This window comes from Macrobrachium rosenbergii, chromosome 9, assembly GCF_040412425.1.
Source record: "Macrobrachium rosenbergii isolate ZJJX-2024 chromosome 9, ASM4041242v1, whole genome shotgun sequence".
NCBI lineage: Eukaryota > Metazoa > Arthropoda > Malacostraca > Decapoda > Palaemonidae > Macrobrachium > Macrobrachium rosenbergii.
In genome coordinates, this window is record NC_089749.1 from 9488979 (window position 1) to 9561067 (window position 72089).

A 72089-nucleotide genomic window follows, 5' to 3' on the forward strand; every position below is an offset into this window, starting at 1 on the left:
GAAAAAAATATTACTAAAGCCTTCGTTGATTAAAACTTAGTGGTGAAGCATAAGACTTCGGCAAAAGCACGACCCTATGAAAGAAAAGACATTTTAAATGTAATGTACTTAGTTTTATCCATTCCCTCTAGGTTTGACAATTTTTAGGCCTATCGTCAAATAAGATTCACGTCCTATAAGACGCTGCAGGAATTATCAGCTATTAAACATAGCAAAAAATGATCCAATCCGGCCCCCACATAATCCCAAATCACTATTCTACCACGTAACACATAATCACCAACTCTCTCTCTATTAAAGAACCACAAAAAATCATTAATACACTTTCTTTCTTTTATAACAATAAGCTACGAGAGAGCAACCAGAATGACCAGTCACCCAACACGCGTGGAACAGGTCATGGCAGGTAAAGCAGAAAGCCACTGGCTGGCTTTAACCTCAACGGCACGTGTGAAACAAGTCACGTTCCTTCGAAAAACTCGGCCAGAAACAAGCGTAGTTTTTCCGCCATGTCCTAAATCCCGCCCAAGTGAAATACTAGACGCTTTGAAAAGGATCGAAAATGACCAACTAGGACGTCAACTTGCGGTCAGGCTCTCTCTCTCTCTCTCTCTCTCTCTCTCTCTCTCTCTCTCTCTCTCTCTCTCTCTTTTCTTCTTCTTCTGCGGTTTAATATAGTTAACTTAGAAAAGGGATGCGTGCGAACTTTCGTCAACATAGGCCTAATTCTGTATTGTCGTTTTTGAATCTTTAAACGCTGGATAAATACGATCTCGGTCAAATAAAGGCTGAATCAAGATCTTCTAGTTTAAAAGCTGAATGAAAACAGGCCCCAAAAACAATAGGCCTATACCGTGCAAGCTCCACCCAATGTTATTCCAAGCGATGAACCTATTTAGCCTAAAAGAGCGTAATATAAATATAAATAAATTATTTATAAGAAATAATCAACCTTTTAGCATAAAAACAAAACAAAAATACCTATGGCAGTAAAGAATTCAAACGAAATTGTCATTAAACTGCATCGCTTAGACTCCCTATAGGCCTAGCCTCATTTATCCTATATTTTATTAAGAGAAATGTTTGCCCTCGGCCTATAGTTTCAAATAACAGAACAGTACACGAAAGATTACGTAATGCAACAGATATCTGCATATAACTCACAAAACTAAATATAAATTAAATACAAATTTCAACATCCATTGCTTCCCTAAACATAGGTCTAGAAACTTTAGCCGCAAAAAACTGGGCTACTCTTGCACTTTTCAAATTCAAAATTCAATTTAAAAACCTACAATTTCTCACCGCGTAAGTGACAAGTAGCCGACTGGCTTGTAAGTAACCATGGAACTCTGATCTACTTTAATAATGACCAGTCAGTGACGCCACAAAACCATATCGAATGACACCAAATTTCCCAGCAGCTAAGATGACGCCCCAAGAGGTGGTTTTTCATTATTTGAGTCATTCAGTGCTATATTAATCTTCATCTCTAATGATGAAATCGAGATCGATGATGTCTCTTGAATAAAATGAATAGATAAATGTGCATATAATGATATATAATGATGATACGCATGTCTTCAAGGGATAAAAATGTTTAAATGAAAGATATAAGCACGAATAACAAAAACGTATGCATGTATTCGTAAAAGTATGCATTAGACGCATTAGGCTAATAGCAAATAAGGAATTCGATCCCAAATAAGACCACTCGATGCGCCTGTAATCTGTCCCATCGAGAGCAGAGCAAATAAGCATTACGGGGGGGAAGCTTGGGACTAATAGAGAGAGAGAGAGAGAGAGAGAGAGAGAGAGAGAGAGAGAGAGAGAGTGGAACAATTACGTAGTTATATAACGTAACATAATATACAATCTATCACAAAATATCCAGAACATCAAATGTGACAGAAGTTACTAGCGTAAGGAGTCGCATCACCAACTGCGCCCCAACAACCCTCCAGCCCCATGTGTATTGAACCCCACACAAAAGAGTACAAAAAAAAGAAAAAGAAGAAAATAGGATTAAAGGAGGGATGGAAAGGGGGGAGTGAAGGAAACCCAATCCTTTCCAAGCCTCACCACTCCTTCACTGACGCCCTTCATAACTAGATAGTGCAGTAGTCTCTGTATACGGTACAGCAGATGAAGCATGAATAGTGTACCCCGGCACCCTAGTATATAATTCAGTGTACCCTAGTATACAATTCGAGGTACCTACAGTACTTTAGTATAGTCTAGAGTACCCTGCAAAGTGGACTATTTGTCTAGTAAAGCCTACAGAATGTAGAACAGCGTGCAAAAGTGGCATTAGGCCTAAGTGACCTGAAATATGGCCCTGAATTGGCGTTGGCGTAAGTGACCTAAATATGACCCTGAATTGGCCTATGTGACCTGAAATATGACCCTGAATTTGCGTGACCTGAAATCTGACCCTGAATTGGCCTATGTGACCTGAAATATGACCCTGAATTGGCATAAATGACCTGAAATATGACCCTGAATTGGCATAAATGACCTGAAATGTGACCCTGAATTGGCATAAATGATCTGAAATATGACCATGAATTGGCATGACCTGAAATATGAACCTGAATTGGCCTATGTGACCTTACATGTGACCCTAAATTGGCGTAAGTGACCTGAAATATGACCCTGAATTCCCCGATTCCTGTTTCTCTTACGGAAAAAAAAATTTCTTTCCCTAATATTCTCTTAATGTTTACGTAAGTCTAGATCTGTTTAAGAAGCAGACATTGCTTATAAGTCTAGGTAAGGTAAACATTCCTGGAGAGAGAGAGAGAGAGAGAGAGAGAGAGAGAGAGAGAAATTACAAAGCGGAAAATTCCATACCATATGACTTAACTTACCTGGAAGGAAACGTTCATTATGGTATCAGATAAAACGAAAACTGTATTTCTGCAGATTAATTAACCGATCAATCATTTTTGTCAAGACGATGACAGTTCACATACTTACATCCGTCAAGATTATTTGAAATAATCTTTATATTTCTTTATGAATTACTTAATTCATTATAGATTTAAACGATAATTTGCGGAACGATAATGAACGCACCCTTCTATCTTGGAGCAAAGCCTTGGGGACTAAAACGGAGGAGTATTATGAGTCTAAAACAAAGAGGGAAAACATTCATACAACATGTAAACACAAAAAAGTAAATAAATAAACAAATAAACAAATAAATCAAATGTTTTCAACTCACTGCTTGCTTGGTGACGGACTAATCCTGGACCTGAACTGGATTCCGGTGCCGTGAGGACACCGTTCACTGGAGCACCGCGACCTTAGGGTGAAGGGGGAGGGACGGTGGGGCGTCGACGCCGCCGTCAGCAGCGTCTGGTCCTCCGAGATGATTTCCAGGGAGGAGTCCAGCTCCTCTGAGGATGTGGATGTGTCCATGTTGAGGAAGAATGTCAATCTATGAAGGAGGAGGAGCCACTATTACTAGAGTTGGTTTTCTTCTTGAATGACGAATGACGATGATTACCTCTTCTTTCAATAGTCTTATAAATTGCACTTCCGGAGGGCCTCTGACGAGGTCAGTGGTTAAGGCGAACGAGGCGTTGCCTCTCTGTCACAACCAGTGTTTTCAGCACTCATTGTCCACTATAATACTTACAGTTTAAAATACAAATAAGCACATCACTACGACTTCAAGGAATGCATAGTTACTAGGCTTTAAAAACAAGCGTATCTAAAAACAACTTAATTGGTGTCACTATAAACTAAAAAGTTAATCTGAAATATAAAATTGGTTGATCATTTCACTGACACAAATTGTTTAATGGTTCTTGCTTCCATTTGCTAAAATCTTATATAATAATCTTGCCTTTTTCAACATTTTCTAACAATGAACTCCAACTGAGAGAGAGAGAGAGAGAGAGAGAGAGAGAGAGAGAGAGAGAGAGAGAGAGAGAGAGAGAGAATACTGACAACAAAAGTAGGAGGAGAACCAGTCACTTGAAAAGTTGCCGTAGACTAAGGAACACAAAAAGAAAAAAAAAAAGACTAACGACTAAACGACACATCACGTCACGTCACCGTCCCATCAGCCGTGCCTTGTATTCACATCCATCACGATCCTGTTCAGTTCGTGCTCAACCTCCCAGTCGTCATGGCGCCTCATGGATTTAGCTTTAAAAAAAACTTGCATCAATTGCGCTTCTTTTAGATGAAGAGAAGCAACTGCGTGTACACGAAGCATTGAGGAAAACAAAAAGTGAATACTAGACCCATTACAAGTTCTTTCAGTATTTTAGAATGTCAAAATCTAAATTCAACTGGTACCTGCTTGGCAAAGCAGAGAGAGATCTTCTCAAGAAGAACACTCGTTATTCGGGAGGCTACACCACCCAAAGAAAAACTGGCTGTGTGCCTAAGGTGAGTATCAAACTACAGTATTATTACGAACTTCTTTTTATTTTGTGCATTAGGCTAATACAGAACATGTTCTAATGGGGTGCGTATAATGCCCCTTACGTGTCCTGGAGCTGGTCGTCCATGTTTTCTCCTGAGTGGTGTGAATAGGATGATGGTGAAGGGTATGGTGAATCTGCGATAGTGTTCTGCACTGTGGCCAGTACTGTAGTGTACCCAGGTGTTGGTGTAGCCGATGCGGCGTGTGGATTTTGCTCTAAAATTTGTGTCATCTCGTACTCTGACACGAGTGAAAAAATTTTGGTCTTGATAATATTTTGATGATAGGGTGAAAATTTCTTTACCGTAGCAGCCACGGTATTAAAGAACAGATCAGTGGGATCGACAGACACCTTTTCCTTGTCATTATCTAATAAATATTTCATTAGCACGGCAGAAGCTGTCTGAGAAGGCGGCTTGGATTTGCCTGACGAGGTACGCTCTGTTGTCTTGACTGCACGCTTGCCTACTCGTCCTGAAAACATCTCTCCAATAGACGGCTGGTCTACTCCACCAAAGCTACATTTCTGTTTCTTAGGCTGTAGTGATTCCATATCGTCCTCCTCCGCGTGGTCTTCCACGTCCTCAGTATCCAGACTTGCTCCATCGGTTGCTTGATTAGACGCTCTCTCTCTCTCACGCAGAAAAGGCTTTACGAAGGACATTTCATCAGCATACTTGTACTTCGTTTTACTTTCCTGACCACTCTTCGTAGCGACCTTCCTCAAGTATCTTCGATACTGGTCACGCAGGGAAACCCATCGCAGTTTGCACTCGCTCCCTAGGGGAAAGCAAGACATCAGGTTATTAATTAATTGGGCTATTATTGAGATGTCATTTGGTATTATTTCACCGAAAACATCTTAAACAGAGAATTGTAAATTCCGATCAACAGTTATTGTATATGTGGCCTACATATGTTTATACAGTATGCTCATGGGGATTATGACTACAGTGTAACTGATAGTACTAATGTCTATATGTATTCCAAGACTAAAAATAAAAATATACTATTATAAAGTGGTTTCGCGTTATTAATTTTTATTGTATTTTTGTATTAAAATTTCCAGATTCCTTGCTACCGGCGATAGCATCAGAGATATAGCTTGGGACATTCAGCAGTGCACAATATCCTAAAGGAAGTGTGCACAGCTATCTATCATCATCAAGAGACTGCAACCTCAAGTTATGCCCCCACCCACACAGGAGACCTGGCGGCAAATATCAACAGATTTTTGGGATCTGCGGCATTTCCCAAACTGTATAGGGGCCACAGATGGTAAACATATAAAGATTCAAGCCCCACCAAATCAGTGGCTCACAGTTCTTTTAATTACAAGCAGACTTTTTTAATAGTGCTACTCGGTCCTGCTGACTGAACTGAATATACACTTTAGGCCAAAGGCCAAGCACTGGCACCTATGAGGTCATTCAGCGCTGAAATGGAAATTGACAGTAAAAGGTTTGAAAGGTGTAACAGGATGAAAACCTCGCAGTTGCACTATGAATCAAGTGTTAGAAGAGGGCGGAGAGCAAGATGGAAGAAAGGGAATATGAAAGGAGGTACGGTAAAAGGAACGAAAGGGGTTGCAGCTAGGGGCCGAAGGCACGCCGCAAAGAACCTTACGTGATGGCTACAGTGCACCGCTTGGAATGGATTTAGAAAAGGGGGTTCTGAATATTCCACAAGCTAAAGGGCTCCCTGGAACAGCCTGTTCAGCACCCTATGAAATGGTAGATGGTGAAGCATTTCCATTTGATACTGTACTTGATGAGACCTCATCCAGGATCGCAGAGTTCTGGAGATGCTTAAACGACTTCATTTAATTACAGAATGTCATGTGGGTACAAGACTTTATTTAATTACAGAACGTCACATGCAAGGCGAGTTGTAGAGAATACCTTCAGAATTTTAAGTCCAAATTTTCAGGTATACCACCGTACGCTCAAGTCCTGCCAGATAACGTAGACATGTATGTGTTTGAAAAGTGCATTTTGCACAGTTTCATGTAAGACCAAAATGATTCAGACATTCTCACCATAAACCCTACATGCATGACAGACAGTTTAGTTGGTACGGGTCGCTGAGGTGGCAACGCCAATCAAAACGCATTCATCGCGAGGGAGAAATTCAAACAGTTCTTCAATAGCCCTTCCGGATGTAGCCAACCATAGAGCTCTCGGATAAGAGTCCTGTATTGTCTTTGTAAGAGTTCTGTGTTGTCTTTGTCCTAAGTGCTTTTCTATATCATAAAAGGAAAACTAAGTCTTGAGTTCACTATCTACAAAACAGACTAATAATACTGTCACTGACATTACATCACAGAACATTAAAAATGCAAGTAAATTTCTTACCTGGTTTGTTTAATTCTCCTCCAATGCGATTCCATATCTTCTCCTTGAAAATATTATCACTGTACCTCCTGTTTGACACATCATACAGTTCTTCGTAAGCACGAACCAGTTCTATCAGTTTCTCATCCATGTTTACAAAACTATGTACTCCAACCTGCAACACTCTCTCTCCTCTGTGAGCAGCCCGATACTGACCGTGGCGCCGCCTGGAGCCGGAAAGTCGTTCACATTACCCCAGCACCGTCCGGCATCGCCACATAAGCACCGTCAAGTCACGTCAAAATGTTCTTTCCGAGAAAACGTGTCGTGAAGTGACGGTGGGTGCCGTGTTCACTGGTGACTTGACGTGATGGCGTGAACAAGTCCATGTGATTACATGTCAGAAATTCTCACGTACTTTGACGTGACGTGATGTGTCGGTGACGTGATGTTACACGACATGTTTGACCTTGGGATCCCACGGTACCTGGCTAGGACCACTCCCGGAGAGTACCTGTCATCATCTGCAGGTCTTCTTGTTCAAGCTGACTTTATTTAACATCAAATCGACATAAAACTTAATGATAAGCCTCGCTTTAATACTGGAACTTAAACAAGTAAGCTCGGGAAATATATGCAATGAACGTAGAAATGTTAACATTTTACTTCACGAGATGTTGACGTAATCTTAGAGAGAGAGAGAGAGAGAGAGAGAATCTACTCCACGCCTCCTTAAGAATTTTAGGAGGATGTATCAGTTTTCTAATCAACACTAACTTTGATCTTGTAATCAACCAAGAGAAATTTATATATATATATATATATATATATATATATATATATATATATATATATATATATATATATATATATATATATATATAATATCATAAATTCTAAAATATTATTCAAATCACCATAGGCCTATGTAGCCGTTCCCCAACATTGTTCTTAAATACAGATAGCTTGGGCAACGTTAACCATATAAACTCAAAACGTAAAGCAGAGTACTACGATTAAAATTTAAGAATGAAACGAGACTCCCTTGCTCCCTATCCATTGGGGGTTGCAAAAAAAAAAAAAACGTTAGAGTTGCCAATTTCAGAGCCGTGTATAATTTTAACACAACTAAATCAATTCTCGCACCTTTAATTCACTTTTCAAATTGTGACCTGTCAAAATACATTGCTGTTCTATTGAATTTTATGTAAGCTGTATATAAACATTTTCACTTTCCGTTCCAAGGGCACAGCAGCAAAGAATGCCATCGATTAATTCAAACTTGGTAACAACAGCAGCTGCACCGTATTCCAACAGGACGGATGTCATACATTATATTCCCTAACTGTCCGTTTCATTTCACTGTTACACAATTCAACTTAGGTTTCCCATAAACAAAGATTCTTTTGCACTCGTTAAACCTTCACTCTTTTCTTTCGCCACAAAAAAAAAGAAATATTTAGAAACCCAGGACAAAACAGGATATATTATGCCTATCGTACTGACAGCACTCAAAAAACTCGCTAGAATTAAAACGCGCTAAAATTATCCTTCTCTTCGACGTATCAATCAATTCGTAACGAGTTCACTGAACGAATCACTGTATAAAAAATGACATTCACAGACGAACAAACTTCTTACAAAGATAAAAAGGCAGTTGCAACAGCCAATGGTAACCCAGTCACAGCCACGCCGTGTCTGAGGCGCCCTTCTGATCCATGTGAGTTGTAGTAGAGTGGGCGGGGCTAACAAAGAGTGGTGCGCCATCTAGGGGGATAACGGCTAAGGATCACACGGCTATCGATGCTTTTTATCGGATATACGGAAACCTTGGTTTGTATACGGTTTATATTAGGTGCGGAACCCACAGTTCTAGCTATCGACCTGACATTTTATATGCGGTTTCCACTAAGTGAGGAGCCGTTGCAACGTGCAATGTGGTCTAGACAGGAATCTGCAAGTTTTCGGTGGCTGCACGCGATGTCACAGTTCTGGCTATCGATACGTCTTACCTTATAATAGGTCAAACTAGGTGAGGAACCGTTGCAACGTGCAATGTTGTCTAGACAGGAGCCTGCGAGTTTTGGGGGCCGTAATGCAATTACGTAAGATGTCGTGTCAGCCTAGAAACACGTTATGTACTCCTTGCTGCTTTTTTTTTTTTTTTTTTTTTGGTATTTAGGACGAAACCTGTTTAACTTCATGTTTTAGTTTATGAAGGCTTATTATGTTATCTAAATGCATATCCAGGAATTAATTTATAAGAATCTTCGTGTGTTTTGCTATTAATTATTATCTATAAAATTTAATTTGTGGTTTGATTAAAGCGCATAGGTCAGTTTAGTTCAGTCAGCCTAAAAGTGGGACAGGTAGCCTTGAATAGGCCTAGGTTTATTTTGGAGTCGGGACAGGTTAGTTTATAGTACCTGTACCTTACGCTTTAGACTAACTGAAGATAGGTATAATTTAAGTCAACTTGTAACAGAACTGAATTCATTTCGAGATAAAGCGAACTGATATCTTTAGCCATGACTCAGACCGAGGTTGGTTTACAATACGTTAGCTCAGCTTGTGTTAAATCTTAGTATATGTTTGGAGCATAAGTTTTTTTTTTTATAAAGAAACAAAATGTCAGTGAAAAGTATGCTACACACACAATCACACACATAATATATATATAATATATATGTGTGTGTGTGCATGCCTATGTATGGATTTACAAAACAAAATATACTCTTTTTCTTTTCATTCTTACGAGCAAAATTACTTTAATCATAAGGAAGTCCAAATGTAGTGATCATTTAGGAAGGCTTAAAGGAAAGGATCCCAGAGAAGAGATTTTCAAAAAGAAAGGATATTTTAGAAAGCACGAGACGATGCCACGAATAAAACGATCAAATAACTCATAATTACTAGGTCAAAGAAAACACGCGAAACCAATATTTGTTTTTTAATGATGGTGAAATTAAATACGAAAGATATAGGTTGTATCAGACCACTTTTTCTCCTCATCGTTGCGAAGATTCTAACAAGATGGACAGTGAAGGAAATTCGTCTTCCGTGTCAGAGGTTTTCCATTGATTGGTGCTTGATTTGCACGCACAGTGGGAAGAGATAAGAGAGAGAGAGAGAGTCTACTCCAAGGCCGTCCAAGTTGTTTAGTCTGAGAGCCACTCCTGAAAAAAACAAAAAGTCATGCGGGCCACCTGTGTATGTATGTATGTGTATATGTATATATATACATATATATTTATGATGTAACACACATCAGATGCCAGTGAAGTTTTTCTAGAGTTATTGATTTTGCAAGGAATATTTCCTCATTCAGGATAAGAGGTAAATTTCATTTCTATGATATAAAAGAGAAATGTATTTTTATTTATTTTTCCAGGAGGGTGTCTTAGTTTTCAAATTAACACCAAAGAATTGGAGAGATAGAGAGAGAGGTTTGGCCACCGAAAACAGATCTACCTTTCGGGGGTCTCGGCCTAATGCTGTATGAGCCGCGGCCCATGAAACTTTAACCACGGCCTGGTTGGTGGTCTATCCTATATCGTTGCCAGATGCACGATTATGGCACTAAATTTAACTTTAAGTAAAATGAAAATTGCAGAGGCTAGAGGTATATTTGATGATGGAGGGTGGATGATCAACATACCAACTTGCAGCCCTCTAGCGTCAGTAGTTTGCAAGATCTGAGGGCGGACAGAATAAAGTGCGGACGGACAGACAAAGCCGGCACAATAGTTTTTTTTTTTTATTTTACAGAAATCTAAAAATCGTCTTTCTTCAACACTACCGCAAACATGACACTAATCATCAATATTTTTTCTATATTGTAGTTTTTTACATCAATATCACAGGAAGAATTATGCTAATGACAATCATTACAAAGAGTGACTTCTGATAAGCAAAGAAACACTGGTGATTAGCTAAAGGAAATGAAAAATCATATCTTGAGTGTCATGTTTGGGTAGTGTATATTATAGTTTCATATTTTCAATGCTTTAAGATAGCAATATAGGAATTCCACAGAACTTTAGCACTTTGCTGCATCACCCAAAAGCATATGGTTCGTTTTTATAACTGAAAAGATGTAGCATCACCTACAAGGTCAATATTGCTCGTGAACTGAGTAGGCCTAACATCTCCTCCACTCCAAATACCCACTCACTGGTCCTTGCACATATAGGCCTAACCAGATTCTCTCATATCCACTCACTGAGTCTTGCATGTTAGGCCTAACCAATTTCTCTCATATCCACTCACTGAGTCTTGCATTTGCACGTAACATGACCTTGGTCTAGTGATTCATATTCAAATGACTCTGCTCTTTACATCATGAAACTCGAACCTGCTCCACTCGGCTTTTCGTCCCAAATGGTTTATTGGTTTGTTTTCCTATCACTTTAAGCCGAGTTGAGAATGCAAAAAGGATAAAATGTTCATTTGTCATTAGCTTACTATTTAAAGTCTTGTTTTATGGCGTGAGAGTGAATTTATCACGAGATCCAAAGTGGTTAGTAGATGATTAGATAGGCAGCCATGATAGATATCACGGTTGCAAATTAGTCTTATCGAGTATATTGACTGAGTTAAAAAGCATAAGTCACGAGTGACCTTTCAAAAGATAACAGACAACAAACCCATTTCTTATAAAAAAAATAATTAACTATGAGTCATACAGACGTTACCATTTGATTTTTAATCCATTCTTCATCTCTCATATCATCCCAAATACCACTAACTGGCAACGGGAACGATAACCATGAAATTTAAGTACAGTGCAAAAGTGAAGGACGAATGTTTCATCTTAGTAGTCGTATATATTCCCGGTCCGAGTGCGAACGGCGTGCGTTAATCATTCTTCTCTTGGCATACTTTGGTTTCTGTTTTGGGATTAATTAAGGTAATTATTTCCATGGAGTGCTGCGGTGTTTTACGTTTAGAAATTAAGTCAGGAATGCTTAGAAAATGGTGCGACTAAAGAGAAAAGTTATGCAGTCCATAGTATCAGTAGAGCTTCCTTTGCTCGAGATTATTGCATGCTCATGAGCATATATATATATATATATATATATATATATATATATATATATATATATATATATATATATATATATATATATATATATATATATATATATATATATATATATACTGCTGATGAGATTCTGAGAGAGATATCTACAAAAGTTTTCTAAATTTGTACTCTGGAGTTCAGACATTTTGAGAACATACCACTATTTCTTTACCAGTGGGTTGAGTCAAGGGTGAAATAAGGGAACAATACGACAGCCGATGCTTTTATGTTACTTACACTTCTAGACCTAAGTTCGAGGTATATAAGATATAAGAAAAATAATGAGATAAATAAGTTATGAAGAGCACTAGCCTTAATGCCAGGTAATATTATTTATGTAAAAGATACATCACCATGAAAAAATCACGTAGAGTGAAAAATCAGTGAACTGACTAATCCACTCATTTCTGAGAAACATTACTAACAAGTATGATTAGACAACCGTCGATTCATCATTCCCTCTCTCGTGTCACACACACATCTTACAGCTTTCCATCTTTCCTTTACCTTTCCACCTGAAGAGTGAGTGAGAGAAAGGAAGGAAGATGTCCCTAGCAAGCGGCCACGAAGCTCACGACCTGGAAGGAGATGAGTTCGAGAGACTGACGAGGAATTTTCCGCCCTACAGGACAGGTCTCGTTCGCTTGTCTCCGGGAGGGTGGGTCTTCCCCAAACAGTATCGTAAATACGCCGACCACCTCTACAATTTCGAAGTGGGTGGATCTATATACTTTGTTTATTGTTTCCTACAAGTTTTTTTCGTCTGTTTTTAAGATCTATTATTATCAGTGATTTGTTTTTAATGTTTTCTGATTTCTGGGTGATTTTAAAGATGATGATATGTACGGTAGTACAACTGTAGCCTATTCACTCCCACTCGCTCGAAAGACTAAGAGTGACAGTTCTTAGGACTTAATATTAGTCTTTTACAAAAGGCATAAATGAACTTTAACACTTCTTATATATTTAGCCAATAATAAGTACACTTTTATTTACAAATATACGCATCTAATATCATTGTTTACATGTCTGTAAGCGTACTTTTCACGTCAAAAACTACGGCGATATTCGAGTAGCTTTCAGCTGCCCCAAAACTATTTTTCACGAATGTGAAAAGTTGTTAAAAAAAAAATTCCTGAAAACAGCGTTCCCTTGTTTCTTCGACAACAGGTCAGACCAACCGACGTCTTCCTCGTCACGTACCCAAAAGTGGGCACGACCTGGACCCAGGAGATCCTATGGACGATGATATTCAACCCGGATTTGGATAACCCGAAGCAGGAGGTGTCGCTGGAGAAGCGCTCGCCCTTCTTAGAGTGAGTAATCTTTTGATGGAGGAAGGATTGGAAGGTCTCTGATAAAGTGAGGAGTCTTTTAAGGAGTGAGGGAAACCTCGTGTTGAGGAGTCTTTTATGGAGTAAGGAAAACTCTGATAAATTAGGGAGTCGTTTATGGAGTAGAAGGAAACTTATGCCGAAGTTTCTTCGGCGCAATCGAGTTTTCTGTGCATCGTATAATCAAGGCACCCGAAAATAGATCTATCTTTAGGTCTCGGTGTAATGCTGTATGAGCCGTGGCACATGAAACTTTAACCGCGGCCCGGTGGTTGCCTGGCCTATATCGTTGCCAGACGCACAATTATGGCTAAATTTAACCTTAAATAAAATGAAAACCACTGAGGCTAGAGGGCTGCAATTTGGTATGTTTGATGATTGGAGGGTGGATGATCAGCATACCAATTTGTATCCCTCTAGCCTCAGTAGTTCTTAAGATCTGAGGGTGGACAGAAAAAGTGATGACGGACAGACAAAGCCGGCACGATAGTTTTCTTTTCAGAATACTAAAAGTCTTTCTCAATGTGGTAAGAAAAACTTTTTGATAAAGTAAATATTCTTTTAGCTTGTATATCCAATAATAATAATAATAATAATAATAATTATTATTATTATTATTATTATTATTATTATTATTATTATTATTATTATTATTATTATTATTATTCACTTTCTTAGTGTGGACATGCTGTTCCCGGCCGAAACCACTCCCGAGACGGAGGAATTCATGAAGCCTGCTTTGGAGGAATTCAAGAAGCTGTGTCCTGGAAAGGATCCCAAGGATGGGATGTACTGGCAAATAGGAGCGGCCTGCAGGGATCGTCCTCGCATCCTGAAGTCACACCTGCCTCTGTCGCTGCTGCCTCCGTCGTTAGTGGATGTGGCAAAGGTATACTTCCTTTAGTTTCGTGATCTTTTGCGGTGAGCCGTGACAAAGGCATGAAGATTTTTTTCCCGGGAGTTTTGGGGTGTGCCGTTGCAAAGGTAAGAAGAAAAATGGTGATCTTTTGCGGTGAGCCGTGACAAAGGTATGAAGAGTTTTTCCCGGGGAGTTTTGGGGTGTACCGTTCCAAAGGTATGAAGAAAAATGGGAATAAATTGAATAAAGCACCGAGACAAGGGAAAATATACGTTGTCCCGTTTCTCCTCCAGGTAGTATACGTCATTCGTAATCCTGCTGACGTCATCACGTCCTACTGTCATCACTGCTCCCTCTTCACCGAGATGAAGTTCACAGGGACCGTAGAAGAGTTTGCCGAACTCTTCCTCAACGACGATGGTAAGAAGAAGAAGAAGAGGAAACTTTTGTTTATCTATTGATTTGATTGCCAAAGAAGCCTTGTATCCTTGACATAGACCCTTCTTATTATCTCGTATTCGACACACTTTGACTTTTCTCCATTCAAAGTATTCCTGTTTATACTCGTCCTCCATAGAGACCTCATAGGTCCCAGAGATTGTCCTTAGGATTAAATTTTGTGTTCCAGTTCCTGTTCTAATACTCCATTAAAGGGACTAGATTCTCTATTACTCCTTCTTCTATTGGAGGTCTATTGAAGCTTCATTAGTTTCTATTTCCTCTTCCGTCAGTGGTCTATTGGCCCTATAAATTTTGTATTCAAATTCTAATACCGACCCTTTAAAGCAAATAGATTCTCTATTTCTCCTTCTTCTATTGGAGGTATATTGAAGCTTCAATACTTTCTATTTCCTCTTCCATCAGTGTTCTATTGGTCCTGTAAATTTTGTATTCAAACTCTAATACCGACCCTTTAAAGCGAACAGAGTCTCTATTTCTCCTTTTTCTATTTGGGATCTATGAGATCTATTAAAGCTTCTATTCTTTCTATTTCCTCTCCCATCAGTGTTCTATTGGCCCTAAAAATTTTGTATTCAAATTCTAATACCGACCCTTTAAAGTGAATAGATTCTCTGTTTCTCCCTCTTCTACTGGAAATCTATGAGATCTATTAAAGCTTCTATTCTTTCTATTTCCTCTCCCATCAGTGTTCTATTGGCCCTATAAATTTTGTATTCAAATTCTAATACCGACCCTTTAAAGCGAATAGATTCTCTGTTTCTCCCTCTTCTACTGGAAATCTATGAGATCTATTAAAGCTTCTATTCTTTCTATTTCCTCTCCCATCAGTGGTCTATTGGCCCTATAAATTTTGTATTCAAATTCTAATACCGACCTTTAAAGCGAATAGATTCTCTATTTCTCCTTTTTCTATTGGAGGTCCATGAGATCTACTAAAACTTCTATTCTTTCTATTTCCTCCCCCATCAGTGGTCTATTCGCCCTACTGGCTCCACGTCAAAGAGGCCTGGGAGAAGAGGTCCCACCCCAACATGCACATCCTACGCTTCGAGGACATGAAATCTGACGTCACGAAGGAACTACGAAAACTCAACGACTTCCTGGGGACCAAACTCAACGAGAAGCAGCTGGAGAACGTGAGTGGGATAGAAAAAAGCTCAGTCGTTCGACTGGGAGGTGAAACTGGATGCCTCTGAAAAGGTTGCTTGCAAAATTTTATGTCAGCACATTTTAAGTTGAGTCGTAAGGTATCAGATTCTCTCCTGTAGTTTCATTATTATTATTATTATTATTATTATTATTATTATTATTATTATTATTATTATTATTATTATTATTATTATTATTATTATTATTAAACGTGTATACCTGATACTTTGTAATAATACGAGGCAAATGACTGCTAATGAAGACGTGGGACTTTGCAGTAAAAAACCGCGTGTTTACAGAGAAATGTTATATCATCTTTTGTAGTGAAACAAGTGGTCATAGACCGAAGAAATGGTCTAGTTGTATAAACAGAAACTTGACAGTTACAATTTTCAATCAGCAAAACTTTATAAGTCACTAACATCAAATTTATTCTACTGAATAAAAGCAGTGGAGTTGAAAAGCCTCTGCTTTGCAACGACTCTTAGATGAAGTACTACTACTGTCAAGCTCAGTTCAGTTTCTATGGAGAGGTCTTGGCTATGTAACGGCACCTCAGTTTGCGTATATTTACGTTACAGTTCCAAACATCGAATTGAATTTTCACTTTATTCATTATTTTAATCTACATGTGATGCGATATTTCCATCTCTGTCTTCTCAAGGTCTTTTCTAAATGTCTTCTTCTTCTGGTTATTCCAATTTAATCCCGATTTTCAGGTGAAGAAACACACAACCTTCGACGCCATGAAGAATAGAACTACGATATTCGATTTTGACATAACCGAGAAATCGCCTTTCGTCGACCCTGAGGTTCTGAAGAAAGATGGAGGATTCTTTAGACAAGGTATGAGAAGGAGCTCTCTCTCTCTCTCTCTCTCTCTCTCTCTCTCTCTCTCTCTCTCTCTCTCTCTCTCTCTCTCTCTCTCTACAGTTCTTTAAAAATTATGTGAATCAACCATGTCTACTTCCTGTCGTTTGTTTACCCTTATAACTTTACTTCAGCTAACAATCGTTTCCAACTTTATTTTGCAAAAAAATAATTTCAAGATTTTTTCACCAGTCTCTGTAGATTCTCTCCACTATCACCAACAAGCGCTGCAGCATCTGTAAACAATTTAAGGCATTTTCACCAGTTTCTGTAGAATCTCTTCACTATCACCAACAAACACTGCAGCAGCTGTAAGCTTCAACAACCCCTATTCCTTGCAAGACACTTTTAATGATCACACATAATTCAAATGGATCTCTCATCACGCCAGCTGTTAAAATATTAAATATATTTAATCTCTTCACCTTTCGTCTCAATTTCAGGAACGACTGGAGACGGGAAGAAGAAGCTAAGCCCAGAAATGCTGAAACGTCTGAAGGAATGGTGCGGAAAGCGCTTCGATTTTGGCCTGACTTTCGATTAAAACCAAACCTCTCTCTCTCTCTCTCTCTCTCTCTCTCTCTCTCTCTCTCTCTCTCTCTCTCTCTCTCTCTCTCTCTCTCTCTCTCTCTTCTTTCTGGCGTGCAAATCAAGCACCAATCCGTGCAAAACCAAGCCGATTGTTTCATGAAGCACAGAGGAAGATGAGAGAGAATTCTACCACAGTCCAAATCAGAATGGTCCTGCAGAATACCAAAAGAAGTCTACATAGAAGCCAAATACATTCTCAGATGGAGAGAGGGAGTAAGGGAGATTTGAGGAGGTTTTCAGAAACTGTTTGTTTTTTACATAGGAGTTCTTCATCAGACTTTAGTTTTCTAACGAGTCACTTGCTTGGTAAATGGGTAATCCTTTATGATTCAGGTTTTGTATGGTTAATAGATAATCCTTTATAATTCAGGTTTTGTATTGTTGAAAGGTAATCCTTTATAACTCAGGCCTTGTATTGTAAATAGGTAATCCTTTATAATTCAGGTTTTGTATTGTAAACAAATAACCCTTTATAATTCAGGTTCTGTACTGTAAATTGGTGATCCTTTACAATTCAGGTTCTGTATTATCACTGGATAACCTTTATAATTTAGGTTTTGTATTGTAAAATGGGTAATCCTTTATAATTTAGGTTTTGTATTGTAAATGGGTGATCCTTTGTGATTCAGGTTTTGTATTGTAAATAGGTAATCCTTTATAATTCAGGTTCTGTACTGTAAATTGGTGATCCTTTACAATTCAGGTTCTGTATTATCACTGGGTAACCTTTATAATTTAGGTTTTGTATTGTAAATGGGTAATCCTTTATAATTTAGGTTTTGTATTGTAAATGGGTGATCCTTTGTGATTCAGGTTTTGTATTGTAAATAGGTAATCCTTTATAATTCAGGTTCTGTACTGTAAATTGGTGATCCTTTACAATTCAGGTTCTGTATTATCACTGGGTAACCTTTATAATTTAGGTTTTGTATTGTAAATGGGTAATCCTTTATAATTTAGGTTTTGTATTGTAAATGGGTGATCCTTTGTGATTCAGGTTTTGTATTGTAAATAGGTAATCCTTTATAATTCAGGTTCTGTACTGTAAATTGGTGATCCTTTACAATTCAGGTTCTGTATTATCACTGGGTAACCTTTATAATTTAGGTTTTTGTATTGTAAATGGGTAATCCTTTATAATTTAGGTTTTGTATTGTAAATGGGTGATCCTTTGTGATTCAGGTTTTGTATTGTAAATAGGTAATCCTTTATAATTCAGGTTCTGTACTGTAAATTGGTGATCCTTTACAATTCAGGTTCTGTATTATCACTGGGTAACCTTTATAATTTAGGTTTTGTATTGTAAATGGGTAATCCTTTATAATTTAGGTTTTGTATTGTAAATGGGTGATCCTTTGTGATTCAGGTTTTGTATTATAAATAGGTAATCCTTTATAATTCAGGTTCTGTACTGTAAATTGGTGATCCTTTACAATTCAGGTTCTGTATTATAACTGGGTAACCTTTATAATTTAGGTTAATCCTTTATAATTTAGGTTTTGTATTGTAAATGGGTGATCCTTTGTGATTCAGGTTTTGTATTGTAAATAGGTAATCCTTTATAATTCAGGTTCTGTACTGTAAATTGGTGATCCTTTACAATTCAGGTTCTGTATTGTAAATGGGTTATCATTTATAATTTAGGTTTTGTATTGTAAATGGGTAATCCTTTATAATTCTGGTTCTGTATTGTAAATGGGTAACCCTTTATAATTCAGGTTTTGTATGGTAAACAGGTAATCCTCTATAATTCAGGTTTTGTTTGGAAGTAGCAAAGCCATCGTGTGTTTAATGAATCTTCCACTATTCACAAAAGCACTTGCAACTGATGAACTAATTCCCTAATTCACTAATTAATTATTAACTTTCTCTTATACTTGACTCACCTTACCTAGTCATCAACATGTCTTCCACAAGGCAAGATTTACCAAGAAGCCAATTCAGTATCGTTATTGCTCGAGTTTTCGTTGTTCTCTGAACTTTGACCTTGAAAAAAATCAAAGGACAAAGGTCAAGCCACCCTTACTGATCTCTTTTCACCTCAGGAAGCTTCACTATTTCTTCAAGATTCATTTTCGTTCATCATTCCTCTGGCATTAGAGACAAACTTTCTTCAGACTGTCCATCTTGTTAGATTCTTCACAACAAGGGAAAAATATGGTTTAATTCAACGGACATATTTCGTAATTAATTTCACCAACATTAAAAAAACAAATACTGACTTCGGTATTTTCTTTGACCTATTGATTGTGCGTTTTTAGTCTATTTCATTCTTGCAATTATCTCTTAATCAGGTAAACATCCTTTTTTTTTTAATATCTCTTCTCTAAAACCCTTTTCTTTATGCCTATCTACAAGACTTCTGTATTTGGCCTGTCTATTCCATGCCTTTTTTTAAAATGAATATTTATAGTCACGCACTGTTTGAAATAAGGCTTGGTTTACACATTCCTAAAGCTCTGCATTCTATTTTCTTTGCTTCAAAATTTGCACCTTCGAAATTTACAGGCGTTTCGAAGAATAATCGTTTTCTTTTTGAATTTCCCTAGTTTCAGCTGACCTTTCTCTACGTTATTTGATTTACATAACGTTCTGTTATTTGGGTTTTTTCATATATACAAACATTTACGTCTCTTTATTACACAGATGCCAAACATGCAAAAACTAGACAAAAAACTTTATCAACTGAGGCGCCGTTATATGGGCAAAGCCTCAACTCTGAAAGTAAACCTGAGCAGGAAACGTCAAATTTAAAGAAATGATGCAAGAGTGTAACAGTGAAAATCACGGAAAGAGAAAAAAGGACAACATTGTGCTGATTAGCAGAGCTTAATAGAACACTCGAAAGCTATATAACAGAAAAAATCAAAGGGAGGAGGAAGTTAATACTTATATTGTGAAGAAGTAATTGAAAACTTAGAGCATTTCTTACTTTATTGGGAAACATTCAATTATATCAGGAACAGATTTAAACAACAGCCAGATTTGGAAGATAAGGATAAACTAATATATAACATCATATTGTTCATTCAAGTGTCTAAAGAGGCTAATGAAAATATGAAAGATTAGTCAACAACAAATGGCACCAAAGAGAACATAATACCGTACTAAATAAACAAAAACAAAGAGAAATTAAAACTAACAAGGTGCCGTTCCAAAGCTAACCTCCATTAATACTACTACTACCCCCCTGGTCGCCAAAGCTCGGAAGATCATCCGCCGTATGTAAACAAGTTACAAAACCTGCAACGCCTCGTTACTTAATCGCTCACCACATGATTCCTCTTATATTCACGTCATGCAAAACGTATTCGTAAAACGAGACGTATGAAATTATACAACTGTAATGTTACGGTAACTTTCATCTATAACCAAAGCCAACGGTCTTCGCAGTTAAAAATGGTTAGTGATTTAGATTAGATCCAATCAACTTACCTTCTGTTGCTGGTGTTAATCTTAATGGGTTCCTAGGATTGTGCAAAACATTTGGTCGTCTGTGGTGCTAATTTAAGGCTTTGGCTCGTTATTGGGTGCTAAGGTTTAGATGGAACATTAATCTGTGCTTCGTATAGCTTAAGTGTGATGTCATCTAGCCCAGGCTAACCGTGGTAGGCATCGTATATTTACAATATATATATCTATATACATATATACAGTATATATATACATATGTATGTATATTACCCTGGTAGGCCTCATATATATATATCTATATTATACATAAATACAGTATATATATATATATATATATATATATATATATATATATATATATATATATATATATATATATATATATATATATATATATATATATATATATATATATATATATAGACATCACTTTTTTGATAGTTTTTTGACTGAACAGCATTGAAAAGACTATATGGTACAGTATAGGTAAGATAATTTTAGAAATATGCTCTCTTATGTTTATAAGAGTTTATAATTTTGCGTTCATCCCCAAGGGCCTGATACTTAGTATAGCATCCTGCATAGCTTTTCTGTAGATTTGTCCTTATATGTATATATAGGTAAAACTTCAGACTGCTGCTGCCACTGACTGGAATATTCACTGGCTTATTTTGTGTTTTTTTATATGTTAGGATATTTTGTTTATTTTTACATTCATCCCTAATGTGATGGTGGTGGGAAATGGTGGTGGGGGTGATGGTGTGGAATTCAGGTATTTGTGGCACACGAGAGTGGTCAGATGTCAACTGAGAGGTTTACTTCCTTACACCTGACCCAGAGGTCTGTAAATCATTAAATGAAATATAAGTGTGCATTCCTATCATATCCTACCCTAACCTGACTTATGGTAGGGTTGTACCTAAATAGGGGAATTTGTCCCTCCTTGACCCCAACCTGTCTTGATCTATCGCACCATAAATCAGAGAAACAATATTTGTTTTACCATGGTTATTTGTTGTCCTCTTTCCTCTCTTGCGACAGTCTTCACTGGGTAGTGTTAAAGCTGTCTTACTTTGGGATTTCTTTGGTTGATGCCTTTTCTGCAGACTTCACTGACTAGTGTTAAAGCTGTCTTACTTTGGGATTTCTTTGGTTGGTGATTGTTTTGTTTTTTATTACCCTTGGCACGCTCATGATGGATGTTGTTTGAAGTAGATGCATAGGTTCTGAACATTCTAGGTTTATTGGGAAAGATAGTATTGTTGGTGTATGCCCCCCTTTAATGTGGATCCCACACTCTTGGTCTTTTGCAGGGGTTGAGTCAGCAGTCCTGATTTGCTTTGTGCTGGCTGGTTGTCTTTGCAGTGGAAGTACTAAGGGAAAAAGCACAGGAAGGTCAAGGAGCGTTCACCAGTTTCTTTGGGATGGAACACATCCGTTTGATGCCACTGAACCTTTTCGACTTTTTCATCCTGGATGCTCCTACCACTTTTGTTTCTGTTTTCTCATTTTCCCCTGCCTTCCTGGACAAAGGGGCTTTTGTGCACGGTTTTCCAGTGCTTGCCCTCTGACTGTAATTGTCATGTGTGCATGCAGGTGTCTCCCCATGTGAGTCTCCTGTGTGTGCTTGTGGTCTGTCACTGCCTGCTCCTGCTTTTGCCGGCAGTGTCATGTATGTTGATAGGGTCTTTGGAGTACCTGAAGATGATACGGTCAACCCTCGTTATTCTGGGTGATCCTTCATTCTCTTTGTTTTTGGACTGAGCTTTGGCTAAGGGGTCTATTGCATATCTTTCTGCTGTTCATGCTTAGAAGATCAACCTTCTTGACTGCCCCATCACCTTTGTGATTCATGTTGAAGAAATCCCTACAGTTCTGGTTTCTGCAAGTGCATGATAGCTCTTCTAGGTCTTTAACTACTTTTGCTTAGGCTATTATTAGGCAAGTGGTTCAGATCATTCGCAATCTGTTCCGATGTCTTCAGTTTGGGTTCTAAGATTGACTGCTGTCATTCTGGTTGTTATCAATCACTTACGCAGGCTGGTGGGTCTTTTGCCTCCCCTCAGTAAGAGGATCCCTCACGGTCTGTTGAGGGTTGTTTTTCTACAGAATCCAGACAGGCTGAGTTGAAGAGGTGCTTTTGTGAGACTGTTGGGGTCATCTTTGATCACAGTGACTGACCATGGTGCCTTCATCAAACTTGAACTTGTCAGTCAAACAAATTTACGGTAAGCCCCAAAAGTAAGGTTAACAGAACATTCTAATCTGTGGATCAGGAAGCTCCTTGTTCTCCAGCTGATATAATGAGCTACTTCCCCCATCTCTAAGGTTCTAGCTGAGGTTCTACATGTTGGAGGGCAGTAAAGCTACTCTCTTAAGGCTGACTCGGCAATCTGCATGCTGACAAACGATCTTCCCTTAGAGAGAGTCCAAGCAGAAGGTACCTCCTTGACTGCAGTAGCGACAGGAATGAGGAATTCAGTTGATGTGGTCTCCTTCCAGGTAGCATCCTGGCCTGACTTATAGTTGAGCATAAGGTAAACCATGGTCCTTATAAAACAGTTCAATAAATACAGATCTTTTATTTACTGGGAGCACCTTCCTCCCATCTTATCTGATTGGGGATAAGTGAAGAACTTACTGTATGTGACATGGGTTTTCCCAAAGTAGTTGGAGGTCTCTTCAGACCCATTCACAGTTTCACTCAAGTAGTTACGGTAATCAACATCCTACCATTCCATCCTCATTGTGTGATAAGGCATAAGGAACCAAATTAGAGGCTTGCATTGATGAAACAAAAATGATTTTAAATTCTTACCTGTGAAAATTTAGTCTTATGAATAATAATGGTGATTTGGTAATAAGTGATGTTTGAAGATTTTTCAAGATGTTGAGGAAGCAATACACTAATTGTAGATACTGAAGTTATGCTAGTATATTTCTCATGAGTACAGTAGTGTGGTAAAGTAGTTTGATTCTTATTTGAAATGCTGAGTACCCTGCCTTGTTTTTATTACGTAACTTAATATTTTTAACCATTGTGCTTGTTTTTAGATGCAGAACTTTGGTAGGATACCGAGGTCTTCTGGTTTTCGGGTGTCTGCGAGGAGATTTTCCCAGCTCGGTCATTATTTGAGAACAAAGGGTCTTCAAGAGCTACAAAGCACGCCCAGCCATTACCAGCTTTCTCGGAGTTTACATTCAGTGTTTCAAGTGAAGTGTAATTTGTGTGGGAAAGTATCAAGTGTGTTAAAAGCCAGAACCTATGTTTGCCAGACTGGCGAGATTGGAAGTGAAGATGAAGGCATGATGAGTGATGGGGAAATTGATTTTGAAGAAGGTTTACTGTTAGACAAAGGACAGCTCGAACTTGTCCGGACTAATCTGCATCTTAATTCCAGTGACAGAGTTGTGAAGAGTTTAGCGGAGGCTGCCAGTTTACATGAAGTATTTTCCATAGTAGAAAACCAAAATGAGCACATAACAGCAACACAAATATGTCAGGCAGTTGTAACCCTGTGGGATTTACAAAAAGTGTATGGGAGGTTTGGGTGCGATTTTCCCAATTTTAAAAGTGTAAAGTATTCCGACTTCCTTAATGGTATAGTTCAGCATCCAGCTTTTATCAGACTACTTTCTCGTTTAGAAACTATTGCTGATGACCTAGAAAACGATGCAGTGTCATGTTTACTCTTGTATCTCTTTAGATTGGGAATAGATGACTCTTCAGCAGTGATGCAAAAACTGCTTTTGTTGTGTACAAGAAATATTGATGACTTCGGTCTTAGAGCATTGTCCAGGTTGAGTGTTTACTTGCGAAATCAAGGCATCAGAGGATACTACTTGCAGTCAAAGATTGTGAGCCTGGCTGAGAGAAAGTTGAAGACAGTGTCGACCCCTGAAGATCTGAAATTGATTACTATATGTTTAAACAGCACATCAAGGTTACTTTCAGAATCTCTTTTCGGTGAATATGAAACCTTGCTGCAGAAATTTGTCATAGAAGGAAAGCTAGATAAGAGTGAACCTAGATTGTTGCTGAAGTTCCTCAGATTTTTAACTCAGAAAGAATGGGTAAAGAAACCAGATAGCTTGCAGCGACAGGTAATGCTTCATCTGTCGAGTAAGATACACACGATGAATGGAGTGGAGATAGTAGCGTTGAGTAATTACTTTCAGAATATTATTGAACCGAGGGCGGTGCTTTACAAAATCCGAGAACGTGTCAGGAACTTGATGTCGCTCAGTCAGCCTTTCCATAAGAAAGCCAGGTTAATGCTGTGCATGGCCCCTTTTACCACCTACGAAGATCGTTCGAGCTTTGAAGAGATCATCGTGGAAAATCTGGAGGAAGATGACTTATTTGATATGATCCCTGCCATTTTTAAATGCTTGAGAAGTATGAAGACCTCAAATTTTAAGTTATGCAATGCATTTTGGCAGAAGGCATTAGTTGCTGTGGAAAGAGAAGTGACGAAAATTGAAGGGCAGTTCCTCGGAATGGAAGAGATTATACGCCGGAGAGTTTATCAGCGATACATGTACTTTAACAACAATCTTGGTGGAACATACAGGCACAATGCTTTAGAAAAGACAATGAAGGATTTATTCGTAGAAGATTTAAGAGGCCAGTGTGGACTGATTCCTCACAAAGTTGCACGCATGTCATCTTTTCTGATTGGTTATTGTGGCGTAAATGGTATTCCTGAAGACATACTAGATAAAATTTTGTCTAATTCGCAACAGTTCTCCCTTTTAGATATTATAAATTTATCTAGGGGAATCCAGATAAGCTTAGCTTTCCACCACAAGAATGTTCGAAGGTCTTATACAGAGCAGATTACAAGCCTCTGTCATGTCCTTAACAGTTGCACCGAGAGACATTTAAAGGTAAGTACTCGCATTTTAGTAAATGCTTATTGTTAACGTCTAATTGCATTTTCCTTGGAGGGTAGTTAACTGATAAAAAACACACAGTTAATAACACTTGAACTTGTTGTTAGTTATGTTTTGTTGCTGCTCTGCTGTTCATATTACGTTAGTTTTCAAACATATTCTAGATATATAGATTTACCTATTCACAATCATGTAATCTTTATTATAAGAAGTGGTTGCCTTAAGGACACTATTGACATTCCAGAAAGTGGAGTCCCTGGGGTTAATTTGTGACCTCACCCGAGCTTTTCTTAATCGAGGGGGATCTTCGAGGACGTTTCTTTTTGACGCGCTAGTGGATGCACACATTCCACTCTTGGGAGAGCTTAATTCGCGTGTCATAAGAGACATCTCGAGTAATTTTCAGAGAACGAAATACAGCTCACCAAAGGTAAGTGCTGTACAGGGAACCCCCCGTATTCGCGGGGGATGCATCCCACACCCCGCTAATAGGTCAAACTGCGAATGCTTAAAACCCCCTCTAAAAACACTTAGAACTGCCCAGTTTGATAGCTTAAAACCAAGAAAACAGTGTAAAATACCTGAGTATTTTAATAGTTTTATCACAAAAAGTGCATTTATTCATGAAAAACTATATGAAAAATAGAGTAATTAGTGAATATTTCAGTAAAATACCGCTGAATGGGCGAATTTTTCCGCGACGATGGCTAGATATGTTCCACAGAGAAACCCGCGAATGCGTGAGTCCGCGAACCATGAGAACGTGAATACGGGGGGTTTGCTGTACATTGTTTTTGGATCTCTGAATCCAAATAATGTACGAACATTGGTTTATTTGTGCTGAATACCTAGAGAATTAGTTTATCATATTACTTCAATAGACAAAATAATTCGTGGGGTATTCTCACAAGTGAGTACATCTCAACACTGTGTAAAAAGTACAGTATTTTATAACATATCCTGAAATTATACCTTCCCTTTTTTCCACAGATATTTGAAGCAGTGTCAGAGTATGTGATCGAAAACCAAGACTATATGCTGGCAGTAACAGTTGAAAGATATTTAACATGCATCTATAGCCTTGGTTATCACCCAGAATCTTATGACAGATTTTTTTCAGCTTGTGTTCACATTTTAAATCAGTAAGTTTAAGTGTTGCATATTTTTTCTCTGTTATGGTTGAGATTCAGAAAAGTAGTGTATTTGTGCATTAATATTTTGGTGGGAAAAACATATGGTTGCTAATGGATAAAATTAAGGGTATGGCGTACTGAAATTTACTTTTGAGATGGAATACAACATGTAACCAAGTACAAGTCATGCATTAAAATCAGTATACTATATTGTTATTGTTAAAGTGGATATTAGTGTTCTTAGTTTTATATGAAAAGTAGATTTCTGTACAACAAACAACCCTCTTATTTTACGTGAGTCCTAAGGCTAGTTCAATGTGGGTATTCAAGATGTGATTGCCTACTCAAAACAAGAGAAGCCATGATTCAAGTTGGGCAAGGGTTTACACTTACCCTAACCGTTTATTTCCAGCCTCAGTTAGAACACTAAAAAAAGTTTATTTGAATCTCTGATTATTGAAAATTGGGATGATTTCAATATAAATCAGTACAGTGAGAAATGGGACTCCAATAATGATGCATTGTAAAGACTCATTGTACCTACATCAATAAGCTGATTATGTGCGAAGGTAGAACACTTGATGATGTCTGGCTTCTTTACACAAGGTCACCGTACCATTTTTACCTTTTCTTTTGTAAGGAATACATTTAGTGGTAATTGCTTATGACTTAAACATAAACTAGCCTGCCATTAGTAATGATTTAAGGGTCACTGATGCCTGTTAACCCCCCCAAAAAAATCACACACGCAAAAACACTGTAAAACAGAAAACCTAAAGTTATCTAAGCAAAAGTTAGTGTTCTTCCCCAGAAACAAACATGAAATAGTCACAACAATCAGGAAAGGAAAGGGATGAAAGAGTGAGGCCAAGAAATTAGGCAATCTTTGAAAATTAGTGTGAAAATGTTTGGTGATTTCTCTTGAACAGATTAATGTGTCCCATGGGAAGAGTCAGCATTTGTGTACAGGTAATCTCAGAAAGACTGTTTCCTGTGTTTGTAGAAGATGGAGTAAAGCATATTTGGTCGTGGCCATTTTGACACATGTTGCTGTAAATATGAATATATTTTCATATTGCACCACTTCAAGAATTTTGTCGTTTTATATTCTCAGAAAAACAATTTTATACATTTCAAAATTCAAGTTCAGCTTGTTTTCTGCCACTAACATTAAAGGAAACTTCCCCCCTCTGCCAACACACCAAGAAGCCAGTTCCTGAAATGTTCTTTTAATCGGGTCAAAATTGCAGGTCTTATGAAGAAAATTTCTAGAGCAAGTGTCCATGATTTTGTTGACCACTAAATTAGACTGATTATAAGTATACGGTGGGTTTATCTTGAAACACATAAACTTTCCTGAAGATTAAATAACCCCTTAATTTTATTCATAAATGATGTAATATCAATCTGGAAGTACATTTTATGTTTTAATTCAGTGAAGCTGAAGGTTTTTAAATTTAAAGGGTTACTTTTATTTTTATATAATGAATTTCCTATCCTTTAAAGTAATCAGAAGTTGGGTAAACCTGCAATAAAAATTACAGTAAAATCATTTTAAACGGCAAATGCTAGGGTAGCATATAATTGGCACATTTCAGCCTGAGGAGAAAAGATGAGAAAATATTTCCAAAATTATAGATAGATAACACTTCAGTACAAATATGCATATATACTATTTTAATGTATGTGTTGTTAAAATTTTCAGAGATAGGAGCAGTCTGTCTGGTTTGAGCATTTTGGAAATGAGCTTGGCACTATGTATGTATGGCTATGTTAACACTGAGATTCTTCAGAGTATCTTCAATATTTCATTTCTCGACAAGTTAGACGAAGAAATCTCTGCCTGCTATTCCAAGGTATTGTATGCATTTTTAATGTTTGCTTTGTTGGATAAACCTGAGTTTTATTTTTAAATAAGGTTTTATTACAAAAATGAAAAATTTGTGGCCTTTTGTAAATGAGGAAGAGACACTGGATTAAGTACTTTTATACTGTATTTAACTCCTTTAGGGTACTTATCCATACCGAGTACGTCACACACTTATGGAGTTGAATCGTGCTGTTTGTATCGACCACCCAGAAGAAAAAATTCCGTGGTTTCACGAGAAGTACTGTAGAGAATTCTTAGAAACAGGTATGTTCGTGCTGCACTGTAACCAAAACAGCACTTTGGTATTCTTTCATGGGACTCAACATTATACAGGCAGTCCCCGGTTTAATGACGGGGTTCCGCTCTTTGGCGCCAAGGTCGTAACCCGGTAAATCGCCGTAAGCCGAACATCGCTGAAAATCGTCAAAAATCATAAGAAAACCTTACTTTTAATGCTCTGCGCATTGAAAACGATGTAAACTGCATTATTATTGAGTTTTACATCAAAAACCTTCAAATTATGATTATTCTGCCATTTTGGGGCCATATTTTCTTCCGGCCGGATCGGGCGTATTTAATGCCGGCCGTAACCCGAACATGCGCCGTGAAGCCAGGAAATAATTCTGATGAATATATTTGAAAAAGCCGCCGTGAACCTCGAACGCCGAAGCCGAACCGCCTGTGAAACCGGGACTGCCTGTAATTGATTTTCCTCTCTAACATATGGTTAATAATTTATGAGACAAGATCACCCGCTATAGTTCCTTGAATTAGCCTGCTGTCCCACTGTGAGATGTTTGAATGGTGAGTGGGGAGAATCATCTTACAATTTTCTAAAACTTTCATATATGTGGATTCCATACATCTGCATTATATTTTGATATGTTAGGGTTATTAATCTTATTGCAGATGTAGATGACTGTGAATTCAGTTAGTTTCATCCTGTTATCGGTTATATGCGGTTGTTGTCAGTACTATTTTTCATATGACTGTAACATATATGAACCATTTTTTGTTCTAACTTATAATTATAGAGGTAAACTTCGGTTGGCTTTACTTTAAAAACAAATTCCTTAAATACATATAACCGTAGTTAGGTTAAGTTTTTTTATATGAAATTGATTTTGCTGCAACTACAGATAAAAGCATTTGCCTTACTGCTTAATACTCTGTTAGTGTATGCAGCTGTAACTCTGGAACGGGACAACAGGAATTGAATTTTCTTATTTATTTCAGTTGCTGTTCCTAATAGCGTCTTCCATTCTGAAGTCCATCAAGCACTCTTTCAGTTAGTAGGAGGTCCAGAGGTGGTGAGAGCAAATGCTAAGACACCGTACTTTTATCTCCTAGGTAAGTTATTGTATTTGTACACAGTGAAGCTTTTACTTTAACTTTATACATATATTTTTTTTTAATTCAGGGACAGAACATTCAGAATATATAGAAATGATGAGGATATATGATCGTGGAAGGTAGTGTGGACTTCCTGCCAGGCGTGGGGTTGAACTCCATTTCTCTCTTCTGCATGTTTAATTGTTTTTAATCTAAAGTTGTTCGCATTTCTTTACAGACATGATGTTTTCCTATCATTTTGAAGTTTGCCTTCAGCGTATAGGTCATCAGTGCAGCAGTGTCTTTGTGTCTTATGTGTAAATCTTGGTCAGAAATTCAACAAATTAATATTGATTATGGACAGTGAATCCAAAGTCATTTAGAGGAAGAAATGCCTAAGGGTGTTTACCATGTTTTTCATCAGGTGTGACAGATCATACCAAAGTTAGCAAGTGACTCACCAAAATCCAGAATTCAACAGTCCTACCCTGTGGTACTCTGATAACAGGACCAAACTTTCAATAGCCATTTTATATAATTGCCTCCCCACTGAATAGATATTAGACTCTCATAATGCAATGTTTTGTTTATGTAAACCATTGCGTTATGCCAGTGTCAAACCTCTCTCTCCTACAGTTGAGTGCAGTACAACATGCATCATTCAAGAACAAAGTTTGAAACAGGAAGGATAAGGTATACGGTTGTAACTTCATTCAAAGGGCATCTTTCTTGTGAAAGTGTAAGACCTTAGTAAATTCTCAGTAGGCTTAAGTAAGGCATTAGTTCAGTTTCGATCATGAAACATGCTCAAGAAATGTGTATATATTTTTGAATTTAGCATGGTATCCGACATTTACAAAATTTTTTTTAGAAATTCAGGTTAAAATCAGTGGTCTTAGAACAAATTATTAACTTGTGTAATTGAGGAATGCCTACTCTTGTCAAATGAAGGGTGTTATAAATTGTTCCTCTTGTGTCAAACTGCATATTTTTATTTTTGTTTTTCATGGGTTTTTCTTTTAAAATATTATCCATGAATCATTGCAATAACCTTTCCCTCCATTTCTTGGATTGGTGTTCATCACCGCTCATATTGCATATGTTGATGAGTGCAAGAAGGTATTTCATCCATTGACACTATTCTTTATTTTAATGAAGCAGATTAAAAGTGTATTGTATTGAGCTGACAATTCAGTTTCAGAGTAAAATCCCAAAAATAAGAGAACTCATTGTATGACATTTTTCAGATTTTGAATTCCTGCTAGATGCAGAAAAGCTCCCTGTCCCTGTATCTGAGTACCATTCTGTTAGTAAGACTACCGGATCTGCGAAGACCAGACGAATTGAAAGTAATCCAGGATATAGACGGTAAGAGGGTATTTTCTTGCCGTACATCTTCACATTGGTTGTTTCGTGTTTATTAATATATTTTTTAAGGGTACATGTAGCTTCTTTATGGAGGTTCTGGCATTAGTGGAGTGGTCTTCAAATACACACATCCTCTAACTTGGAGGTGTGTTGCAATTACTGATTAATGCTCACAGGATTTCATCATGTGTTTCAAAGTTTGGTAGAAGAACGTTATGTACACCACAATACTCACAGAGCTATGAGATTAACAAAAGTTGTAGGTGAAATTGTGGGTAGGGGAGAAGTCATTCCTCTTGAAGACTATGGAAATACAGATAAATTTGTGTTGGCACGTTTGATATATTTTCCTTCGTTGTTTTACGGATATTGTTATGTTGCTATGAATTACCTCGTATACAGTTATTGTTATCAAGTTCAAGTTTTGAATAAACATGTGGCAAATCTCCTCGCTGCTGGGAGAAAGGGAGCTGGTGATTTTGGTTACGATATACAGTATGTACATACGCTACCGGGGTCTAAGCAATGTCAGGCAGGGCAGCCGATCGAGACTACGGTCTACCCCAAAGCCAAATCAAAGTCCTTCAAAAGAAGGCATTGTGCTTACCCCATACAAAAAATGGGAAAAAGCACATTAAAAGAAGAAGAAGAATTTACATTTTAGGCATATTAAGTAGGGCCTTTAAATTTTAGTATTGTTTTGCAAACTAATAGAATTTTATGTATATCATTACAATTTTCTTTGTAACTCACAACCATATTATAGAAGGCTGATTTCTACCATGTGTTTATAGATTGCAGTAGTGCTTCAACTTAGCCTTTTTTTTTTATTGGCTACATTACTACGATGCCTTTTTTCTATGATGCCTTTTTAGACATGATCTATTTTTAGATAAATCTTCCAGATTGAATGATGAGTGTAAATCACATTTTATTGCAGGGTAGAAATTAAGTGGAGTAACTATTACCTTTGTGGTAAAGAAAATATTCAAGTACTGGCTGTATTATAAGTTTCTCTTACCAGGTTTATGTTTTTCATCAGAAGGCCAGACTCTCAAAGTATATAATTTAAGGGGCTACTGTATTGGATGTTAGCCATATAGAAGTTAGATAAAACAGCAGTTCATAATTAGGAACTTGCACAAGTGTTCCCACAATGTGTTCATTTATTATTGTAAGGATTATAGAACAATATACAATATGTGAAAAGTGCTGTATTATTGAGGTATTTCTTTTTACAGGATAGCTGTTCTACTGCGTAATGAAGGTTGCTACTGTGTTAATAGTCGTCAGTTAATGGGTAGGCATCAGATGGAATGCCGACACTTGGAGATTATGGGTTACGAAGTAGTCGAAATTCCACATTTTATGTGGTATTCAATGGCACATGCAACAGTTGAAGACAGACTGCAATATCTCAGAACACTTATTTATCCATAGATTTTAATAGCCTTCTTAAATTCATGTATAAAACTTATAAAAATTTACTAAAGTTCTTTGTAAGAGAAAAATGCCCCGGTGATTTAGAATATATTTTAAAATGAAGATACCAAAACTGACTTACGGAATCGAGTGGTTTGCGATGTTAGCAGTTTGATATTAAAAATAAAACACTAGGACAAGATTTTGATGGGGTTTTTAATTGTAAAGTTGGTATTCCATGTTTTCTGTGTTGACTTTGTTATAAACAAATTGCATCAATCTCAGGTTTTAGTGTATAAGGGAATGCCGGTGGACTCTACAAATTCGGTAAGGTACCAAAGTACAGTATCTTCTTTTTTTGAAATTATACAAACCACCTCAAAATTGTATTGTTATAAAAGGAAGTAAACTGTACACATAAAAAAATACTTCATGCTATAAAATCTGGGGCCATTTGAGGTATAATGCAATACTCAGAGAGGTAAGCTAAAATGGCAGTTTTTCGAATTCTGTAATCTTCCACTAGCAGTTGTATTTAGGAACATCCTTACAGTTTGTGGATTCTACCTGTGTTATGTGTCATCTGCTCCGTGCAGTAGCACAAAGTACTAGATATTCTCACGAAGTACAGAACAAGCCTTTGCCCAATTTGAGCCGGCTACATTGGTACTTAAAGGATTAGGCTCTAGCAAGGCAATGGTTTGTAATGATGGAACGTAAAAATTGTTGAAAAAATTCTATACTTTTTGGAGCATTATTGTCTCTTAAGTTATTTGATTGGCTTGTTTTAATTCATGTTGAATGTAAGTAAAATTTTTGTCTCAAAATATTTTTTTAATTAAAATGTTAAAACATGCATTGTTTCTTATTGTAAATTACATTACAAGTTATGAAACCTCTTTTGCTGCTTTTACAGTCCATAAAATCTTGAATAAAGAAATGTATGGTCAGGGACATACCCCTCTCTCTTTTGAATATCTTGAAAAACTGGTCGGTATATGTATTTTATCTGATGGCTAATCAAGTGGGGCATAAAAAGCAAGCTACTATGAATAATTTTTTTACAAGTTTGTTTTCTTGTTTTCTTGTATGTCAAATGTAAGTATACTACATGTTACGGTAGTTGCAAAGGTATTGCACTGCTTCTATAATCACTTTATACAATATTTACTCAATGTAGAAAAGTAAAAAGGGATAATTTTGAGAATAAGCTAGATATAAAGGTTGTGAAATGAATTGGCAAACAGGTTTCTAGGGTAAACATAAAAATCTCACTTACAAGGTTGAAAGAAGATAGGTGAGAGAAGACCATAAAGTAACGGAAAAATATATGTAACACAAAATTGTACAAAAACAGTGGTGTGAATTACAGGAGAAGGGATGCTAGCATCTGCATTCACTTGGAACACAGTGACATTCAGCAATCTGATATGCTTAGTTTTGTTCTAGCAGAAATTGGCTATAATGCAGAACTACATAAGTTTGTAAAACATGAAGAACAGTATTTATAGCAACTTTGGGCCTCTGAAGTGCAAAGTTGAAATGCAGTGGACGAACTGCTCTAGCAACCAGAATCCAGACAAACTACCTTTCTCTTTTCTACAAAAATCTACAAATTTTATGGAACACAAAATATTATAGTGTTCCATGTATTATTGATATTAATAATCTTGACATTCACATATGAATAAAATATAATTTAAACGAAACTGTGTTGTTACTGATCATAAACAGAAATCATTTAAAGTTTATATCATATTAAGTTTTGGCAGTTTGATATTAATGTAAAAGGTAAAGTACAAATAAAATGAACCTGTCACTTGGCTAACATATGGGGGACATCATAATTATTAGGTTTTTACCTATAGCAACCACAGCCCTAAAATCAGAAGCCTCCATACATAATTGCATTTTACAGTTTCATGTTCTAAATGTTCCAGCCGTCCAGTATTTTATCTTGTTCTTTTCAGACTGTTTACCTAGGATGGATTCACATACCATAACATAACTCAGGCACTGCCTTCAGTCTGTGAAATTAAGAGTACTTAATATCACTTACAGTATACATGAACGATTCTTCACTACATGAGCATAAAACCTCACACAGGCCTAGGTTAGACAATACAATTAAGTTTTTTTGGTATGTTTGGGTATGCCTTGTGGCAGTTTTTATGTATCTAGCATCTACAGAGGCTCTTAACACTTTTACAGCCTTCATCATGACAGGAAAATGTATTCGAGTCCATAGAGAAAGTTTAAGTTTGTAGCAGATATCTATGCAAGGTTAAGAGCGTGAAGCTTGATAAAATTTGGACCATATCACATTACGCTCTGAGTACTTACATAGCAATTACGATTAAGTAACCATTTTCTTACAATGCCTACATAAAAAAGCTAAATGATGAACTGAAAATATAAGCCTTTATTTCATATCGGAATAGGGTAATATACGCAACCCTATAGGCAATAATAATGGAACATTTCTGTTGTCATAACGAATGTTTGTTTACATTTCTCATCATAATACCAAAGACAACCTTTCCTCAGGTCACAATATCTTGATCTCTTTATTTGCCTTGGTGTAACTCTTTGTAAGCCTCAGTATTGCCAAAGAATCCATTGGCGAAGGATCGGTGTTCTCACGCTGCATACTTTAAAATAGCAAACGGGAACAGGGAAGTGCCCTCACAACAGTGTGTTTTTCGTGCCTCGTTGTGACCGATTGCTCTCTTATTTTATAGAATTTAAGGACTGTAGGGAATCGACATGAAAGGACGGCACAAGTAAATAGGAGGTAAGTCCTGCCTAAGTTTCGTTTCTTGAATAACTATGCAGGATTTGCATAAGGAACTAGGAAGGGTAGTTCTTTATCTAGACGTCTCTAAGCCATTACTGTCGACATTAAATGTAAAGCTAAGTGTTTACACAGACTATTACTCGTAAAATGTAGGGATATTGTTTATGTATATACCGTAACAGTGTTCACATTAGCCTGTTTCATTTCACGATGAAGATAAAACTGTACTAGCTCACCGAGACATTGCTATAATGTACTGTACTTTCGTGCTAGAGATATAGTATTTCTGTGATCTTGCCATCATTCCCCATTTGTTTTACCTTAATGAGACAAATGTTTTAGAATGAATTTACATAGTTCCCATCCAGACTGTTTAGGAAATATAGGCCTTAGCTACATATATAACCATAACTTTCGATCTTCACTAAAAACTAACACTGCTTTTCTGAATTGAAATGTAATTTATGTACTGATTACTGTTACTTCTAGCGTTACATTATAAATAGAACCATATAATTTTGATGATCCATTTGTAGTATCAACTCAGTTGCATATTAGCAATGTTTTGCACGCGAACACGGAAAACAGCAAAATTATCATAAAACTCTTACTTTTAGAATTAGCGTGAACGTTTGGTTTCAAATAAAACTTTCTTGTAGGAACACTTAGACATTATAATGATTTTAATTATCACTGTTTGTAATATGAATGTTACATGGACGCTTCTGAATTTAAATAATGCACGAGATTACGTAAACTGTTTAACGAACAAATGAAGTTTGCTATTTTAGAAATTATAACTCTGCAGTTTTTTTATACATATTTCAACATTTGCCTGTACACCATGACAAATATTGACGATGGTGTACACCATGACAAATATTGACGATGGTAGAAATGAACATGTCTCAAATTAAGGCGGAAAAGTAAAAAGTAAACCAAACTGAATATTGAAAATAGAGTTTTGTTGTTTGTGATAAAACAAAAGACGACAGCTGGATCAGGCTTTTTTTTTTTGTTGATTGGTATAGGACAAAGATATATGGTAAATGAAATGGAAGGATCTCTGAGTGTCTTCTATATGCAGAAACAAAAAAAAATCATAGGTTTAATACCAGTCGAAAAATCTTACAAGAATGTACACTTGAAAATAACTGACATAGGAACAGAAATTCCCAGATTTGAGTGTTCTGAAATTAAAGAAAGCCTAGAAACTTCTAGAAAACAAACAGAGAATTCGTTTTCAAAATCAGAGGTAAAGAATACTTGTAAGCGCAAATGAAGTAAGACTTACTACAAGATTTCTTGCTTGTCAAATCATCTAACCTTAACACAAAAAATATTGAAGAGAATGATAATCATTAAAAAAACCTAGTGGAGAAGTCAATATATAATATTATATATACTCTGTCGGTGACCATACATCACGTAAAAAAAAACATTCACAAAGTTTAAAGGAGCTAGAATAAAAAAAAAAAAAGTGCAACTGACCATATATAGCAAGTTTAAGTTGAAATGTGGTCTGAAGAAAAATCAGTCAGTGAAGGGAAAACAACTGAAGTACTATAGCATATTGTAAACACTTAGACTATTATATTGCATTGAACGGAAACCTGGTTAAGTAGCGATATAAAGGATAAATAGAAAAAATAATAATTTTGACGCCAGTAAGTGTTACAGAGATATGAAAAAAAATCGGTATGGAATTGGTACTATTTCTACAGACAACTAGAAAATGTTAACCTAATGAGTGAACGACTGTAGATATGAAGGTTTTGAATATTTAATAATATGTCTTTTAAAGCATCGTATTTATGAATTTAGAAGTAAAATATTCATGTCTTAGATTTATATATCACTTCAAGTGTAACTATAGGGCTAACAGGAGTATAGAAGGTTATGAATTAATGAAGCCAGGATGCAACGCATATATAAACAAGGTCTCTTAGTGCAAGCCATCCATACTATATATTCAATATGTTTCAGGGGAAGGGAGGGCGGGGAGTAAAAAATACAAAACTATTAGATATTGAAAAAGAAACTGAAGACATGCGTACTAAAAAAAAAAAAACAGATATGGTTCACCTAGCTAAGTATTCCAGAAAAGTATAGACTATAACTAATAAATAGACCGACCGTCCCAGGAATTGAACGAGGGAACATTAATGTAAACATATTATATTTTCTATTCTCATGGGATTAAAATCAGAAAGGCTAAGTTTCCCATTTGTTCCAGTCATTCGGCGTCAAAATGTTATCTTACTGTTTAATTTCTGTGTAAATTTGAAAGAAGATAACCAACTGCATGGTGGGATTAAGACTAACATTGATATTACTGTGGGATAATGAAGTCTGGATTTTCTTTTATTCTAGTTATGTATTGATGAGTGTAGCAGGTTTCTCATTGACGTTCTTAGATGGCAACTAAAAAAAAAACCATCGACAGTATTGCAAATTCTGCAAATTTGTCACTAAAATGACTTCAGGTAAAGTTTTTATTGACTAAATTAGCTACTTTTGCTCGAAATTATATATAAATTTTTGTATTAGAAATGTTCAATATTTTTTACGGTTATCTAACTCTTATTTGTTTAAAAGATCATTGTGAATATTTATTAAATTATCAGGTTTTTTTGAAGAACGCTAATAAGGTTTTTTTTTTTTATAAAGTTTACAAGCATTTAATCTCAAGTCAAAGTCATAAATCGAACATTTCCTTTTCCAATCTTAAAAAAGCTGTGTTCAAAAGTGTTACTGATATATTTTACATTCGATTATATTAATTATATATTTAAAAAAAATTTGTATATGATAATTAAATGAACAAAATAAGATTTAAAAAAATACAATTTTCGCTCATTTAATGAGATATAGTACGACAACTACATTCATGATCAATTCTAAGTTTCAACCGCAAACGAACAGATTTTTGAAGCATAGATGCAATAGAGCTGAAGTATGAAACTATGTCAGCTGGAATCGTGTGTTGCCATTTTGATATTCGTAGTAATCCGATCTTTCTCCCAGATTATTTTACATACAAAATTGAAATGAGGTATAAAATTGAATTTAAATTGACATGAATAAATTAAGGTAACATGATGAAAATCCACCACGTAGTAATTTAATCAATATCGTGAAACAATCTGCTGGCAGATTTTTTTTTTAGGAAAAACTTATTTGTCTTGTGAATCCTATTCTCCGATAGATTTAGCCTTAATCTATACCTAATATGTTTCTGATAATTATCACAAGCTTTATAATTTTTTCAGTTAAACTTTAAATAGCAAAATGTAATAGCGTAGTTACTAATTGAAATCTCCTATACCAGTTTTCTGTGGCTGTATGGCAGATAGACAAAGAAAACGTAAATATTCTTGACTTTTTGCTCAAATTAGGATATTATAATTGCCTATGACATTTTAAAAATGTAGATTTTATAACCTGCTCTTCAGTCGTAACCCAAATTTTGAAAAACGGCCAATATTAAGTATCAGCATAATATAATATATTGTGCAATTAATTGTTTATTTCGCGTATTTTTGATGCCAGAAATTAATCCAGGTATTCATGGCATTAACGTCTGTTTAAATAGAATATATATATCAAATGATTAAACCAACAGCTTCTAACTAAACCTTTATTACAAATGGAAATCACGTAAATATAAATTATTTTCAGTTATGTTTAGCTTTCCTTTCCTGTTATCTTTTGCTCTTTCCCATCAAGCTGTCTTTAATTATCCATTTGTCTGTCCGTAATTATCCATTTATCTGAAGATACAGTTCTTATAAGTGACATTAACATTTAAAAATAAAAAAATTAGAATTGGGTAACAAATCCTGTTTTTGTTAAAGGATCATGGAATTAAGGTACCCTTGCTAGTCCTTCCTTTTCCAGCTACACTCATCAGTTATAGAATGGTTTAGTTTAGTTGCTTGTTGACCTTTGACCCCACCAAATGCGTGGCACACAGGACATACCCTTGCAGAATGGCCGGAGAATTTGGAAATCCGTATTGATGAAACTTAGCCTAAACTGCTGGCAACTGCAGTCGTCGTTCTTTACGTGCGCAGCGTTTTTGCGCTATCATATATTGCTGTGAAACGCCCCCATACCTTAGATACATATGAGTTTAAATCAGTTTTTGTAAGTGATTTTTATTATTTTCGTTAATGAGAAATTGATATAGAGGTTAGGATTAGCATGTTAATAGTGTTGACTTAGTTATGGAGGTAGGCTGTGAAGAGGCTTTCCATAAGTGCCTATTTTGAGTTTTGTAGGCCTAGTCCTCCTTAGGCCTATGGGGTTAATCTCTTGGACAAGGCCAGCGGGAGTTGATAGTAATAGGCCCATGTGAAAGGTAAAGAACCAGTTGTGATAGTTGCTAGTCAAGGTCTAACTCTTATCCTGTTTTGAAAGCCTCAGGACTAGGCCTAGACTGTGTGGTATTATTTTATAAGTTGCCAATACACGATACGAAATTTTAACCAACATTTTTTAAAAGAGCTCATCAATCACGTTATTTTGAATGCCATGAATGCTACGCGCAAATGATAAATAAAAAATTAATCAAATTATGACTTATAACGAAAGAATACTGGCCGCCCCCCCCCCTCCAAAGCTAATACGGCAAAATTGTAACCAGTAGACACCGTTAGTTATGGTAGGTTGGTGTTTTTAGGTTCTATTAGTGCCCTATCATTTCCTAGCCATTTTTGCATGAAAAACCGAAAATAGGTTTACATGCAAAAATGGGTAGCTGGAGTCTTCCAAAAAATTACCTCGTATTGTAACCTAACTTCAGGTGTTTTGGTATGGCTTAAGATAAGAAACAATGATGTATAACAGCAACTATAGCCTTTGGTAAATGTTCTCATAGTTTCCACGGGCATTGCCTAATTCCTCTACTGTAATTGTATATTTAGCCCAGGCCAAAATTTGCAGGTGCTCTAGACCTTAAAACCGGTTTCTGTCGCAAACCCCATTTTTCCACTAAGCATACCCTAGTCAACCCAGGAGGTACAGTGAATATGCCAACTACATACAGGGATAAACTAAACACATTACTGTTGTTTAATCCCAACAATTAAGATTAACAACCCATAATCCACATTTCAGGTACAGTACTGCATTTGGAAAAATCTGCATTTGGTTAAAGTTACAAGTACTGTAAAAATTAAGTTTCATGACAGTTGACTAGAAAACATTGGTTGTTATTGTGCAGTTACAGTACAGCATATTGAAATTAACCACCCAATAACTCTACTTTTAAGGCCTAGATCTCTTCTGCTCCACAACTTTGGGATTAATACTATATTTCTCATAGCACTAGTATTTCACTGTCATTGGCATGCACTAGGAAACTGTAGCCTAGATTTTGGAATTTTAGCGTGTACTGACACATCAACCATTTCTGTGTGTATAGGGTGTTCTGTGTATGTAACCTTTATAAGATATAATATACTGTACTTTTTGATGAATTGTGTAAGTAGAATGTTTAAGTGTAACGTTTTGGGTAAGAAACTGGAATTACATACAGTTGTGAATTATTGAAAATATTAAAATAGAATGCTATACTCTAATGTATGTAATCAGGGGGCCAGACCCCCAAAGCATCTTATTGAATCAAGGTTTTGCTAACTCTACAAGCTATGTGTAATTCAGTATGTAGTGGAATGCCTTTAAGTGTTTATGATTGTTGCTGTCTAATCACAATGTATGCATGAGTCGATCAATTATTAGTCAATGGAAAGAATCTGAGATACTACAAGTATAGCAAGACCTTGCAACCATGGAGAGCTTTAATAATTATTTGTTTGGACATTTCAATAAAGGGACATTCAAATTTTCAAGACTTGTGGAAACTGATGTTGTATTAAGGATTGTTAGCTGCCTCCCTTATATCAGCCTGACCTTAGTAGAGTTTTTTCCCCATGGTATTTAGTTCTTTCTGCTACTTAACCAGGGTGTGGTTAATGGTGCATTGTAATTATTCTGAATCCTAATGTATAGCAATGAACCCTATATGTTAGGTATAGATTAGTTTTCATGTAAGTGATTAGGAAGGAATACCCCCAGATTAAATGTTCTACATTGAGGCCTGGGAAGTGATTTCCTTATTGGTTCCTGGAGTGTTATTGTTTTGTGAAGCCTTTGTTGAGCCCCCTAAACTGTTGACTGAACTATAATGTAGGCATATTACAGAGGACTTGTTAACTTGCAGCCAGTTCAAGGGCTAGGAATAATTTAATACTGACTGTTGAGTCAAAATTCAGCTTTTAGAAGGGTCTCTGGTGTAAATTACGTAGTAGATTCTTCGAAGGTCTTAGACTTGATAGTATATCCAACAATTATTTAACTAGTTCAACTTGTTCTACCTGAAGCATAAAAACTTGAAATAAAAGTTACTATGGACAGTTTATGGTACTGGTTTGACACCTCAATTTTATGGTTGCTAGTTTTATGGCACAGAATTAAGATTTGAGGTTGAGTACTTGCTAAATTGGTTATGAGCAAACCTTCATGTAGGAGAGGCTTTTGGCATAGGGACCCATGATTATTCTATTAGAGGTACAACACTTCAAATCATGCAAGCAGTGGATTTTAATGATTGAATATTTGGTAATAAATGAAACTTATGGTATTAAGTGAACCTTACACTTGTACACTTGAGCAATCTTTATGCTGAATGTTCCCATTATGTTTGTTTGGGGAGTTCTCAAGTTATGCAAGTATATGGTGGGGAGATAAGTTGAGTTCACAAGAGTTAAAATCATGGATACCATTTCCTCAGAAAAATGTTGAGCTGTGGTGCTTGTTTGATTAGTACCTAATGCAACTTATATCTGTGTCCGGGTTGCTGTCTTATTGCCAATTTTTATTTGCTATGTTTAGCCAAAAGCAATGGGATGGATAATGTTTTGGAGTTTCTTAGTCATTAAGCTCATCAGAATTTATAACACTCTGAAATAAAATACAAAATCCACATTTATGTAAAGTAATGTATTTACAAATGATAAATTCAAGCCTGCTCAGCCCCTTCTTCAGCTGAAGAAGGAGCTGAGCAGGCTCTCGAAAGCTCCTGGAATTTATTTTATCATTTGTAAATACATTACATAAATGTGATTTTGTATTTTATAAACATATTCACGGGATTGTGAAGAAGATTTACACTCTGAAATGTTGTAGTAAGCAAAAGGCCAGTAAACTTTATTCAGTGAGCTAAAAATCTCAGTTTATCTCATTCTCATCAGAAATTTTAAATTTTACACTGGCATTTATAAAATGGTTGTAATAGTTTAAATTTTTGTTGAACTCCCTTTACTGTATATGGGATTATGCAGTATACTTTCAGATAAGCAGTTTGTGAAGTAATTGTACTGCTTGTTGTATGTAGCATTAGTATTTTTAATAATGTTACAGTACAGTGTAATATCTTTGCCTTACAGTATATAAATGTCATTGTTTTCACATTTAAAACACCTGTACCATTCCGCCATATAAATTAATTGGTAGCACATTGTTGGTTGTGTTAACTAAAATATCTTCAGTGATAATTTCTGTCGTGAAAAAATTACATGATGGATTAACAAGTGAAGGTCTCGATATAGGGTATTTAGTGAGAAGTGATTTTAATAGAGAATTTTTATACATTCCATCCTTTTTTTTTTTCAGGTTCTTCCTGAAGACTTACCACGGGCAAGATTCACCTGCTGCACTCAACTTTTTCTAATGTCCTGACGCGAAGACTTCTCCACCCAGATCTTGGTGTTTTTGCAGAATTTCTTTTTAGAGGTATGATATAATATTGAAGCATTACACAAACAAGTCTGAAACAGGCTGGACAAGCATACTTTGCAGAAGGCAGACTTGATTTGTCTATAAAGTAGCGAGGAACACCGGTATAAAAAAAAAAAGCATATCATAGGATTACTTGGATGTAAAATTATTTATACATTTGTTGTATGATAAACCTCTGTGAAGCACTTTTGCTCACTTTTCATCCTTGGAAAGTGCAATACTGTACCTGGTACTAAGTGGCTCATCAAAACTTGTCCTTCAACTTTTGGATTCTTTAATTTACTTTTTGACTACAGTACTGGTAACTTACCAGTACTGTAGTCAAAATTATTTACGCAGTTTTGAAGCTGCCCTCAGCCTCAGTCGGGACATAGACCTGATCAGTGAATGGTGTAGTTGGTAGGGTATGAGGCTGAACTCCAGTAAAACGAAAACACTATTGATTAGCAAATCTCTTACAGATTTCCCACCCCATCCTCCCCTTCAGGTGGATGGAACTTAGCTGATTGAGTCTGAAGCTTTTATATACTATTCTAGGTGTAGCTTTTGACTCGCATCTAAATTTTGAGAAACATCTATTGAAAGTTTCAGCAAAAGCTGCATGGAAGGTAGGTATTGTTCGTAAGGCCTCTTATATTTATAAGTGATAAAATCAGTGCAACCTGTTTTAGTACTGGAATACTGTTCTCTGGTGTGGATGTCTGCTTCTGCCAAAAATTTATCTCTTTTAGTTAGAGTGGCTCATGGTGGTAGGTTTCTGTTTCCTAATAGTAGCAGTTACGACTTGGACCATCGATAGATCGTCTCATGTTGGTCACTGTTTCATAAGTTGTATTTCAACAGGGATCTTTCAGATTTGCAATTGATCCCTGATCCCCTTTATCTGATAAGAACAAGCAGATTTGCTGAGCAGCAGCACCAATATGCAGTAATGTGCCTCGCTGTCGAACTTCTCAGTTCCAGAGGTCTTTTATTCCTCACACCGTTGAACTGGAACAGCCTTCCAGAGGATGTCGTGTATTTGGAACTTCAGAAGTTCAAGCAGATATGAAATGCATTACTGCCCAAATGCTATTCTTCTTGCATTTTAGTACATTTTTATCTGTTTATTAATTTATTCTGTTCTTTTTTAATAAGTGGGATCTCTCTCTCTCTCTGTATTTCCCTTGATTTCCTCTTTCTTCTTCCTAATGGACACCATATTTTTTGGAAGCTTTAATTCCTAGTCATTGGCCCCTGTGGGCTTGTTCCATATGAATAGGTTTCATCTTCTGAATAATAAACAATACTAATGATAGTACGATAGTTATTGGAAAAGTGACTTCTTGCATTTTGAAATAGTTAGCTAAATCTATTAAACTAGTCCTTAGCTCTCCCAGATTGTGAAGGCAGTTCTCGAATGCATCTTATCAATCCATATTCCTCTGATGCTGTGTACCTACTGTACTTAGGCGTATGTGATTGACTTGCAGTAACTTTGCATACTGTGATATTTTTATAATGAAATCACTTATGCTATGAGAACCTTATTTGTTCTGTGGATTTGTTCTTAAAAGAAAATTGGGTTTAAAGCAAGTATTTACATGTAGCAGGGAATTGTGTGGGATAGTATATTAGGCAGATTATTACATATTTTTTAAGTCAAGCTGTACTTTGAAAAGCTGTACTTTGAACATCTTATTGAAAGGTACAATTATATATTTTTTAGCATAATTTTGAAGCTTTCTTAAATATTTACTCACCCATCTGTTACTGTTAGCAGTTTTCTCAAGTGATTTTTCAGACATTTAATCTGATGTGCATTTTGAAGTTTACATCAAGTCAAAATAATCTAACAAGTTTAGTTTCAACTAAACACTTGAAAGTTTTCATAAAAAAAAACCCATCAGTCAGTAACCTTCTCATCTGTGTCAATTTTTCACACACATCTTCTGATGTCTTGAAGACAGAGGAGGCAGAATAAAAAAATTGGTCTGGTTGTTGGAACTTTATACTTTGACATTGCTTTTTCTTTCAGAACAGGGAGATATGCAGTGCCATTGGTTGTGGGAACAGCAGTAATAGCTTCGGCACTTTGGAGCCACATTTGGAAATGGTTAAGCAAAGAGCAAATAGTAGTTAAGTGGTATGGATTACCTGTTCTACTGCAAGAGTTAATTGCAGGGGCAGTTCACTGGCATGGAATGCCTGTTCTAATGTAAGTTCAGTAATTACTTTGGCCAGGATGTTTTTGCCCATTATATTAAAATTGGTAGTATGTGAATAATCATGATTAATTTGCTGGAATAGATTTTACTTGTATACATCCAATTTAAATTTCATAAATTAGCTTGCTTTGAATTATTTCAAGTTATAAATTTTCTTGACTGTAGCATTCAACATAATCATGTATTGTAATTTCATTTTGTTTGACATGCATTGTAATTTTGTTTGACTTTATGACAATGTCATAAAAGTAGCTATAAACCATTAAGGTGGATTATTATTTTAACACAGTCATAATTACCTTCTTAGGTCATAATCATCTTTTTAACAATGTTGCATTCTCAGACAACTCTGATTTTTGTTTTAAATTTCATGAAAAAGGTATAATGATACGTATTTGTAATAAATTAGTTTATTAGTAACTACATATTACAGTATTCACAAAATTGTCGTTGCTCATGAGTTCATCAGGTCAAAATTATATAAAGCACTAATAACAAAAATATGATTCCTGAAGGCAGGAGTAAACTGCCTAAAAAATAGCTACTGAAACATGAGTCTTCAACTCGCAAGTACAAATTGGACTAGAAATTATGTGAGCAAGAGCGTCAATTCTAATAAGAGAAGCAACTGCTACAGTAACATCAGCAGTACCAATCATACCAACAGTGCTACCAGAAAATTAATAACAGCCCTGGTGATGCCTATTGCAGGAAAATATCAACAGCATCAGTAGTACAAGTCATAGAATGCCAGTCACAGAGAGATGTTATAGCATCAACAGTAATAACAGAATCTTAATTTCAGGATTAAATGTGCCACCAGATGTTGGAAAAATAGAGATCGAGCAGCACTAATCACAGAGGAGCAGCAGGAGTGTGGATAGCAGAACAGAAACCTTGGCAGTAAAAATCTCAGATGAACAGCAAGAAGTGTTAACCATAACAGCAATGCATTGAAACAACCACCCCAGCTGTGATGGTGGGTATAATTTGGTTGCAGGAGGAAGGCATTAGCTGTATTGGCCCCACTGCATAAAAGCAGCCACCCCAGCAGTGATGCCACAAACATCTACTTTACACCAATAGTCCAATTGAATGAAGGTAAACAGTCTTGGCAGTAATATTGTGGGGGAAGGAGAGCTTCATCCTTGCCTGCTATATTCTAGCTGGAAAAGAACAGCAACCTACAAAAATGTTACAGGAGAGATGCAGCACCAGCCCGGTTGAAAGAGAATGCAGATATAGTTGCAGAAGCAGAGGTCCACAGGCAGGATGACAACACCAGCATCTATGATTGTAGGAGTAAGATCACTGTCAGCACCAGCCCTACAGCAGTGAGAGTTCTAGGTATGATGCAGCAGTGACAATCCAGTGTCAGAAAAACAGTGATAATGCCAATCCAGTTGAAGGAGAGAAGTAGCAGTAATAACACTGGCCAGGTTGCAGGACAGCAGCACCATATCAGTAAAAGGACAGCAATGCTAGTCTGATTGTAAGGGGGTCCTAACATTAAATGGCCCTGTTCCAGGAGAGCAGCAGCAACTGTATTAACAGTCCAATTGCAGGAGTGCAGCAGTAGAGGTGGACCAACTGCAGAAGACAAGCAGAACTTGTAACAACAGCCCCATAACAAATCAGCAGCAGTAGTAGACCAGTTGTAGAACACCTAAAGGATCCAAAACATCCCATTGCAGATCAGCAGCAGTGGTGGACCAGTAACAGAAGACCAAGAGGATTTGGATCAGCAGTAGTGGACCAGTAACAGAAGACCAAGAGGATCTGGATCAGCAGTTCCATTGTAGGAGTTCCAGAAAAGCAACGTTGGCAGAATTTACTCAGTTGTGGAGAACAGTAGCTTTGGCAATACTACCTTGATAGCAGCAAGGAGAGCAGCAACAATGACACCACCAGTCTCACACAATGACAAATTTGCAGGAGAACATTAACAATGATAGGACCAATCCAGATGATGGGGAGCAGCAGCAATGGCAGCTTGGTCCTGTCACAGGAGTACACTGGTCTGGGTTGCAGCAGGGATGATTTGTTGCAGGAGTAGGAACAATGGCAGCAGCAGCACCAGCCCTTTTGTGGGAGAACAGACATCATTATTGGCCTTCATATAATAACACCATTGGCAGAGCTGGTCAAAGAAGGGCAGGGTTAGTTGTGCAAGCCTTGGATGCACAATGTTAGCAAGGATGATCACATACATGCAGCATCAGCAGTATTATTATTACACCATCAACAGTACCTGCATCACAAGAGGACAATGAAAGGAATAATATTCTTAACTGAACACAAAATATTTTATGTGAATTTAACATTGAAACAAAGCTATTTCAGATTGTTAGTCAAGCCAAATAAACTTCTTTACAAGACATAAGCAATACTAAAAAGGAAAAGGCCTGTTATTCATTGAGCTGACTAATGCAGATACCCATCAAGAAAGATATTACTAGAAATACTAGGAATATTTTGTTCATATAATTTTTACACTGTATTTGCCAAAAATGGTAATAAGTCTTTGGTTTTGAGGACGCTTTAAGAGCTTCACCCTGCACCATAATGCAAAAATGTTTTGAATTCTCTGTATGCTACCATAACACCTATAAATTTTTGCCAGCATGTAAATAATAAGAATGGTAAACATTCATGCAAGAAGAGCTAAAAACTTTCCCTGTCTCCTGGAGGGCATGTATTTGAGGATCCTGAACTACCAGTGTCCAAGCATCTTGACAAACATTGACGATCCTGAGCTACCAGTGTCCAAGCATCTTGACAAACATTGAGGATCCTGAGCTACCAGTGTCCAAGCATCTTCAATAAGTGACATCAACCAAACCTTAAGAGAAGAAAATTTCATCCATCAGTTACAAAATCAATCTCAAACTTCACCCGGTAATCTTGGACATAACACTAAATTTGAGAAACAAGCTCTCGGTCAGCTCTTGACTGACAAAAACTATAATGTTCATTGAAAATTAATGATAGAAAGTAATCTGAACATTGTAATTGACCTTTGGTACTTGTTCATTAACCTCACCAATCACATTTATATTAAAACTGAATAAATTTTACATAACTTACCTGTGTATATAATTAAGACCTTTATTGGAAATTGGTTATCTTCCTCCAATTCCTCCCTCACTTAAAACTTCTTGGTTGTTTTGTCTCTAACTTCACAGTCAACTGTCATTGCAAAAGTCCACACTGGCTGAACTGCAGCAATCTCCGATCTGCAACTCGGTGATGAATGCCTTGAAAATACATCCATGAGACTACATATGGAGTGATTACTTTGTGATGCATGGTAAAAACTTATGGGTCTAGCCAAAGTTTAATTTGATTTCTTCCTATTTCTCCCAGCTTATTTCAGTTTTGGTAATTTTCTGATATGCAACTTGAATGCACTCCAAACTCCATTAGTCCTCAAGTTAAATGAAATTTGCCAATAAAGCTCACAGTAGCTGCCACTTCCAAAAGCACCTCCAAGTCCTTTTTCTCACATCCATAAGCCCTGAAGGGAGAGAAACCAGTTTTAGTCAGCACTGTTCATTAGGGTACAACAGTAGTTTTTAAACATTGGAAAATCATATGGCCTGAGGAACTGATGTTTGTAGCTTTGTTCAACAACAGCACTGTGGCCCAGGCTTTCTAATTCTATACTGCTGGTGAAACAGCATAGTGGACACATCCAATTATTTCCTTAAGAAATGTTTAGTAACTAGATGATCATGGATATTCTCCTCACCCGAGCATGCTTACGAGTACAAAATTCAATCTTACACGAAGTATTCACTTCCGTACAGGTAAAAGGAAGAAATACCAAGACTGTACTAATTAACGTTGAAATGCCTGATCTGTATACAGTACTTACAAAGGTTCCATAGGTTTCTGACAACATAATGTCACTTTTTATTGATTCCTCATAGGACATGATGTTCATGGAAGACAGGTAGATGAAAAAAAAAAAATGCAACTTTTATGAAATCTGTACAGGAGCCATAACTTTAGCATGTTGGGTAAAATTGCTCAAGAAGTACAACTGTCAAATACTGTATGTTCGACCCTACAATCAACTGGTGTTAATGTTAGCATTTTTGTCAAGACCAACAGAATGACTGGAAAAGCCATTTACAAACCCTGTGAAGCCAACTACCCAGCAAAGTAGCACAAAAAATATGCAAGATTCAATTTACCTTAAGAAGTAAATTCTTCATGAACATATTTGCACAAAAGTCTGTATCTTTCCTCACAGACCAACAATTTTCTATTGTAAAGATTTGTTCCCACTACAAAACAACCGAAATTTCATGTACTGTATGTACTTCACTTTAACAAGACAAAGTTGCATTCTTAACCACAATGTGAAACCTAGATTAAGGTAATAAAGAAGTTGGACACCTTAGTAGGAAGGATACTCATTAGTGTTTTCACTTTCTGTTGCCACTAATGGCTGCTTTGGGTACTCTTGCAGTAATATGCAAAACAATGCTAGAAAATACCCACCACAAATAATGATTAAAAAAGAATAATAGCACTCATCCACAAAGCAAAATGCTTGTAAAACACTGGAAGCAATGTCTATAAAAGTAGAAGGCAAGAGAAGGCAACAGATTCCTGTTCATTGCAAAGGTTAAAGTATCCAAATTCTCTGGCCAAGGTCTATGATTGTATCTCAAAAGAGTTTATTAGCTGGGAACTATTTACAGCTCCAAATTTCAACAGTGCCTAACACCCAAGATCCAAATACAGTATACTCACACATTTTTCAGAGGTAGAGTGTGTCCATCAAGTTGCCAAACCTCCACCTTTTTCTTCACCGATCTTCAAAATAATGCTCAAGTGACAGCTACTCTTACCCTGTAATGGAAGGTTTTTAATTAATTGTATGCTTAGTGCCTAATGCTACACAGTGTATTATGGATAGCCTTTGCGAAGAACCTTCTTCCAACCATTGAAGCTGATATGGCAAACTTTACCGGAATCTAACCCCTGTAAGTGGGTTATATTTATTATTACTCAATACACTACACTTGGGAATCTATAGCAATCCATAAGCTGATGCATCAAGAACTGATAAAAAAAAAGTGGAAATTACTTTTTCTGTTTAAACACACTGTGATAGTACTCAGGAGCGATTACTGTAATATAATCGTCCAAGTCCCTTCTTGCCATTTACTTTTTAAAAATCTTTTCACAAGGATGTTGCAAGGTTTAATATCTACCAAAATTGAAAGAAATAAAACATTTGCAATCAAAATTTTTAGACACTAACTTAAGCTTGCTCCAATATAAACATTTCATCTGAGAAAAAAATCTCAGACTAGAAATGACTGGGTGGTCTCTGTAAACTACTTTATAGTCATATTGAATCATACTTTCATAAAAAAAATGGAGAAAACCTGGACAAAAACTCTTGATTCATTTAAATAACGGCCATCAACGTAATAAAATTTTATCCTACAACATCCGTAAGTTCACATAAGGACTTCACATTGCTACACAGCAACTTGAGAAAAAGTCTTCTGCTGAAATTTCCATGATGCTCTTCCACAAATTACATTTTGAAAATTATTAAAGGTCTTCAAGCATTAAGTAATTAAAGCCTCCTGCAATACAGAGCATTGCATCCAAAATTATCTTGACTAACTTAACTCCGCATCTTGATACTGACACCAAGCACTGGTGCATAAAAATTTTTTTCAGATATGTCTGTTGATGCCAGTACTAAAGGGAGCACATTGTATACACCAAGGAAATTCTCTAAAGTTGTATAATCATTCCTCATATCAAACAACTAAAAATCTTTCTAATTGTTTCAGCCTCCATCTATAATAGATCATTTTGTTATTTTAATATCTGTTCTTGTTTAAAAAAAAATTAACACTAAATAATTCACGTAGGTTTTACTATGATATTCAACCTTGAAAAAGTTCATTAATGGCACACAGTGGATTATCAAGTATAAATTAATTCCAAAATCAGTGTCAATTCTGGTTTGTAGTCCTGTTAACTATGCTGTACTGCATTAAATAAGATAGAAAACTACTTCGGTTGCTCACTTCAACTAATAATCATTGGAAAAGTTTTAATTGTGTCAAGATTACTGGAATTTCAACCTATCAATCCATTTCCAATATAAGCCAAGTTACATTCCCAATACCTATGCACATTCTCCATGGTAACGGAGTATGTTATGAGCCTTGGGTAAAATACAAGCAGTAACTTATGGCTGTGCTTGGTCCAGATTTTGTAGGTCTCATCTCCTCTATTTTTCTTCTTTCTGCCAACACTTTAAATTCTTTCAGGTGACACAAGAGACATAGGAAACTGATCATATGTTAAAGTCATGACACTTGAGTACAATAAAGTAGCTATTAATCATTAGACTCCATTATTGCTTCATAAGAAATATATAAATAAGTGAATACTAAGAACAGTATTCTAGGAATTCAAACCATTCCTAATTAATATTCCATTTTCCAAGTATTTTAAGACCCACCTATAACCTATCTTATTATTTAATTTGTCACACAAATCCCTCCACATTTTGGTGTCGTTTTTCAGCCTACACTCGTGCTCAACACAGTACACTAACTGACTGCCCACAGAATAGAGTAGAATAAAATATAGAATTTAGACCAAAGGCCAAGTGCTGGGACCTACGAGGTCATTCAGTGCTGAAAGGGAAACTGACAGTCAGTAAGAAGGTTTGCAAGGTGCAACAGGAGGAAAACCTCACAGTTGCACTAGGAAAAAGTTTTGAGAGAGGGTGGAGGGTCAGATGGAAGAAAGAGAATATGAATGGAGGTGCAGTAAAAGAAATGAGAGATGTTGCAGCTCGGGGCTGAATGGACACTGTAAAGCCCCTTAAATAATGCCTACAGTGCACCATATGAGGTGCACTGACAGCGCTACCCCCGTACGAGAGGCTGCCCGCAGACTTGATTTGTTATTTTGCCTCAAGTTTCTGAATATGCAAAGGCACAGTACTGAATAATTATCAACCACGTCAATTAACATCAATCACCATTTCACAAGAACCATAACTCTAGGAAATGAGTACTCATTACTTACCCTGATAAGGAAACTGACCACCTTTTTAACGCAAGAACGTATTCCTCTGTGCGTAACTTGCTTTCCAAAAAGAATTATCACTTCAACGAGCCCTTACCATACATTATGCTGTTGCTTGTGATACTTCCCTTCATTCTAATGATATGTACGAGCAATAAATTTGCGCGACAACCTTTACTCTGAAAAACTTCCCTGCGCTTTCATCCTCCTTAGTTATGCCACTGTTCTGTAAATAGATTGAAATGTGTAATTAATTATGTACAAAATAAGATCTTTAAATTAAAAGCACAATTTTCTTTAAAAACCAAATAGACTAAAATTTTTAATGAATTACATTAAAAAAAAAAACAAGATCTGAAATTAAAAGCACAATTATTTTCCTTAAAAACCAAGCAAGACCATTGTTCTATGTTACTGCTCATCCCCAACCATAGGAGAGACAGAAATAGACCCCAGCATAGCACAGACACTGCAAGGAAACCACCATGACAGCTACTCGTTAAGACCCCCAGCATTACATAGCCACGAGGTACGATAGCTTAACCTAGTCAGCATAAGCCTACCTTGGCAAAAACCTGACAACCCCACCCCCAAAAGTTCACAACATAAAACCATAATGCTCATCCCACATTCACAGCAAGGGCCAGAAAGCAAATCCTGTGTTCTTGGTTAAGGCCAGAGAGCAAATCCCATCTTCACAGCAAGGACCAGAATAATCATCCTATGTTTGAAGTCCAGGCCAAAATGCTCATTCATTGTTCACAGCAAGGCCAGACAGCTACTCCTATGTCCTCTGAAAAGGCCATAATGCTCTTCCCTGTTAGCAGCAAGGGCCAAAGAGCTCTTCCAAATGCTCTCGGCAAAGGCCAGACTGCTCAACCTAAGTTTGCAGCAGAGACCAAACTGCTCATTCTGCATCTGCAACAAGCCACTCATCCCATGCTAGTTTGTTAGCCACTTCTTCTTAGTGGTAGGGAGTGATGGTCTTGAGTTCAATAATTGCCAGGCCATGTAGGCAAAAACTATGTTGACTACCAGTTGCTTTGAGAGGTCCAAGAGTAAGGGAAAGATAACAAATGTCTTGAAGAAGACTGATTTTATTCTCAAAGATCAACCCATTTTGACTAAATATGCAGACAGACAACTAGTGACAGGTAGTTAACCAAGCATGTAGACAGAATATGGGTGACAGGTAGAGTGTCTTAAGCAACATTTCAGCTGAGAAGCTTGGCTTTACAACATTGATTTTAATTAATTTGCCTGTCAAGATTCATATGAAACTGTGCCAATCATCAAAATTTGACTGTGGCACCATCTGACTGTCTCTGTACAAAATTAATGTCATACACTAGCTTTAGTAATTTCTCAAATGAAGATTACTGTCATACATAAGTTGAAATCATTTCTCCAATGAGGATTCACAGCTTTACTGTAATTATAGAGCTGGTCTTTAAACTAATTCCTTATTCCATTAAATGACCACATTACCAAAAATCATTGTACATGCAAGCTTCCAGTTACGCACCAAAAGCTTGCATGTGCAATGACCAGGAAGGTTCATGAGAATGCAGTGCCATCCCAGTAGCTTCTTAATAATACCCACATAACCACTGTCTTTCAAGAAGATGAAGCACAATTTTTACGACCACTGATCCTGGAGGCACAGTCCACATACAGTACTGTTTATTCCAAACTCATACTCTATCACTGTTAGGGAAACAGTGCTGTTAGGGAGGGAATAAAGAAGTAAAGTGATTAGTGTGAACAACTAAGATTAAATATGACAAAGCAAAAGAAACGCATAACAATCTATGGATTTTCCTGGGAACCTGGGCTGAATACACCATTTCTGGAAACAATAGTGACCCCAGAATTTGTTAATGCTATAAAATAAAACGATTGAACTGCCGTAAGTTACCCTGATTGGGACAAGAGGAAATGTGTACCTTCTACCTGTGCACATACAAATTCTATGGTAATAAATATACAGTGCCAAATACCCAAGAGAAGAGAGGTGGCAGCCCCTTACCAGTTAGGGCTGTGTGGGCAAGATTAGACCAAGAAGAATATCTGTACTTCACTTTTATCATTTATAGGACTCTAAGGTTAGCATGGGACATATTAAGAGGGAGGGCATGCTAGATGGAGGTCAGTTAAGAGGTCAATGCCTTAGGTTAGGAAGGTTGGTGAAGACAAGGTTAGGATGCATCCCTGTAACTTAACACACATTCAAGTTGGGTGGGAGGCCTTTGCTCCCAAGTCAGGGAAGGACTTAGCACCCTAGGTCAGGATAGTAAATGAGGGTATGGTTGGGATGCAATCACATTATTAGCTTTGTTATATATGTCTTCTATGTATTGTATACATAAACTAATTATGGACAAGAGCACATAAGGGCTATTTTTCAGACAGCAAATCATGTTTTTGCATTTCAAATTCAGCCATTTGGTCCAATTCACTATTTTTAGTCCCCCATTAAAACCTTTTCTCACTGGGAGTGTATCAGGTGCATCAGATACCTCAATAATTTAACTGGACTCAAGTGATAATCGCATGTCACAGAACTAGTAAAGCAATGGGAAAAGAATTTATGTATAATGTTTCTTGCAAAGACATGTAAAATGTTTTATGTGCCAGGCCATTTATCTTCATGAGGTCATTGATTTATTTCATTACTACCTATTTCAGTATAACTTCAAAATCTGTAATCAAAATCATTTAGCATACTACATAGCCTTTGATGCATTCAGAGTGGGAAGTAGTACATTCAGGCCACAGTCCAATCGGTCCTTCATACAGTAACAAACCACAGTCTAAGAGAATGAGTTCCACATGGCAGCAGCTTGCTCCCGTCGACCCTCACTTCTCAACTTTGGTTAGGCTTCCCTAAAAGTTACTTGTTGAAACTTTTGGGGTATATGCCTGCAGTTTCCTTCCTGCCACAACCATAATTCACTGTCATTTAATCTTGAAATGCATCCCTGCTGAACTCTCATCTTGTGTTACTCACATAAAGAATATAAAAGAACAAATACACCACAATTCTAACCTATCATGTCCTATTAACCTTTTGCATGAGTGGATGGGTGGAATCACATTAGGCTACTCAGGGTGAAAACCAGGCAGGCCTAACAGGCTAGCTTAAGGCCGAGAGAGCCACTCGGAAACTCAAGTTAATGATGTGATAGCAGAATAAAGTAACTAGCCTATAGGCCAAGTTGTAATTTGATTAATTTTTTATTTATCATTTGCGCACAGTGTTTATGGGGTTCAAAATAACGAGAAGGAAGCGCTCTTTTCAAAAATGTTGGTTACAACTTCATACCATGTATTGGCAACTTATAAAATAATACCCACTATTCAGGGGTAATAATACCCACTATTCAGGGGTGAAACCTGGTACGCCTAATAGGCTAGCTTAAGGCCAAGAGAACCACTTTGGAATTTAAGTTATTGACGTGACAGCTGAAAACTACGCACCATTGATGGGAGATTTCAACGCATTTTTGGTGTTTTAACCAAGTTAACTTTTCATTAAATTACGAAGTTTGTTTGGCATTATATATTGCAAATAAATTGCAATATACCCTATTAGGTATTCTGGACTCATATTCGTGCTTAATAACCAAAAATACGGCTGAATTCACAATTAGCCCTAAGCCGGGTAGGAGGAAGTTCAGTTGTCAACTGTCATGCAGCTGGCGAATTTGAGTGAAAAAAATGAAAAAATCCAATGCATCTTAAATGGAATAATCTAACTTGACCAACTTCACTAATTACAAATGCATTAATACACGGGCTACTTAAAAAAAACACTTATTTTAAAGATAACAAAAAAATAAAATACCATCACCGCTAGGCCTATATCCTCCTTTACATTTCTAAAACCAAATTAACTCAAAATACAGGAAGACTGGAGTCTGAGTAAACTCTAAAAGCAACGCAAATTCAGTCTTACCTCTTCACAACTTCATAAAACGAGACGGCAGATGAACACGTTAACACAGCGAGTATAAATAAATAAATGAATTTAAAAGATGGCGGCGAACATAAAGAAAACTAACCAACGATAATCCAAATTAAATTTGACTGCTCTTAATATACTACTTTTTTTCCTTGAAAGCTGAGGTCTTAGAGGATATTAACACTATCGATAGATGTGATATTATTTAATTTAATAATAGAAACTTTCTAGTTAAAGCTTACAGGAAGTCCATCAAATTTACAAATTACGAAAATTGTTGTTTCATAGAAAATGGTATTTCAAGAACATATGGGAGACTAAAGGTTTCGACCAAAGAATTTTTTTGATATGGAAACAATTCACATACATATATAAGTATATATATATATATATATATATATATATATATATATATATATATATATATATATATATATATATATACACCAAAATTTTAGGTCAAATGCACACATTGCAATTTTTATCCTATCTTGAAATTATCATTGGTCCTCCCGAAAAATAACATTTCATGCCCACTGAAACCCAAGGCAAATCCACAATTACTGACCTACTTCGAATTATGATATAATTTTAAATCCTATAGTTACGCTTAGCTCAGTTACAGTCACAAAATGTGACTATAATTCGTTCTTTGATCTTTCTTTTTCTATTTTGTCGTCTGCTGAGGTGAAAAGGGGTATAATTGTTGCCATCTATTGGTAATTTTATGAAACAAAATCAACTGAATCTAGCAGAAAACATTTCTTTATTGTCTTGAAAAACTCTACTGCAATCTATGCAAAACACAATTTAAAAATAAAATATTTACATTTAGTCGTACTAAATTACATATAACTCCTACTTATTATCTAAAATTGCACGTCATTGTGAAATCTTTTCAAAAATCAAGGAAATTGCAAGACACTTTGATAACAAAAGTCTGGCAACACATAAAAAAGGTGGAGCTTTGCGGAAAAAGAAACTTCCATTACCACGAAATAATACAACATTAAATGCTATTAGAAAGAAATGCACGAAATTCGCTAGACCTTAGGTTTTAAAAATAAGATATATACTTTATAAATAAATCAAGAGTTCATTAAAGTATGCATAAATCCTGATGGTTCTTTAATTTCTCTCATTAACACATACAATTAAGTTGGCTATTCTGGTGGGACGTAGCCGCTAACTTTGAAAATAATAATAATAATAATAATAATAATAATAATAATAATAATAATAATAATAATAATAGTTCAATGCTCTCTATGAATACAGAGCAGATATACAACAGAGACGGTACAATATTCTGTGTATAAGTAACAAGACAAAAATTTTATCAGTTCACTAACGAGTTTCCTCAATTATAATGGCTATTTCAGTAACATCAGCTTTGTTTTGTCTTTCCAATAATTCTTCTTATCACTTAAAGTTTTGAGGGCGTAGCTACACAAGAACTTGCTCTATATTAATAGGAATTCATGTAGGGTAGGGTTATATTCCAGTTATTCTGGGTTTACTTGTAAAATTGCATGAATTGCAGAAAAAATCAGTGACAGGGTAAACATTTCTTCATTTTACTCTGTATCTTATTTCCAGTAATTTTACAAATAAAAAGTGTAATCTAAGTGTATCCTCCCTACAGAAGAAATTAAGAGGAATACAGAGTAATTGCTTGCACGACTGTGCACGTCAGAAAATACAGCAAAAAAAAAAAAAAAAAATTTCAATACACTGAGGCACCTATTTCACTTCATGAAACAAGCTACAAAGAGCATCGCTTACCGAAAGCTGCACTAATAACAATATTAACAGACGACGTACACACGAAGGTCTAGAGAATAATGTAGACACCAACATACACTTAATGGTATACACTTAATGGTAGCGATGGATATACCTAGGCTGCTGAATGTCAGTCACAAATATAAGTAGCTACGGCACTAATGATAGCAACTAATGCAGACTGCTACCAACTTCAAAATTAAAGATTTCTATCCGAAATAAAGACAAACGTTCTGCGATCTTCGGTTCATGATTACTTAAGGAAGCAAGTTTATATATGATCAACATCATTTGTCGTCTTTTGGGGTGAAAAAGGGACAACTATTGCCATCTGTTGGTGACAATTCACAACTAGAAGGCCATTTGTAATCAAGACTTTTTCGTTTTTTCTCTAAAAGCTATACTTTACTTTATAAAAACTCACAGTAAAAATTTGACATTACAAAATCTATATAATAAATTACTTAATAATACATCAAATCTATAAATATTACAAATTATTAGGACCTGTGGTAAAAAATTTGGGAAATCACAATGAATTTTGCTGACTAGCTTTGGCAATACCTAGAAAAGGTGGAGCTTTGGGGAAAAAGAACGACACGAAATTACATTCCATGAGAAAAAGGCAGGACTTTGCTGGTTAAAAAAAATTAACAGATACATATAACGACATATGTTAAATAAACTGTTATCATCCCAATACTAATTTAATTTCTCTCCTAAAGTAAAGACGTAGTAGGTTGGCTATTCTCATGGGAAATTACAGCTAAAACTGAAGATCGGTAATAATAATTTACTATTATGACCACACAGATACAAAGCAGAGACTACAACATGTTGTATATTAGCAACATGAGAAAAAATGCAACACTTTACGCGACGTTTCATTAACTATAAAGTATTATCAGCTTTATAACTCTGTCTCTTCATAAGGAAGAACAATCAGAGCAAAAACTGAAAATTTCACGTTATATGAAGCATTTGCGTATTAAAACAAAACCACACTTTGCAGGTCCTAACTGAAAAACACATAACAGGAGAAAAAAAAAAACAAGATATCCACAATTAATGGTATAATCCGAGATACTTATTGGCCTTCAGACAGATTCGATATTCTCGCCACACTAACAGTCACGTAAGTTTGGAAATGGTGCGATGACGCTTATTTTGTGTCCCTGACTGACCGAATCACTTAGGGGAGCACGTCCAGCTTCAGATTTAAGCTGTTGGGGGTTTGTACGTAAAAAGAACTTGAGCTACACTTCGACTTTTGTCGTCTACGAGATTAATTTAATTAAAAAAAGGACACTGTTGCCATCTACTGGTGACTGAAACATACAGAACATATCTTGAGTTTGAGACAAAGCAAAAGAACATTTCGTCGCTTTCTTGAAAAACTATTAGTTATTTTATAAATTCAAATCGTAAAATATATATTTATTAAAAATAAAATAAAACAAAACTTAAAAAATATTCCACATAATTACATAACTTTACAAATCATTAGGAATTTACTCAAGATAAGGAAAATGACCCGGTATTCTGCTCCACTAACTTTGGCAATATGCAGAAAAGGTGGAGCCAAGTGGAAAATGGCACTAAAATAACAAATGTTACGAATTTTTAATTTTCATCATAAAAATTGTAAGAAATGTTGGGGCCCAAGGTTGAAACAAATACATCTACATAAAAATATAATATCACGAGTCCAGTAAAGTAAAGAGGTCTTATAATTCTACTTTTATTTCTCTCTTAATATTCGTTGGTGTTGAATGTGCCTTTCGAAGAGAAAACTCCTGCGAAATTTCAAGTGAACTTTACTGAAAATGGTGTCACTATAGACCCATGATCACGAATTATGATCTGAATTTCTTAAGTACCAAAATCTCTTTCCCTCACTTCAAAGACAACCTTAGAAGTACTGAAGATAAAGACGTTTACGCTTCGAAATACGAGTAATAATTTCTTGTCTTCTATGGAAAGTAATCGTAACCAAATGCTTTTCTTAAGCGAAGACGAATTCAGTTATTTTATAGGTCAACAATGTCAATACCATCGTTCGTATAGCATTTAACTTGTGTAATAATAATAATAATAATAATAATAATAATAATAATAATAATAATAATAATAATAATAATAATAATAATAATAATAATAATGTCAGCTCTGGGCCTTATACAGAGATGAACAATGAGGCTGCCTTACTATTAAGCAGTGCATTTAAAATTCAGGATTTTCGCCATAATCATATTTAACACAAGAATATAAGGTCAAGTTTCACCAAAAAACACATAAAAAAATCTAAATAATTTACTTGAAATTCATATTTGACATTAATAACATACACATCGACAGATTACGAGAGAATTCACTATGAAAGAAAACGAGGCTGCATTATTTAATATGAAAGAAAACGTACATAATACTCTTCATAGATAACTATGCTATTTTGTCCTTCTGTTTACAAAGAAACTAATGAGTCAGTAATGAGGTTTTTAATTGCTGATGTCTCGCATAAATGTCTGAATGTACAATTTATATACGTTAATATCGTAAAATTCTAGGGATTAAGATATGTTTGTGTTCCCCCTTCAATTTGCCTCTCTCTCTCTCTCTCTCTCTCTCTCTCTCTCTCTCTCTCTCTCTCTCTCTCCACAGTTTTATGGACACCCCGTAAACGTATGGAATTTTTGGAATCTAAGAAATTCTAGAGCACTTTCAGAAATTAAAAATATGCAATCACAAAAAAAACCTGCAATGACTGTATACCATATCTGCTAGGCAAATTAGGGCAAATTATAACCTCTCTCTCTCTCTCTCTCTCTCTCTCTCTCTCTCTCTCTCTCTCTCTCTCTCTCTCTCTCTCTCTCTCTCTGTATGGAGCCCTCTTGGGTTTCAAGTCCGTTGACTCTGTGTGTACGGAGTTTCAGTTGAAAAATTAGAGAGAAAGAAAGATATGGAAAGCTTCAACTAATCATTAAGCAAACTGTCTGAACAAAATTAGATCACTACGCAAGATAAAACTCATGCAGCCTCAATTGGCATCACCTATACAAGTACTGTACCAGCCATCTGCACTGATATAAAAAAGATTACAATGGACGGCAGATCCATTTTGGCAGAAAGGGCTACGGATCCGGGGCTTCCGGAAACGAAAGGTTTACCAGGTTCGTTTAAAATGCTTTTCAGTGACTGGTTCTCTTATTACGCATCGCCCTTTCGTTTTTTTAAAAGCATGGGGTTGCTTTAATCCTTTAAAAACAGATCAGATTGCCTTTCGAGGCAAAAAAATAAAAAAAAGTGAAAAAAGGTGTCGATTAATACCGAGTTGCAGCTTGATCACCAATTCTGATAATTTTTAATTCACTTGCTTTGAAGCCGATGTTCTGTACAGGAAACGATATAAATAATTAAATATTATTTTCAAAAACTGCTCATTGGATTCAGGGAACATCCTCATTCTCGGTCACACAAATTTATATAACGTAATAAAAAATGAACTTAGCAAAAGGGTTAATTAATTCAAAGTAAAGATTTACTCCCACAAACAATAGAGAATTTAATCTCTGCACTGTTTTTCTTGTTTTTATATTTCTGGGGTTGAGCAGACGAATGAATTTATTTTGTTGATGCTTAAAATATTTATATTTAAATTTCGTTAATGCTTAAATTATCAATGCCAAGAAGCATAGCAAGATTGGGCATTTGAATGTAAGCTATGGAATGAGTTAAAGTATCATTATTATTGTCATTATTAATTTTTATGGCAATACCCCCGACCAAGCAATAACGTTCGATCCTCTGCCCCAATACCCACTGCCCACTTCCACCGTATTCTAATCCCTCACCCCTAAATCCCTCCCCCCAAAACCCCCAACCCCCTTTAGTTGAAATCATACGGTTTGTAGTGCATTCACGATAATGGCCGTCAGTAGCCTCTGCTATGCTGTAAGGATTGGGGCCGTTGCTGTATATGTTTTTTGGTTTAATGGGAGGATTATTTCTCTCTCTCTCTCTCTCTCTCTCTCTCTCTCTCTCTCTCTCTCCACTGTCGTCACAGGCAATTTCGTATCTCTCACTACCTCATCTAGCAACAGAACTCTCTCTCTCTCTCTCTCTGTCTTCTTATCTCACTCTCTCTGCCTCTCTCATCACAGATATTTTCTTCTCTCTTACATTCCAGTCAGATAATTGAACTCTCTCTCTCTCTCTCTCTCTCTCTCTCTCTCTCTCTCTCTCTCTCTCTCTCTCTCGTGACTTTGGTTTGACTATAGATTTACGTATGCATAAACAAATGTACGTGTGGTATATATAAGAGGTATCATACGTGTTTACTTTACGTCTTGAAAGGGGAACATGTACAGACGCTTTGTACAGAAGAAATTAGGGTGTAATGCTATCTCTATGAATAAATAAATTTAGCAGAATAAACTGAATGCATGAGAATAATGAAAGGAATGATGACGAGATTCAAGTAAACTGAAATAAAATTATTTCTATTTTTATCTTTGTGCTCAATGAATTTTCGTTAATAGACTGATTTATTTGTGAGGTCTTTCACAAAAATAAGGATATATAAAATATTAATTTATGTCCTGAAAATGGGAAAAAAATCTGAGAGAGAGAGAGAGAGAGAGAGAGAGAGAGAGAGAGAGAGAGAGAGAGAGAGAGAGAGAGAGAGAGAGATGGGTTGCTCTTAAAAAATTAGTTTGTATTTCGAATTATCTTTATCGTGGGCCTGAGAATGCCATTGCATTGACGCTGAAAGCTTTCGCATTGCAAAATATGTATGTATATATGTATGTGTAAATACATATGTATGCTTTATTTAAGGCATTCCTCCTTCATGATCAGAAATTTAAAGAGAAACGAGAATTTTATACATACATACACACACACACACACACATATATATATATATATATATATATATATATATATATATATATATATATATATATATATATATATATATATATATATATATATATATATGCCTCATTTGCCGCTAACTCCCAGATAAATATCAGATTTCCTGATACAAAAATTAAATAAATAAATGATCAAAAAGCAAGTTTCAAAGCAGCTTCGTAAACCTACACAAAGAGCTCTTTAACAGCACGTCAACTCATCGCCCCCTTACTAATGCAATATGCATAGCGTAGCAGCTGCCATCTTGGATAGCGCAGGCGATTTGGTGGTTCAGGGATATCTAAACGCATTCTAATGTTTTTTGCAGTATATCTATCTATTTATCATTTGGCTTAACATCTATCTATCTGTCAATATTTCTATCTGTCTATCATATGTTTAAACATTTGTCTGTCATGACTAATAACGATGCGTTTCGTACTCAAAAGTCGTGCAATCGCTATAGTAGTCTCATAGGACTAATACACCTCCTGTCAATTCATATTCGTGCATGTATATGTAAGTGTTCTATCTATTTACCTGTCTATCTGTCTGTCTATTTATCTATCTGCTTATCCATATGTTTCAACATCTGTCTATCATGCCTGATAAACTGACAATTTGTCCTCAACAATCGTGCAATTTCTATAGTCTCATAGGACTATATAATATACCTCCTGATTCTTCATATCTGCGCATGTGTATGTAAGTGGGTGTCATGTATATTTATAACTATGTACCTATAACCCGACTGGCGTTCGTCTTCCGTGTTGGGCAGAGTAATATCTCGTTGTTGGCAAAATGCGGTTTGTGTACACGTGTTGCGGAGGGCAATGACCCCAGGGGAATGTGGTATGGGTCTAGCTATTCGGAGCTGAAAGAAATTCGGGCATCGAGTCGTTATACATACACATAGACAGGGAATACAGTGTCTACATACAGAGCAATAAAGATCCAAAAAAAGCCTTCATTCGAATACATTTTTATTTTTTGCAGACTCAAAAGCTTGGTATCGTTCTCTTAATTTGGTTTCTGAAGTCAGCCTCACGAGGTGTAGGCCTAGGTCTATTCAGTAATCCAAACTTGATTTCGTGCTGATTTTGTTTCCGTCAAATCCGTCAAATCTACTTCATTTATCATCCTGTCTACGTTTACTTTACATCTGTCTGCAACAGAAGCATCGGAAAAGTAAACTTTGATGTACAACTACGGGAGGATTCGGACGGAGCGGTAGACGGAGGGGTAACGGTTGAATAACGATCCGGCTTGGAGACGGCAACATCGAGTCGAAACATTTCGGCAAAGTTCGGTCGATCTTTTGTGAGTTTCGCACAAACTGCTCTTCAAGGGAGTTGTTATTGTCTTCAAAAACTTCTCTTTAATTGAATAAAAGATTTTCACATTGAAATATCAGTTCTGTGAGCAAGATATTAAAGAGTAAAGTTGTTAAACTGTAAATTTATCCATTAAGAAACACGACTAGATCAACTGGAAAATGGCAGACTCTCTCAGTTGCTCTTAAACACGCGGTCGGGACTTGGGAAGATATACGCGCGTTTGAACCTCGTTTGGATGAACCGCGGGAGACGTACGGATAAATATTATATTAAAAATGTAAGGGTACGGTAATTATCATTCCAATAACGTCTGTTGAGGTATACAGAATGGTATAAACTATACACACTATATATAGTTATGATGAGTTATTAGTGTTTGTTTAAAGAGTAGGTCTAAAGATTACTTGGTTTCAGTAGCGTAGGAAAATTGCATTGCATTGTAACTTTCTCTATTCCGTTATCTAACCGGGCCATTGTTTTTTCTTTTTTATTTAGAATGAGACTGTATCGTCCACGTGAAGTTCGTTTTCGAAAATATAATCCAAAGATTTAATGTCTCTCTCTCTCTCTCTCTCTCTCTCTCTCTCTCTCTCTCTCTCTCTCTCTCTCTTACGTAATCCCTTAAACAATCTAGAAATAACCTTTGAACATAATCAAACTCATTCTCTTTTCATTGTAACTTATATTAATATGTAAAAAAACAACATATTCATAAAATGCATTTATACTCCACGAGAAGCTTCCACAATATATTGGAAAAATTGGAAATAATTAAAATGTCGAAAATATTCCCAATACTGCAAAACAGAGGGAAAACGAGAGATGGGAAGTGTCATTAAGATAAGTAAAATTACGCAAATGAAATCCGACCAAAAACTTTAGCATTCAAGTACGAAAAACTAAAAGTATTGGATATACTTAGATTTCTATAAGAGGTATGTATTATGTATGTATTTATGTATATATATGTATATCAAAAACCTGGGATGCTCTTAGATTTATGTATATATACATATTTCATGGCTATCATAGGACATTATTTGATATCCAGGAGTGATTTTTATGATCCTACTATATATCTTTAGGGAATATAAAATTTGAACAAAAATTATAAACGAATTAATGTTTATCACCAAAATTAAAAATAGTTTTATGGTAAATCGCTAAATGAGATTTATATCTAACGTCTCTTAATATAAAAACGGTAGGTGGCCATAACAGAAGTAAAGAGGTTTTTCCTGTGCTTCTATTACATAAAATGTGCTAGGTCTATGGAAAGAAGTCATTGTGTACTTGAAAATATTCTCTCTATAGTGTAGCGCAGTACGGTATAGTGAGTATGTATGTATGTATATATGTATGTATGTATATATATATATATATATATATATATATATATACAAAATCCACAGTAAAGGACTAATGTAGTCAGGGCCTATATATATATATATATATATATATATATATATATATATATATATATATATATATATATATATATATATATATATATATATATATATATATATATACCTATAAAATAAAATATATATATATATATATATATATATATATATATATATATATATATATATATATATATATATATATATATAATTTCTCTTTCAAAAGGTATTATATGTCATTAACGTAGGCGCGTTTGGAAATTTTTTATTCTAAATAAATAATAAAAATATATAAATAAATAAGTATAAAAATAAATAAAATAAATTTGAAGTCTGCATCGAGTTTTAATTAAACCAATGGATACTTATTACGCTGTTTTATCAGTGGTTTGTACAAAATATTTCATTTATAAACAATGAAAAAAAAGAGTGCATAATTATATTTCATGAATGGATGAAGAAAAGTGGACTGGTAAAAAATGTGTCTTAATTAAAAGAATAATTTTTCTGACAATTCTTTTCCTTAAATCCACTGCAGCATATTTTAAATAACATAAAGTAGAAAAATAAATGAACATCGTAAAAATGAGGTTTAAGAAATAACCCAACAAAATAAAACTTAAACAAAAATGAATTCACAGGAAGACGGTTGATTTGAAGTCGAAGTATCACTGGGAATGTCTGTTACAAATTTACCTACATTGATGCGAAGCCAGCCAAAAAGTTATTGACCTCAAAAGCTTGCCTTACACATATGTGCACGTTTCCTGTCACATGTGTGCTGGCGTGCTTTTGGGATCACTGTGTGTAGATTTGTAATGAAAATGGGCTGATAAGTGACGGGTATAGCTGAATAAACATGCACATAATACGTGAGTAATTACGTCAAGGGATTCCCAAGGGTAATTTGAATATCGGGAGTATGTTGCAAAGTAATTTAAATACTGACTGTATATTATCAAGGGTATCTTAAATATCGAGTGTGTATTAATCAAGACTAATTTGAATATCAAGTGCATATTATGAAGGGTATTTTGGATATCGAGCGAGTTATAAAAGTATTATTGATATGTGTATATTGTAAAGGATAATTTGAATATCGAGTGAGTTATAAAAGTATTACTGATATGTATATATTATTACGGGTATTTCTGATATCGAGTGAGTTATAAAAGTGTTATTGATATGTGTATATTATTAAGGGTATTTCAGATATCGAGTGAGTTATAAAAGTGTTACTGATATGTGTATATTATTAAGGGCATTTTGAATATCTAGCGATAGTTACCAAAAGTATTTTGAATATCGAATATTATCGAGAGTCAGTATATCAAATCAATTTAGGATTTTAAGTGAACAAAATAAAAACAAAATTAAACATAAAATTGATTATCTCTGTTAAGATTTCATCAATACAAGTCACTTCAAATGAAAAAGGATTGAATTTTTAATGCTACTGAGGAAAAAATGAAAGCTTTAAATGAAAAATGTTAAGCTTTATATTCTATTAAGAAAAAATTACAACTTTAAATTTAAAAGTGTTAAAATTTTCATGCTATTGAGGAAAAAATTAAAGCTTTAAATGACAAATTTTAAGCTTTATATTCTATTGAGAAAAAATTACAACTTTAAATTTGAAAGTGTTACAATTTTCATGCTGATGAGAAAAATAATTAGCTTTAAATGAAAAATGTTAAGCTTTATATTCTATTGAGGAAAAAATTACAACTTTAAATTTAAAACTGTTAAAATTTTCATGCTATTGATAAAAAAATTAAAGATTTAAATGAAAAATGTTAAGCTTTATATTCATGCTATTGAGAACAAAATTGCAACTTTAAATGAAAAATCTTAAACCTTATATTCTATCGAGAAAAAAATTACAACTTTAAATTTAAAAAAATTTTAAAATTTGCGTTCTAATGTCATTAATTTGTGTAAAAATTTTTAACAATTTCAAAAAAAATTTAAAAAATGTTAAATTTTTTTTCATACTATTGGGAATAAAATTAAAACTTGAAATTAAAATTTTTTTTCATTCTAGTGAAAAAAACATGAATTTTTTTTTCATTCTACTGAGAAAAACGTGAAAAGAATTTTTTCATTCTACTGAGAAAAAACCTGAACATTTTTTTCATTCTACTGAGAGAAAACACGACACCAAATTTTTTCATTCTACTAAGAAAAAACACGAAAATTTTTTTTTCATTCTACTGAGAAAAAAATTAAGAAATTTTCTTTCATTCTACTAAGAAAAACATGAAAAATTTTTTCATTCTACTGAGAAAAAAATGAAAGAAAATTTTTTTTTTCATTCTACTGAGAAAAACATGAAATTTTTTTTCATTCTACTGAGAAAAACATGAAAAATTTTTTTCATTCTACTGAGAAAAACATGAAAAATTTTTTCATTCTACTGAGAAAAAAATTAAAGAAAAATTTTTTTCATTCTACTGAGAAAAACATGAAAAATGTTTTCATTCTACTGAGAAAAACATGAAAATTTTTTTTCATTCTACTGAGAAAAAAATGAAAAAAATTTTTTTTTTCATTCTACTGAGAAAAAACATGAAAAAATTTTTTCATTCTACTGATGAAAAAACATCACAAGCTGAAATGAAAACAGTGTTCGATTTCTCATTCTATATTAAAAAAAATTTAATTTTGAACAAATTAATAAAATTCAAGTCAGAAACACCGATGGATAAAGTAGATATGAAAGACAAATTTTATCTTTCACTTACACACTAATTTATTCTGATCCTGCAATATATAATCCTAACTTCATATCTCCCCCTTTTACGTTTCCGTGTTTATTTTCTTCGCTTCACTTCCCTTCCATGTTTATTTCAAAAGCCGCCAGTCGGTTGCATCTGCCCTCTTCTTATCGACAGAGGACATCTGCTAAAAAGCAAGATGTGGGACCCGGAGTTTCACAGCTGTGTCGCCATCGCCGATGATTCGTTCAACCATACAGCTAGCATGTGCAGTACATATGCAAGCGCGCGCGCACACACACATACACATACATACGCGCACACACATACAGGCATTTATGTGTAATGGTTTGTATGTGAGTATGTGCGAGCTCATGTTGATAGGTGGGTGTGTGTGTGTGTGTATGGTAATTATTGTGATGCCTTTTGAAATCTCCGTCATTAACGGACGTTTATCCTTATTTTTGCCCGTGTGTAACACCAGCCTTTTACTCCGATGGCAGCTGTGCTAGTGTGTATATACATATATATATATATATATATATATATATATATATATATATATATATATATATATATATATATATATATATATATATAGATGTATATATATATATATATATATATATATATATAGATGTATATATATATATATATATATATATATATATATATATATATATATATATATATATATATATATATATATATATATATATATATATATATATATATATATAATTCTGTAGACAACTGATAAAGGGCCTGTCCTAAGTTAGTATCCGATATTTTTATTTATTAAATCCCATAAAAACAATTAAAATCGATGTTTAACAAGTGACAAGAGGAAAGGTAAAATACTGTCTAGAAAATAACAGAACGTTAAAACCGCTGACGAAATGTTTTCTAATAGACATAAAGAAATGAAAAAGAAATTTTCGACAAAATAGCTTACGATAAGCAGAAGAGAATCACGCAATAAGAATGTTAACATATTGCAGACTGGAAGCCTATTACTAGTGGTTAAGTGGTTAAAATTGCGAAAGGAAAAATGTTAATATATAAAATAAAATTATATTACATTAAAGTGAATATTTTAAGTACATATTTCAGATATGAACCTATTGGTGAACGCCGAGCTGATCATACTGGTTGACGTTCCGCGAAAAAATACTCAGCCTAGCATTTTAGTTTTCTGTAAAAGAAAACTGTTGTGCCGGCTTTGTCTGTCCGTTCGCACTTTTTTCTGTCTGCACTTTTTCTGTCCGCCCTCAGATCTTAAAAACTACAGAGGCTAGAGGTCTGCAAATTGGTATGTTGATCATCCACCCTCCAATAATCAAACATACGAAATTGCAGCCCTCTAGCCTCAGTAGTTTTTATTTTATTTAAGGTTAAAGTTAGCCATAATCGTCCCTCTGGCAAGGATATAAGTTAGGCCACCACTGGCCCGTGGTTCATGTTTCATGGGCCGGGACTCATACAGCATTATACCGAGACCGCCGGAATAAAGATCTATTTTCGGTGGCCTTGATTATACGCTGTAGCGGCTGTACAGGAAACTCGATTGCGCCGGAGAAACTTCTTCGGCGCATTTTTAACTTTTTGTTAATACTGTACTTATTCATTATTCTCTGTTCATTCTCTATTCAACCTGGTTACTATGCTGTTTCCTCTATTTCTATTTTTCCTTATACGAATTGCTTCTTGGACGTAATGTAGTGGTATTGTAGTGGGTTGGTAATGGAGTGGGTGGTAAGGATATGCGATATCACTTCGCAAATATTCCGTCTCTCTCTCTCTCTCTCTCAGGACCGTTGAAGCTACCGATATCCAACATTGAATCTAACTCACTAGTTGAATGTTATATATTTTTATTCATGCCCAAAACGGCAATGATTTAAAACTGAAAAGAAATACTCTTGTTTCAAGTGATTTACTTGCATGGGATAATAACCATACTTATCTATTGCTTCGTCAAGCATTACTGCTTGTGGAGTGCGTGCAACTTATACAGTCTACCCGCAACAACGCAGCCCTGTTACACCCTGCCTCCTGAGAGATAGGTTCCTAGAGTCCTTGACCAATGGGAGGATTTTCAGTCTAGTGTATTATGAACTCTAGAGTCAACCATTTTGAGTTATATATTAATATAATTCACCTTTTGGAGTAAGAAGACAATGAGTGAGATATTATGTCACCGCCTAAAAGAATGTCACATGATAATTATTTTTTCTTCCTTTGGAGAATAAAAAAGAGAATTTCCGTCATGAGAGAGAATGAGGAAATTAAACATGTTAATTTACCATATAATGTGTTAGAAAAGAACATGAATAAAAAAAGATACAAAAAATGGAAGTTTACTTTCCATATCTCCGTTATCGCTTTGGCTACTTTTTTCCCCCAATTTTTTTTTAATCAAGAATTGCTCTGTTTTTTTTTTTCCCCTGACCAGCGAAGTCGTAATACTTTTCCCCCCTTCCCATCACCCTCTCCCCCCCCCCCGCCTTTCCCTCTGTCTCCCCGCACCCTCCCGAGCCTGAGCCCTGTTTTCGTTCTAATTTTTTCACTCTTGTTTTCTTTTATATCTCCTCCTGGAAGCCGTATAGTGGACGGAAGGCCCCTTTTCCGCCCTGTGTACCATATCTTCTACTTCCTATAGTTAGCGCGTTTTTCTTTCTCTTTCTCTCTCTCTCTCTCTCTCTTTTTTTCTAAACCGAGGCGAAGGGTAACAATAGGCTCCCTGAGAGAGAGAGAGAGAGAGAGAGAGAGAGAGAGAGAGAGAGAGAGAGAGAGAGAGAGGGCCGCCTTCTCCTCTGTCCAAAAAAAGGATCACCAACTTCACCTCCCATTACCCATACACAGTCCCTGTCCCAATCCCTGTCCCAGTCCCGTCAGTTCGACTGCACCTCTGTAAAGAACAAAGGCATACCCCCTCCCACCCCCTCTTACTCTCCCTCTCTCTCTCTCTCTCTCTCTCTCTCTCTCTCTCTCTCTGTCACTCCTCCTCCCCAGCACCCTTCTCCTTCGAGAGGTTTGTCCTGCGATTGTTCTCGAGTGTTCCCAAGGGCTTTGTCTTAGGCCCCCGCTATCCACTCATTATCAAATGGAGAGAGAGAGAGAGAGAGAGAGAGAGAGAGAGAGAGAGAGAGAGAGAGAGAGAGAGAGTCGTTAGCTACGGCGATCTACGGGAGACGTCGTAAGCCCATCATCTGAAACGAGAGGGGGAGGAGGTAGGAGGAGGAGGGAAGGGCGTTGTTGTAGCTGCTTCAAGAGGCCTTTTGCCATTGACGATGCCCCTCAAAAAGGGGGTTAATGTAGGGCAGGGTACTGTTCTAAATCGGGCATTCTTTCACGGTGGCAAGTTTCGTTCGCGACGGATGCTTTTGTCATTCTACGAGGGGACGTAATGGATGCCCTCTGTCCAGGTCTTCGGTGTTTCTCGAAAATTTAATGAAATGAGTTTCTCTCTTCTGTTTGATATTTACTATATTACAAGGCTCTGGATAGGCTCTGGATAGC

The 72089-nt window shown here is 35.8% G+C and overlaps 4 protein-coding genes and 3 long non-coding RNA genes across 10 annotated transcripts in view; 3 read left to right on the forward strand and 4 right to left on the reverse strand.

The window, feature by feature from the left end:
- LOC136842165 (uncharacterized) overlaps positions 1 to 3492 on the reverse strand; it is a 139371-nt gene extending 135879 nt beyond the window's left edge. Inside the window, 1 exon segment of the mRNA XM_067109526.1 lies at positions 3227 to 3492. Coding sequence (XP_066965627.1) covers positions 3227 to 3423 — 197 coding nt within the window. The 5' untranslated portion in view covers positions 3424 to 3492.
- Positions 3493 to 4431: 939 nt separating this feature from the next.
- LOC136841427 (uncharacterized) lies at positions 4432 to 8506 on the reverse strand. Its single transcript, XM_067108356.1, has 3 exons — positions 8416 to 8506; positions 6796 to 7323; positions 4432 to 5221 (listed from the first exon to the last, which is right to left on the reverse strand). The coding sequence occupies exons 2-3, from the start codon at positions 6923 to 6925 to the stop codon at positions 4500 to 4502; spliced, it is 852 nt and encodes a 283-aa protein (XP_066964457.1). The 5' UTR covers positions 6926 to 7323; positions 8416 to 8506; the 3' UTR covers positions 4432 to 4499.
- Positions 8507 to 11556: 3050 nt separating this feature from the next.
- On the forward strand, positions 11557 to 19343 carry LOC136841429 (sulfotransferase 1E1-like). 4 transcript variants are annotated; one of them, XM_067108357.1, is made up of 9 exons: positions 11557 to 11683; positions 12379 to 12570; positions 13028 to 13173; positions 13870 to 14080; positions 14344 to 14470; positions 15482 to 15648; positions 16381 to 16507; positions 16975 to 18229; positions 18268 to 19343. In XM_067108357.1, exons 2-8 carry the CDS (start codon positions 12403 to 12405, stop codon positions 17073 to 17075), a joined length of 1047 nt encoding a protein of 348 aa, XP_066964458.1. In that variant the 5' UTR covers positions 11557 to 11683; positions 12379 to 12402; the 3' UTR covers positions 17076 to 18229; positions 18268 to 19343. The 4 variants fall into 4 exon arrangements, with proteins under 4 accessions (XP_066964458.1, XP_066964459.1, XP_066964461.1 ...); XM_067108358.1 differs by having other exon boundaries at positions 16975 to 17640; positions 18046 to 19343; XM_067108360.1 differs by having other exon boundaries at positions 11601 to 11682; positions 12382 to 12570.
- A 965-nt stretch (positions 19344 to 20308) lies between these two features.
- On the forward strand, positions 20309 to 33413 carry LOC136841430 (FAST kinase domain-containing protein 1, mitochondrial). The gene is made up of 9 exons (XM_067108361.1): positions 20309 to 20524; positions 23591 to 25426; positions 25677 to 25862; positions 26423 to 26574; positions 28271 to 28421; positions 28576 to 28699; positions 29672 to 29785; positions 31015 to 31135; positions 32377 to 33413. The coding sequence occupies exons 1-9, from the start codon at positions 20450 to 20452 to the stop codon at positions 32573 to 32575; spliced, it is 2958 nt and encodes a 985-aa protein (XP_066964462.1). The 5' UTR covers positions 20309 to 20449; the 3' UTR covers positions 32576 to 33413.
- Positions 33414 to 39297: 5884 nt separating this feature from the next.
- LOC136841431 (uncharacterized) lies at positions 39298 to 48211 on the forward strand. Its single transcript, XR_010853944.1, has 4 exons — positions 39298 to 39503; positions 43032 to 43151; positions 45175 to 45354; positions 46170 to 48211. It is a non-coding gene; the product is annotated as an uncharacterized lncRNA (long non-coding RNA).
- On the reverse strand, positions 45759 to 48881 carry LOC136841432 (uncharacterized). Its single transcript, XR_010853945.1, has 2 exons — positions 48452 to 48881; positions 45759 to 48206 (listed from the first exon to the last, which is right to left on the reverse strand). It is a non-coding gene; the product is annotated as an uncharacterized lncRNA (long non-coding RNA).
- Positions 48882 to 49591: 710 nt separating this feature from the next.
- On the reverse strand, positions 49592 to 56542 carry LOC136841433 (uncharacterized). The gene is made up of 3 exons (XR_010853946.1): positions 56403 to 56542; positions 52445 to 52670; positions 49592 to 50227 (listed from the first exon to the last, which is right to left on the reverse strand). It is a non-coding gene; the product is annotated as an uncharacterized lncRNA (long non-coding RNA).
- Positions 56543 to 72089: the final 15547 nt, after the last annotated feature.

What these genes read in the sequence shown, in the direction of transcription:
- LOC136841427 (XM_067108356.1), bottom strand. Translation starts at nt 6,925, where the DNA reads ATGGATGAGAAACTGATAGAACTGGTTCGTGCTTACGAAGAACTGTAT. An exon ending in AGGAGAATTAAACAAACCAG is followed by an intron (nt 5,222 to 6,795) that starts GTAAGAAATTTA and finishes GCTTTCCCCTAG; the next exon opens with GGAGCGAGTGCAAACTGCGA.
- LOC136841429 (XM_067108357.1), top strand. Translation starts at nt 12,403, where the DNA reads ATGTCCCTAGCAAGCGGCCACGAAGCTCACGACCTGGAAGGAGATGAG. An exon ending in ACTCTTCCTCAACGACGATG is followed by an intron (nt 14,471 to 15,481) that starts GTAAGAAGAAGA and finishes CTCCCCCATCAG; the next exon opens with TGGTCTATTCGCCCTACTGG. An exon ending in ACGAGAAGCAGCTGGAGAAC is followed by an intron (nt 15,649 to 16,380) that starts GTGAGTGGGATA and finishes CCCGATTTTCAG; the next exon opens with GTGAAGAAACACACAACCTT.
- LOC136841430 (XM_067108361.1), top strand. Translation starts at nt 20,450, where the DNA reads ATGAAATTATACAACTGTAATGTTACGGTAACTTTCATCTATAACCAA. An exon ending in GGTCTTCGCAGTTAAAAATG is followed by an intron (nt 20,525 to 23,590) that starts GTTAGTGATTTA and finishes GCTTGTTTTTAG; the next exon opens with ATGCAGAACTTTGGTAGGAT. An exon ending in TCTCTGCCTGCTATTCCAAG is followed by an intron (nt 28,422 to 28,575) that starts GTATTGTATGCA and finishes TAACTCCTTTAG; the next exon opens with GGTACTTATCCATACCGAGT.